General features: G+C 30.1%; 5 protein-coding genes across 6 annotated transcripts in view; 3 read left to right on the top strand and 2 right to left on the bottom strand.

Annotated features, from left to right (window-relative positions):
• Window positions 1-32,082: 32,082 nt before the first annotated feature.
• On the bottom strand, window positions 32,083-42,069 carry LOC111035474 (WASH complex subunit 5). The gene is made up of 20 exons (XM_022317114.1): window positions 41,513-42,069; window positions 41,097-41,199; window positions 40,836-41,027; window positions 40,535-40,746; window positions 40,085-40,310; window positions 39,871-40,011; window positions 38,691-38,838; window positions 38,474-38,610; window positions 37,499-37,616; window positions 37,294-37,413; window positions 36,985-37,220; window positions 36,511-36,762; window positions 36,260-36,442; window positions 35,899-36,206; window positions 35,030-35,192; window positions 34,813-34,915; window positions 34,314-34,497; window positions 33,156-33,385; window positions 32,917-33,073; window positions 32,083-32,630 (listed from the first exon to the last, which is right to left on the bottom strand). Exons 1-20 carry the CDS (start codon window positions 41,617-41,619, stop codon window positions 32,468-32,470), a joined length of 3,483 nt encoding a protein of 1,160 aa, XP_022172806.1. The 5' UTR covers window positions 41,620-42,069; the 3' UTR covers window positions 32,083-32,467.
• Window positions 42,070-43,697: 1,628 nt separating this feature from the next.
• Window positions 43,698-49,741, top strand: LOC111035481 (something about silencing protein 10). 2 transcript variants are annotated; one of them, XM_022317124.1, is made up of 10 exons: window positions 43,698-44,014; window positions 47,271-47,424; window positions 47,831-48,065; window positions 48,132-48,250; window positions 48,315-48,477; window positions 48,577-48,694; window positions 48,766-48,945; window positions 49,020-49,201; window positions 49,274-49,428; window positions 49,517-49,741. In XM_022317124.1, the coding sequence occupies exons 1-10, from the start codon at window positions 43,713-43,715 to the stop codon at window positions 49,607-49,609; spliced, it is 1,701 nt and encodes a 566-aa protein (XP_022172816.1). In that variant the 5' UTR covers window positions 43,698-43,712; the 3' UTR covers window positions 49,610-49,741. The 2 variants fall into 2 exon arrangements, with proteins under 2 accessions (XP_022172816.1, XP_022172817.1); XM_022317125.1 differs by lacking the exon at window positions 43,698-44,014 and adding an exon at window positions 46,216-46,389 and having other exon boundaries at window positions 49,517-49,609.
• Window positions 49,742-53,896: 4,155 nt separating this feature from the next.
• LOC111035452 (set1/Ash2 histone methyltransferase complex subunit ASH2-like) lies at window positions 53,897-54,536 on the top strand. Its single transcript, XM_022317079.1, has 2 exons — window positions 53,897-54,054; window positions 54,128-54,536. Exons 1-2 carry the CDS (start codon window positions 53,954-53,956, stop codon window positions 54,195-54,197), a joined length of 171 nt encoding a protein of 56 aa, XP_022172771.1. The 5' UTR covers window positions 53,897-53,953; the 3' UTR covers window positions 54,198-54,536.
• Window positions 54,537-56,520: 1,984 nt separating this feature from the next.
• LOC111035479 (ras-like GTP-binding protein rhoA) lies at window positions 56,521-57,471 on the bottom strand. Its single transcript, XM_022317122.1, has one exon. It carries the CDS (start codon window positions 57,460-57,462, stop codon window positions 56,521-56,523), a length of 942 nt encoding a protein of 313 aa, XP_022172814.1. The 5' UTR covers window positions 57,463-57,471.
• A 13,153-nt stretch (window positions 57,472-70,624) lies between these two features.
• The window catches only part of LOC111035473 (homeobox protein EMX2-like), a 23,869-nt gene continuing 22,404 nt past the window's right edge, over window positions 70,625-72,089 (top strand). The window contains exon 1 of the mRNA XM_022317113.1: window positions 70,625-71,623. Within this exon, the coding sequence (XP_022172805.1) occupies window positions 70,996-71,623 (628 nt within the window). The 5' untranslated portion in view covers window positions 70,625-70,995. The remainder of the gene's footprint in view (window positions 71,624-72,089) is intronic.

The following is a 72,089-nucleotide window of genomic DNA, read 5'->3' as shown; positions in this document are numbered from 1 at the left end:
CTGCCGAAGAAAGTGTTACAGGCCATATTTTTTACTTCGACAGGATTAATCTATGCTGTTCTAATTATCAAATCAAATACCTCAATACCAGTTTTTTTATGAATGTATATAAGTTAGGCGTATGTAACAAATTGTTATTATGCACTAGATTGTTTCTCAAACAATTTTTGAAAGAAAAAAGATGTATAATGAAAATGTGTATCCAAAATATAAAAAATAGAACAATGAAAATGTGCTATTGCAATTCAAGAAGTAAAATAAATGTGTCGCTTTTATATATATGGCTTTTATGAAAATGTCAACGAAAACTCCCAAACTCTTCGACTCGAATGAGGCAAATATATTTTTTCAGCATGTATTTGTCGTTTTCGTCCAATCATATTATGTACCATGTAGTGTGTCATTGTTCGTTTCACCGGTCACGAAGCCGAACTACCAAAGCTCAATTGGTGACCAAACTGGTTCAGGTTTTTAATCAATTTACCAAGAAACTGAGCAGATGGCCGCATATAATCTGTAATATATATTATAAATTGAATTAAATATTTGCTTCGAGAACGCCTGGAAATTTCTCTATGATTTATAATACGTTTACGAAAAATAAAGTCATGAAACGCTTAGCAAATAAATTGGAGTATATTATATAGTACAACTGTGAATAACAACTCCGACAAGCCCCATAGTCGTATCATAATTTATGATTTACTACTTACGATCAAGTACATAGGTATAAATATGTCATAGCCGGTACTTTAATACTGGTATCATGTACCCAGCATAAGCGACCAAGAGCAATGTTCAAAGTATTGTAGTACACATATGCATATACCGTACACAGTGCTGGACGCCTGCACAGTACACACACAATTGCACACGCGCAATGTGCGAATAGGGTTATGACGTAAGTATACAGATAACGCTATTTGCATTATAATTATATACGATGTATACACCTAGCTAGAATATATTGATGTAGGTATTTAAGTTCGATTGTACGAATCTCGTATATATTTTTTAAGTTATAACATCGGTATAACGGATTGCCGGACGATGCAAATGAGACACCGGTATATATAATGATGTATAAACTGCTGTGATTTAACTATATCATAATGCTTTCGTGATATTGTGTATTTAATATTTTTTGACACTTTTATTTTCCGAATTATTTTGTAAGCCGGATCGTCATTGCGTATTTTCGCTCGTAAAGGGCATATTTTGTATGTTATATGTACACCATTGTCACATGTCAGTATACGCGTTTGACTGCCAATCACCGAGTAAATGACGAGTAATACGCCTTAGATCTAGAAATATAACTATAAGTTATAACCTAAAAGAAATATACACTAAACTGAAAATATTCACAGAGTAACACTTTTAATATTATAGTCGTTTCGAGTTATTACTACCTATGTAAAATGTAGGTACATAATACATAAATTAAATGTATTTTTCACGTGCAGCTGTGTGATTGTTTGTGATTGTAAGTACTTGCCTATACTTACACATTTTGAGCATTGTTCAAACGTCAAAGTCAAATACCATACATATCGGATGATCCATTTAAGGTAAGACATTCATTATTTCAGAAAATACTAACGTGTTTGAAAATATTTCTTTCACATAATTATTTTTAAAAATGCACTCTTTTTTATAATCATAATTTTTCACATTTTTAATTACAGCAATCATTTTTAATTCCTTATTCCTAAGCTGAATATTTTTCTGAGTATTTCGATGAATAAAAATCGAATTTTAGACGAGTGTCCAACTATACAAGTTTATAAGCATTTCAATTTTAAAGTATAGATGAGCGGAGTGGAGTAATACAAATGTACACCTCAAATGTTGGTCCATTACTCTATATATGTACTCATCTACACTTTATATACTATTATAACTAATTGTAACTACTTGTCTGAAATTTAATTTTATGCTTAGAAACACTTCAAATAATATTCTGTGTTAGATAATGAAGATTGAAGTTAATAGACGAAATTAAAAATGTATGCGTTTTCTTCAAAGGAGTAAAAGATTAAAACATGATAATGATAAGAAATAGTAATAAATATAATTTTTTTCCAAAATGTGGTTTTGTAACGACTTAAAATTATGTAGTGTCTCCTGAAATAATTTGTGTGTGACATCAAATGATTCACCCCGTATATCATACACCGTACACGGCGTACACGCTTTATATTTTTGATAAATTTAATAACTAAACATATAATTACAATTTAATATGCATATATTACGATAAGCCCGGTCATAATAAACGAAAAAACGCTTATACATAGATATTGTAACACGATACATTTGACGACGTCATTACATTATAGAATATTTGGAACCTCGTAAAGTGCAACAACCCGTGTTCGAAACAAAATATTCAAACACCCAAAAACGTATTCAAATATTCGTTTTTATCATTTTCGAATATTATGAATCGTGTATTCGTATGCGAACACCGTGTACACTGTAATAGACAGTATAGTAATAATTTCAATAATATATACATAATATTATAAGGTAGGTACTATATTATGGTGTACCAATTATTCGTTCAGTTATCTCGTGCGTGCCGACAAGGTCAGCGGAAAGTACCCACAATCTACACACTATAATATATATATTGCAGTCTTAATGCTGTTTATTACATAGGTACCGTCTATATAATGTATTTTATGCATAGCCAGTGTGTTAGCCGTGTAGGCATACCAATGTAATATGTTTATTACCGCCCGGTAGGTAACACCACTGTAGAGAAGTTGTGCGCACGTATAATATATACCTAATATAATTGTTGCAGGGTAATTATGCCAGCTGGAAAATAAATTAAAACTAAATTTGTATATTATAGCCGAAGGGTGTTAGTGATTATTATAATATTTAAAAGCGCTGCAGCAGCACAATTCATACAGAATTCAATCACCCGTAAATTGGGAATAGTGAATACACCTACTTAAGTGAAAATAAATGTAAATTTGGTTTTTCCGCTTCCAATATTCAACCCCTATGTGCTCGCAATGCGCCGAACAGGGTTATTATTTATTGAATGCGAAAGTTGGGCGTAGCTAAATAACCGCGCAAAATATCGCATTTAAATATTCATATAGTCAAAACACGGATTTACTTACATGTATAATATAGTGTATGTGCAATACAATACGGGTATGTCGTAAATCGATATTTTTTTGCCAATATGTGGTACAACAAACAACACTCACGCACATAAAATATAAACGGACTGATCTCAGAATTTCGGGTTACGTAATATATTATATACATTATAAACGGCGTGGATATAATATCATCAACACGCAATCTTAGTAGAATCTCCAATACATTTTTGTCACGGCAATCTCTGATCTATTGATGCAGTTTCGTTGCGTATTTTCGCAATGTATACCTGCACACACACACACACACACACGCGCGCGCGCGCGCTCTAAAAATATTAATAGTATGCACATAATGATATAAACGCGTATATTTGACGAACCCACCGAATCTCCTCTTCCACTGCTGTTCCACCACCCTACCATTTCCGTGGGGTCGTGGGTCGTATCGTATGTTCAGCTTGAACGTATATAATACAATTTCAAAACTAAGGACTGCTGTGTATACGGTCGCGATTACCCTCTGGGGACCGGTCGGCGAAGGATCAAAAGGCACACCGCCATCCTGTGTGTGTGTGTGTGTGTGTAAGCAGTATCCCCCTCTTGTATATTTATATGTATATAAAATATATGTGCGTTCTTTGAGCATTTATATACTCATGGCGTATATACATATATAATATATATATATATTATGTGTGACTAAATCCCCACTGCACACTATGATTATGTATATGAATATCCGTACAGTAGGGTACTACAGCTACTGCAGCATATCCGCATCCTTTATACACATACATTGGAATTGGATGCTTATTATTGGATATAGAAATATAGAATCGAAGAGATGACATATTACACACCCAACGCGTTGCTACGAAATAGTATTATATATATATATATACCTATATATACAGTGGTCCAAGTGGGGGGGGGATACGGAGGGATGACATCCCTCTACTTATTTTGTCTAGAATAACGCATTCCTCCTAAGACTTGTGTTTTAAAATGAAATAATTATTATGATTTTTATATTTGTACCTATGTAAAAGAAAACTTTATTTTTCGTTTAGGCCTAAATCTGAATTGTAACTTGTAAGGCATCCCTCCACTTATCTTGAGCCATTTCGACCACTGTATATATATATATATATATTATATATATAATAATAATAATAATATACACAATATACACATATTATAATAAATCTCTAATGATCTATATAGAAGTACTCGCACATTTATATAGAGATGAATTATTAGATACTTATACATATATAACTCCCTAACTGGTTTTGGTATGTATTAAAATGCACTAATGCACTGACGGAATAGTACTTATTTTGTTGGAAATGTATTTTTTCGGAACCGTATACGGTATACCATATCCTAACAGTATAATATATACTACTAACAAAATATTTTTCATGAAAATACTTAGCTGAGAAAATACGATTCCAACAAAATAATATTATTCGGTATCGGTACTATAGTTCTATCAACATGTTTAAATGTTTCCAACACAGTATTTTTCATAGAAAAGGTTTTCTATCGAATTCGTTTCCGACATAAAATATATTTCTAATACGTGATTTCGATTCCAAAGATATTTAATTCTATAAAAATACCTATTGCTGTTGCAAAAAAATATGTGTTTTGACTGTGTATTTTTCTACAACAATATACAGTTCCGAACTAATAGGCAATTATTATCCATTTTCTTTAGTGCCCTCCATTATAATAACGTTTAAACAAATGCTCTGAAATTACTGGAACTTTATTACAAACTTACTGTTCTACCCGCCTAATATATGCATGGCTTCAAATCTCCGTGCATAAATTGTGTTTAGGTACATAAAATAATGTAACATGTTATGTTATACATACTTCTTATTAATAGTTACTACCTATACCTTATAATTATTTTTAATTTTTATATTTGTCTGAAATTGAATGACGCATTGTTCTTCTATAGTATGTATAATCTCTAGAACTCATCATTCGATTTTTGAGTAAAATTAGTATAATATTAATGGCACAACTTTCCAACGTGAACTTGTTTTTGATAACCTATTCCTTGGCACTCTGACAATTTTATAAGATAAGAATATTGACTATACCTACTCAATAATATATCATATTCTGATGTAAATAAATACAACATGAGAAGATGATCCGTTTTTTTTGAATAGTGACAAAAAAATGTCATAATTATTATAGAATTGTACTTTTAGTGATATTAAGTTGTATACGTCTATTATAATATAATATACATATATTTTAGGGTAGATACCTAATATAGTAGGTGCATTACATTAAAGTTTATATTTATTTTCTTATAATAATTTATTTTTACACATCCACTTATAGTTTTGTCAGTTTTGATTGTCTATACTAATATGTTTCAATAATGTTTGTGTATATATGAGCGCAGAATTATATCTACTGCAGAGTTCAGAGGTCATGATATAATAAATCGCACCATTGCGTGTACCTATATACCTTATGATTTTTAAATAGGTCTAATATTTATTGTTTAGATAAACTTGCCAATTTGCTGTTTTTTCGTACCATTAGGGCATTACCTGCGGTGTTTACGTTACCGTCTAAACCAGTAGTGGTTTTCAAACTTTTATTACACACGGCGCACCGTACACTTCAAACAATTTTCATGGCACACAGACCATTTTTTTAGAAGACAATTTTTTATGACAATTTTTTTAATTCAATGCAATCGGCAATTTACGGAAAAACCGCGACACCCAGTTTGAAAACCACTGGTCCAAACCCATCGGCACCTATTTAATATGATTTCTATGAACTTATTCAGATTTATAATAGTTTAGTCTAAAAAAATCATAAGATGCAAAATGAAGAACACCCAACTTATTTCATAAAAAAAATGACGCCATTATTGGTGTTGTAGATTTTCTATTGCATATGTAATGCTTTTATATGTTTAGACGCATTAACAAAATATACCTATACATTGCAATATCGTGCCAGTCGTGTCACTGAACTATTCAGTTTAGTCGTCGCTGTGCGTGATAATATTATTGTTGTATAAATATATAATTGGTTTATGGTGATGTATTTATCCCATATACTTACTTATCACTTACCAGACCAGTACGTGTTTCGTTTACTAATCGAGGCGTTTATTCCTATGTAGGTCGGGAGTATTATAGCCAGGTTATTAGCCTGGTATATATCTAAAATATCTGTATTACATACCATAAAACCACAAAATCAATCAAATATAAATTATAATATTATATAGTTTAAGTACCTAACGTATTTATAAAAAGGGACTCCCTAAAAGTATCTACAAGATACAAGATATTACAGTACTTTGAACAAAATGCACGTATACTAGTTATATATATATTATTATACTACCCATTTAATATTAAGATAAATTGAGCATACAGGATCGTATGATAAAAGTTATGATTGACTGATAAGCCACAGAAAAAAAATGTACCAACATACAGGGTGATTCAAAATTTATATTACAACCATTTTGTCATATAAATATTCAAAATAGTGAAAAATAAATGACACAAAAGTTTTTGATTTCGAAACATCTATAATGATTTCATAATTTTATAATTGCTTGCAATATTTAATATTTATAGGGGGGTTTTGGGGGATAAACTTTAGAAATTAAAATGGAAATCTATACTTTTTTGAATGGCTCTCAAGCATAGGGTTTTGTATTAGTTAATGTCGTTTATACGTTAAAATTTATTTAAAAAATGACTTCACATCATGTTTGCAAAAATTTATAGGCTCCCATTTGAATTTCTAAAGTTGACCCCTCAAAACCCTCCTAAAATATATTGTAAACAATAATACAATTATGAAATCATAATAGACGTTTCTAAATCAAAAAACGTTTGTTTTATTTATTTTTCACTGTTTCGAATATTTATATAATAAAATGGTTATGACATCAATTTTTAATTACTCTGTATATGCCTCACTGTTTATAAAATATAAAATAGCCAGAAGTATATTTAGAAAAATAAGTATCAGCTCTGCTATTACACATATAGTTATACGTTTATATAAGCTTATATATACATGTTTTGTAGGCTAGGTATATATTTAATGAAAACAATGATAGCTAATCATGATCATAAAATGGTTACCTATAATAGTGTTGCAGGTTATTATAGTTTTCAAATTAATTAACGAATTCATTTTTTATACATATAATGTGTATAATAGGTGCATTATGCGGATATATATAGGTACAGAAGCTAATAAAATAATAATATAGTTCTATGAATTTGGACTTACAACAGCCAACGATAAAATTCAGTAAATACCTACAAGTATAATATAGGTGATCGTATAATAATAATAAAATCGGTAACTCAACCAGTCTGCAGATACCCTACCTATATTTAGATTTATAACATATTTAAATTTTATAATATTTAATCGATAACTCTGTGTTTTGCTTATTTGAAAATTAAAAATGTAAGTAGAGATATATTTTTTTGTTGTGTATTTACTTGAGTATTTAGTACAGCTTGTATAGGTATTTACTTACATGTACCCATAAGTACAAGAATATCTATTAAATTTGGTAATTTGATATATTCAATAATTAATAAGAATAATTAATTTCTAAAAATGTTAGTGTACAAAATATATAAATCGTTAAACACATACCTATACTTATGTTTCACCCAATTCATATGAATAAGAACATTATTATGCTATTCTTGTTGTAAATAGCTATTTATAATATGCAATTATATCTATGTAAATTGTAAATGAGCATAATATATGTTCCATATTTTTACAAATTATACATTCGGCATTAAAAAATGTAACTAAACATGTTTAGAATATTTCACTAACGTCATCCACATACCTACAATATTCGTAGGTACATCACATATAAAATATATATAATATAAAATATCAATGTATAATTACATGTTTATAGTATGATATTTGTTAATTATTATTTCATTGATTCTTGTATTTAGATATTTTGCCGATAGTTTAGACCCTAAAAAATATTTGGTAATTGGTTATTGAAGCAACTCTATTTATAAGTATAGATACCCATACAGACCAAGTCACATACACATTATATGAAAGTCTCTCATAATAAACATATATTATAATATATTTATATTAATGTACAAGTAACCTATATGTATAGCTCTTTAATTCCGGTTTGTTTAGCTGTTTTCCTTATAATATTCCATACTTTAATAATTGTGATAACACGTTTACTAATAACGCTTCGTAAAATCTGCTTTCAATTTAATCATTTTTCAAATTAGGCAATTAGGTGATTTATCACAATACAAATAAATTATATATTCATGTTAAATAAATAAATTAATAAATAAATAAAATAAATCAACAATCGTATTTTATTATTTTACAATTTGTAAACTTGTCTTGTCACTGAAAAGATGATTCGAAATCAATTAAAATTGTTTAATTAAATTAAATTCCACAATCCACTTGCAGCTTTAACTTAAAATGTATATAGATGCGTAACATTCTTTATTATACTATTTTATTCTTTTTTTTGTGTAAGAATATACTTAACCTTAAACTGATCATTTATTTATTTGGAAGGCAAAATAAAAAATGGGCTGGCCATGTTTGAAGATCTTACACAATATATCCATAAATTATCAAATGGCATTAAAAATAAAATATTAAGTAAAGAAAGAGCAGGTGTAACCAGACTAAGATTGGGTGGACCAGGTAAAGTCTGCAGATCTCGATGAAGTCTCCCAAGGAATTCCAATAGTATAAAAACTGTAGTGAAGACTGATATAGGCGTGTAAAGGTAGAGGTGGGGGCAGTAAAGGCCCTAAATGAATAATGGGATCCAAAAGCTATGCAGAGATAAGGAGAAGAAGAAAACTGTTCACAAACTATTGTTCTTTATACAACAATACATTATATAATGCTTATACGTAAATAGTGAGTAAAACCGAGTAGGTAGCTATAAGGTACCTATATATATCAACATATCGCTTTGAACTGAATGAATAATTGATATTACTGAATACATGTACTCAGTTCTGTGATCATACAATACTTTACAATGTAGATTTATGTGTATCATATTATATATAATACATAAGTCGGTACCAATGCATATATTAAATAATGTAAGGTTTAGTTAACAATATTTATATATTATATGATCATACTTATACTGTAATTTTAAATTATCAAAATGAGTAGGTTTATTTTAGAAAAATTGTATACAATACTATGTACGTACACCTATAGTTGGTTAAATAATAATTACTGTATTATGAGTATGCATTTGTATTTTATATATTACCTATAATAAATGCATACAATATGCATGCTATTATACACGGGCAGACATCGCTTGAAAATGTACCTAATTATTTTATTTTTTCATATTATGGGTACGCAAATATTACTGCCGCTTATCTACAAGTTGGTACTATAGGTAGACTATTGGTACAGTGTATACTATGTATTATATTATACCTATCTAATACATTAATATTAAATATAAATAATATTTATATATAGATAATATTTAGGTGTCCGAAACTTGTTAGTTATAATGTGATAACTGATGAGTGATAATGACCAAAACTCTTGAAGAAAAAAAGTACTTCTTCGAAGTGTTCCTATTGAAGTAGCCCAGGCTTTGACAAAGTCGGGCACAAATTATTCCTATAATCAAGCTGCCACATGTCTGGTGTGCACTTTTTGAATCATACTTGACCAACCGTCAATTCAGAGTCGTACACGAAAAAGCGATAATCGAATAAAAACACTCAAAGACATATCAATTATCAACTGGAGTAGATAAAACAAAGTAGAGTCATCAGGACCTATATCCTGATATCCTGTACCACGATCTGTGTTTGAAATCTGATGTCTTGATGTCTGACATGTTTGCCCGGCACTCGAATGCTCCACACCTCGATTGCCCGACACTATACATTTGTCCGACACTACTTTTACCCGACAATATATCCTACATATTTTTACTATTTTATATTTATTTATAATAAAACTTGTTGTTGTGGGACTATGTAGTGTATACCATCACAGCTTCACTATTTCCATTGAATTTTATTACCTACAATATTTTTGTTAGAATAACTGAGGAATTTGAAAAAATACATCTTATTTGAAGTATGAGCTATGTTAATTGTACAATATTAAACAGACAAACAGTTATAAATGTCAAATCCAAACTCCAAAGAAAAAAATATTGCAAATTTAAAAATGTTTTAAAGCTGCCAGGAATCATAAAAATAAATTATATGAAGTAAGATTTTCAAAATATATATTCCATAGGTAAATCCTTGTGTATTTTGGTTATAAATTATTATATAATATATTACAGTGGAACTTTCATATAATGAACTTTCATTTAACGACATTTACTATTTAACGAATTATTTTTGAGAACCATGGACTTCATTGTTAAATACGCGTAAATTTATCTCCAAATAACGAATCTGATGTTTCTATGTGACGAAATAATTATTCGATAAAAACTGGTTTTTGTAAATGTTGTCACTATCAAATTTTAAACATAGTTCTAAAATTGTACATGGACAATGAATCCGATAAAGATAAGACACCGAAGGTAGGCAAACTGATTAATTTTATTGCAGTATTTTAATACTTAATGATATAGAAACTTTTTACGAAAAAAGTACAATTTATAAAAATAATAAGGAAACAAAACTCACTAATTATTTCTTTTAAATTATAAAATTAAAAACTAAATTTAGCTGTAATATTATATTTGATGTTGTTTTTTACATAACATATACAACATAGAAGTATATACATACATACGATAACATTTTTAAAAAAAGTTGAAAAAAATACGTAATTCTATTTAACGAATTCCTCCATTTTACGAATTTTTTTGCTGCTTATTCAATTTCGTTCTATGGACGTTTCACTGTATATAGGTATACTTAATATTTATATGTAATATAGTCTTTACTCTACATACAGATATTATTAACCATTAAGATAATATATCAATATATCAGACATGATAGTATAATACATCATATAATAATAATGTACTATAACAAGTAACAACATATATCTATATTATTAAAATTATAAATGTATGATAATAGCTATAGCCTATATATAGTATTGACTAATGACCATACAATAAATATGAAATGAGTAACCTTGTATTAAAATTAAAACTTCTAGTTACAGTAGCTAATTACCTAGGTTAGGTAAAGGTTAGTAACTTGCAATTGCAAGTTTCCACTATAAATATATCTTTCAAACATAATATAATCAAATTAATACATACCACACATAATTCAGTTATAAATGTAAAGAAATATAATGGAGTAGGTTATGAAGTTATGAAGTTTTAAACAACTTTTCCTTCATAAATAAAATGAGGAACGTTAATAAAAAATAGTCCGAGCCAAATCGGTAAATTATACACCTTACAATGTATAAGTATATTATATTATAATGCATATTTATAGAATGAGTTAAAATGACATGGGTATAACCATAACCTACATGTAGGTACTATTACGTCTGTATACGTGTTGAGTTTTAATTTGCAAAAAAAAAAATGATATTTAATTGATAATATTTACATTTAAATGATTTAATAAATGTATATGGATATTTAAAAAAGTTATAAATTATAACTAAAAACTATAGACAGTCCATAGTAACAGTGATTATAAATTATTTATTGGTAAGTCTACTTTTTATACTAAAATTAGAAACTCTATCAAATAGGTACGCACTACGCTATAATTATCATTTTTTTTTAACTATGACCATAACACGTTTTTAAATACAATTACAAAAAATTAACATGTTACTTAATTTATTGTATAGTTACGTATTATATTAATTAGCAAATATATGCAAGCCTTCGAAATTAAAATTACAAAAAAAAACACATGTACCTATACCTATGACTATATTAAAATATTAGTACCTAAGCCTATATATATTTATACATATAAAGTAAAGTATACTTTAGCAATAATCAACGCAGAGCTGAACCTATTTGAATTATCGAATTGAAATTTTGAAGATAGATTAATATTATAATGTCAAGTTCCACTAAGAAAGGATTTTTCAAAATTTTAAAGTTTGAAATCGGTAAAAATAATTTATACGTATAAATTGTTTATCTATATATATATTTTACAGCACGGCTGCCCCTCAGGTTTTCATAGCGACATGCAACCATAACTTTTTCTCCGTCTAATTATGTGTTTGATCGGCGTGTAGATATGAATTGTTCCAAGAAGTAAAATTCTACATAAATTAATGAAAAACTTTACAGTGAGTTTTAGGATAAGTGTTTGTTTATCATGGTTAATTTAAGCATTCACGCTTAAAATTTTAAACAAACTTAAGTCACAGAACTCGCAATGCTACCAGTCAAAGATATACAAGAGCAATAAGTCAAACACATAATTTGAAGGACAGAAAGGTCAAGTTGCAGGTAGCTGGAAACCCGCTGACCGCCGCGCCGAGTCATACAATATGTGTATGGGTACCCAATTTGCACGTTTATTTTAATTAATAACTAATTTTTCGCACAACTTTCTAAATTTTTTAGTAGAACTTAGTATTTGTTGGTTGACATTTGTTAATCGGGCATATCAGGTTTAAGCATGCATCGAATCGAATTTTAGCACATTGCCTACCAATGTGGCAGAGTTGCACTTATAACCGCTCATCGGCATGTACACAACCAAAATAAAAAATAAAATATAAATAAAAGAAATTATTCATATAAATTATGCACCTAGCATAGGTGGATTGAATATCTGATAATATACTGCTCGCACATTATCACAAGCTAATCTCATATGGAGTTGGCATTTTTAACAAGCAACCAAGTGTACGGGACCAGCTAGTTTATATACATACAAGATATTTGAATACTATATTGTTCATTTTAAGTAAGCGTCTATCAAATCATGTTGTGGAGTTTTCATTTTTAGTTTACAATAATCGTATGACTTGGTTTTAAATGTCATCAAAAAAATCGATGTCATTTTGATATTCAAAACCACTTATTTATTAAGACTACTAAAATCAAAACACAAGTCGGCTGAATAATATACTAAAAAGTAAAAGCCAAATACTCGTAAAGTCGCAACAGAGTTTCTATTATTATATTATGCTATTTTAATACAAAATTACAAACAACATTGATAAGGTGTTGGAGTGCGGAGCTATACTGTGTTAGTGGTTAGCAATCAACTTAACAACTGCTACAAGTGCAATATGTCTGAGCGATTATTCTCTACTCATTTACTGCAATAGAAATGCTAAAATAATAAATAAGTTATAACACACCACTCTGTAAATATGATAATATTCAGTAGGTACTACATTTACAACCTAAATAAAAATGTATTATATTCTCACGACGAACAAAAAACTAATCACCAGCTGCAGTGAGACTTGATGTGTACTTGTACACGAAGAGATACCTGCAGTGTATGTTATTAAATATTATTATACAGCAGCGTTGGTGATAATCCGAATACTAATAATAAACTTAATTACCTAGTACCTCGAACGTCCTCAACGAAAAACTTCGGAGTCGCAGAATAACAATCTTAACAAACGGAGTCGACAAAAACGTTGTACTCGAGGAATATCAATCTTGAAAAATGGAGTCAGATGAATTTTCCGTGTATGGCGGAGTGGAGACTGTCTCGCCAGAGCCAAAAGAAATATCACAAATACCGGCACGTTGGTCCGTTTCGAAGTACGAAAAAAATAGTAAAAAAGATATGTGTGGAAGAGCTTAGTGAAGGGTGAAAGCAGAATTTGTTTCCGTCTGCAGAGTATTGTAGACATGGAAAATATTTTCAAAGTTCGACCATCACGCCTGCAGTGTTACCAGTTACCATATTGTTAGCCGACGACGACCTGCAGTTTTTGCCGTACCAGAATAGGATGTCACCGTACCTCGAACATCCTAAAGCTACGAGAAACATGGGAACTTTAAAACGACAAACTTGGTAAACGAAGTCGACCAAAAACGTCGGACTCGCAGAATTAGATACTTGGCAAACGGAGTCTGGCGTATTGCCCGGTGAACACAACAGGTGCATCTAGTTTCGATCGGCCAGGCACATCTCCAAATACAACAGGTTGGCGGGCTGACTGTGGTCTGTGATAACTAGTGATACAGGTTTTTCAGGGAGAAGGTCGAACTTTTCGAACATTATTCCTCGTCAACAAAATTCTATCAGAAACATATTCTACGAGCTACGTTCCCCAGGCATTTCCACATGCATCTTCTGGACCTCTTCCAAGCTGAACCACGTGTAGGCTTGGGTGTGATTTCCGATGACACTCGTGGTACACGGTTGAAGGAACCGTTAACTCCGGGGACGACTAGGATTTCCCTGCGAGTTATTGTCGTAGCGGTGGCCTGCAGACAACTGCGATCCTGCGATCGACAGCCAAGTCCATCGCGGCGATTAACTACGACTGGTAATAGATGAGTCGCACGAATTTTAGTGAGTCCATATCTTCAGTCACCCGAAAGGCTGGGGACCGCCGATGGGTAGGTCTCTACTTTGACGCTGTACACGGGCGATTCCATCCTTAGCTCGGGCGATGATTGCGAACGCAGCAACGGTGACCCGACAGTCGTGTTCCTACCATCGACGGACAAATCTTGAGCGATGACCATCACCGATCATTCCTCGCCGACATCGTCAAACGACTGATGGCTATTTTGGATTTACACATGCATGGCGTCCATCATCGATATCATGTAATATATCAAAAGTCGAAGAAAGAAATAATAACAAACGGTTTTTTTTCCTTAATTAACTGTTTAGATATGTCTCGGACAAGCGCTAAAGATATAATGATGGTGACAAATTGCATAAATGGTTTAGTAGTCTATTAATTAGAAATACTAGTAGTATTGTTTTTTTTCTGGTTTATAGGGTGGCCAGTATAGTTAGATCGTAGCCAGCTAGTATATATATATATAATATATTTTATTTATTGATATTGGTATATTATATAAGTATCATTTTCGTACCTATATTATTATGTAAGAATTATTTTTTTTCTCCAAACCAATACAGCTCTAGATAAATACAATTCAGAAAAATATTTTCTGAAATTGTACGTTCCAGCCAATTATTTTTCAACTAAATATAGCCTCCATTATATATTTATTATTTATTAATAATTAACGGGCCGTGCCCTTTGAAAACAATTAGGTAATACATTTGAGGTTTAAGTGAAGAATAGGAAATATACACAGTAATACAAATAATAATAATAATGCTATAAGAAGAAGATAATAAACATATATATATAAGTATACTAGGCATTACATATATTTATAGGTGCTCAACGCGTTAAACCTAAAAATATTGTACAATATTAGATTAAAAAAATAAAAAATATTAGTCCGTTGAGTAAAAATGATAATTCTTAAACACGACTGAGCAAATATCTCCACCAATAATTAATAATAATACTGCCACCTAAATTGACTATTTTGATAACTTATTAAATATACACTTATATATAGTTTTTTAATCTTTATTTAGTGTAATATATAATATATATTAGGTATAAAACCAATTTCCCGCACTAAAATACATATTTCTGTCAACAAAATGTACATACATTATATTATATTTAATATACCTATATAGTATATGTTTCTAAAACAACAATAATGTAGAGAACTTTTAAAATAAATTCTTCGTTCCCTACCACTGAAAAAATTTAAATAAATATTCATCGTATGGAGTGAACAAATGGGGGCGTCTTCCTCAGGTAAACGGAAAAAAGTCCCCGGAAAAAATGTGCCCAGAAAATCTACCTGTAAATAAACTCAAATAAAAAACATATAATTGTACCTACATCAATTGTTAATTTTTTTTTTTTATTGAAACTAATTATTCAAGTTATTAGAAATTATTACTTTCACACAAGTTTTTCTCAATAGTTCATAAAAAATAAAATTACGACGGTGTTCAATTACGCTAAATTATACTAAATAAATATTATATAAATAATATTTTTACTTTATCTAATAGGTATACCTTATTATATGGGTAAGTGAAAAAAAAATATTAGGTACTTATCTGTACTAATGGTATCTTACGATTTTATGAATAACATAATTTAACATTTGTCCAACGATAAAATTGAAGATATTGATATGATGTGTATTGTTTTTACAATTTTACGTTATTGGTCTGTGTTGGATCGTTGTTATACATGTAATTCGTTGTGAGCTCCGTGATCAATAATGGAAGTATTAAATTGAATAAAAATAACGAAAGAGTTGCTTTAAAACAGAGATAAGCAACTCAAAGTTACTAGAGGGCCAATTTTTAGAAATTTAAAATCTAGCCGGCCAGAACATAGAAAGCAAAAAAAAAAGTCATTCAAAATATACATTTTAATTAGCATTTATTTTGTTTATAGTGAAATAGGTAATACAAAAATCGTTATTGAAAATAATTTAATTAAATATTTAAATATAAATAGTTATTTGCAAAAATATGAAAAACGAAGTGGGGGATAAAGCTATTATGATAAGCTATATCAACTGATAAAGCTGAATTAACATTGAGTGATATTGGGCAATTACCTTGCATGCAAACGATCACATAAAGGACATATAATTATACAAGCTCGACTAAAAAATGTATGCCATCAACAATATACTAGGGGAGAATTCAGTGTAGATGTATTTCTATCTAATAATGACTAATTTAGGACGTATAATATAAGGATGAAATGTGATTGAATTTGTAATTTGTATTTTTAAATTTTTTTAAATTAATTATATTATTTACATCTATATAGCTTATATGTATTATAGGTATACTGCAGTGATGATTAAGATTTAAGGTAACACTAAAGGCTGGATTTGGGGGGGGGGCTAAGAGTGACTGAAATACATATTTTGTGAAATTTTTAAATTTTTAATACTTATTATGGAGCGCGCAAAGATAGTACAGAATAAATTTTTTTTATTGGTAACACCTATTTTTAGAACATGATTTCGATTGACCAAATTTTTTTAAGTTGATTTGACTCTTATAATACTTAGCTCTAAGTTTAAAATTTAACGAATGACAGCCATTATTTAATTTTGAAAGAAAAAATATTTTAATTATATTACTTGCATAATTTATTAATTTTAGATTCACGGATGTAATTTAATTTTTTTTCATTATGAAATGTTCTAAATTCTATGCGAAAATCTTAAATTTTTGTAAGTCAACTATGTTTTAAATTATTATAAATTATAATTAATTTCTGGACATTAAATAGTATTTATTATAAGTATGTTTTTTTTTTATTGTTTTTGTATAAACGTTATTTATTTACTTATAGGGTTTTAGTGTTTTTCTAATTTCTCAAAATGTATAGAGTTAATTTTAATATTAATTTATTGTGTTATAAATATTTTTAAAAAATAATTAGTTTTGAAATTTAATTCGTTATATTATATTTATAGTTATTTAAGTTTGTAAAAATGTATTATTTATTTAGTTTTAATTTATTATAAATGTAATTATTTAATATTTAATTTGTAATAACAATACCTGCACAGGGGGGACGAACGTACAATATTAATGTCGTCATAGACGACACTTTCAGATACACACTCGGGTGTAGGGCGGTGTAGCGCGTACCTCTAAACAGGGGAAATATACTGAAAACACGGCAAAGAGCCGACTGCAGAGGCACGCTGGCCATGGTACTGGCGAAATACATCATGCGGAAAACGCGTGCACTTACGGCCGCGAAGTGCAAACATTGGCACGAAAAAACGTGGACCAGCATAAAAAAAGCACACGCGGCAGTTGTAGATTAACACGCGGCAAACACCGCATGGGACGAAATACCTCGCCAGGCGAGTGACCGCGCGTGACATCTAGCTATATTCGGACGGAATGTTCAGCATCATAAGGATTTCGTCAGGGTCTTGATGTGCGGTCGACTGGCCGTGCACAGAGCTAGTGCGGGGCGGACTGGTTGGCCGGTGGCCTGCAGTGGTTGCAGGGCACCGGCTTGACAAGGGGGGGAGGGGAACACGTTATAAACTATAATAGTATAATATAAAATTATATGAGCTATAATACATTATCACGGTTAAAGAAACCTTTAATCGCTTGGCATAGCACCACAGCAAAATATTAGCCGGACGAACTCCTTCGTACGGCGGCTTCAAAAAAGACAGCGTCGTCTAGGACTATTATAATAACCGTGCGGGCTGCCGTCTGCTCCGCTGTTGCATAACTGCAACCGTAGCCGGTTGCCGGATCCCGGAAACTATCCGTCCAGTGGACCGCCAGCCGTTTCGTCGAGCCATCTATGGACTCAACCGCACTCGTCGATCCGTCTGTAGACCGGTCTTCAGCACTAGTCGAGCCGTCCGCAAAGTCTACTGCACCAAACCGCACGGCCATGTTTGGCATTGAAATCTCTCGACTACATAGTAGTAAATACAGCCTCGAACACGCGTGGCGCAACGATTTTCCGACGCCGGCAAAGCGGACGACGACGCGGGTTCGATCTCGAGAACTTTTTCGGTGGCAGGTGCCACGACTGCTGCACAGGGCCGTATTTGGGGGGGGGGAGAAATGGGGACATTTGTCTCGGGCGCCCAGGGCCCCTCGCGGTAACTCGGTGCAGTATTGTTTCAATAAATATTTTATTTTTGGAAAGAATTTGTATTATGATTTGACTCTTATCGTGAACTTAACAGCTAGTGCATCGATAACGGATAAGTACTAGCATATAGAATATAATTTATATTATTTTAACATAACCACGGTTGTAGATAGACAACCATAATGACTTAATCATAAAGAATTATAACTAAAAATGTGTTAAGAAAAATCAAAAAAGTGGATCTAATTTTTGGTTGGGGGGGGGGGGCGTAAAATTATGGTTGTCCCAGGGCGCAAAAATTTTAAATACGGCCCTGACTGCTGCATATAGTAGCGAAACGTCGGACTTGTATGGCAATGGCTCACCACTACTGTTGGGGTCGGGCCTGTAAGCGTTTCGACGGCCACTACTGAAGGATTCATTGAAGTCGACGAGTCAGAGGACCATGTATTATACGATGCGTCGGCACACGACTCCTCGAAGATTGCGGAAGCTGTCTGCAGCACTGCTAATTTGGGCATGGAACTATATCCTGCCCTGCGCTGCATCGGCAAAACTCGCGATACGACGATTGATCAAAGTTTTCGGCTCATCTGTTTGGAGATCTGCGAATGCCGCCTGGAGCATCGCTTCAGTCGCGGACGGCACATCGACCACAAGTCCTTTGCACTTCCACATTTGCAGACAATGAACAGTAAGCCCCATATGCAGGACCCTCAACACCACGATTCACCAGTGATTTTTGCCGATTTAATCGGAGATCGCCGAACACCTAGTGCGCCAGCGATATATTATTTGACATGATAATATGTTAATGATATTTTAGTCAATTAAATCAATAATATAATATATAATCAATTCTACTACGAACGAAAAGTACGATATAACTTATATAGACTGTAAAAATAAACTATTAGATGTATATCACTTGTAACAAGCAGGTATATACGATATGATGACAAAAACGTATACAATATTTACTTCAAACACTTATACGTGGCCCATATAGAAACAAAATTATTTTGGTTTTTGTACATCGAGTATAAATATTGGATAGTAATATTGATAATTATTTAAAATTATGATAATTTTAATATTTAAAAAAACTTTTTCTAAGAATTATACAAGTTAAACCTAAACGTATTATAAAAACATACTATTATGCAAAGATGCTAAATTCCCGGTTCTTAAGACGTTCCAATATTATACAACGCAATAAACTAAAATTCCATACACAATCTAACACGTTTTATATTTTTGTGTAAATTGATTAGGTACTTCGCCGGAATAGTATAACTTAGTATTTTCAATAATTTCATTGTAATTGTGTGATAAATGATAATTTATATAAATTCAGTCTCAAAGTTTAAAAAGCAATTAGTAATTAATATATAGATAGTAACTATTTATTTTAATTGGTTTATTTACTATAGGTACTATAACAAATTGAAAGTACCACAATAAATCATATTATAATATACAATTTTATTATTAAAATGTTCAGAGAATTAATTGATTTAAGTGATATGCATATATATACATGTATTGTACCTATATATATATATTTAACATAATATACGATATACCTACTTACTTTTTGGACGTATAATATTTGTTGAATGTGGTTTCAATGTGGTCGTATATGGTTGTAGCCTCCTCCCCTATATATAGGTACTATTCTTCTGCGCGTATCTATATATAAACGGAATGCCAACGCAAACAATGTGCCTAAATCAATATTGAATTTATTGAAGGGTAAAACTATAAAACGAATTTTAAACAATAAAGTAACAATAGCTGGCATATAATATAGGTACAATATAAATACTTTAGTAAATCAGTATGTATAGTTGTTTGATAAATTTAGGTATAATATTATATTTAAAGAAAATTAGGTACCTACATTAAAGGTCACACTGCTTTAGGTAGGTATATATAGTTACAAAAAATAACGAATTGTATATTATTATACCTACGTCTTTTAGATTTGATTATATATTTATATACCGTTATTGGAGCGTACTTGTGTGGGGGCGATCCCCCTACCCCGTGGGCCGGCCCATAGATCATTTCTGGAAGGCGGCGGTTGCAGCGTGGGCGGTATGGACAATAAATCGTTTTATTATGTTTGAGAAATGAACTATATACTTATACATATTTACTTATTATGTTTTCTAGTCGTATCAGCCCACCCCCTCGGATTAGATTTGGTACCTACAGAGGCTCAAAATTGTCCCCGACAAAGGTCATCACCAACAAATGAAAATTATTATAATATAGTATGGGTATGCGTACATGCAAAAAATAGCCTTTATTATAATTATATTCTATTGCATTTAAGGATGTAAAATTAAATATACAGCAGTCCAAATGAAATGGACAAAATGGTTCGGAAGTACTCGGATTTTTGTAAAATGTACAATTCTTGTAAAATCGATCTGAATGGTTGCAATTTACATGAGTTTAGTATTTTTCACCTTAATTGTAAATTACGTACCTATATAATGTATAAAATATATAAATGCGTTATAACTATTTTAATATACAACTAAATCACCGATAATGATATCTATAGATCATTCATATTAGGTATTATAGTTAAGTGTTGGTACACATATTATTATCCGTTTTTTTATGAAATTTGTGATGAATAGTGATTTGAGAACGTACATAAATAGTGCCTATTAATCGTAGAAATGTACGTGTGCTTATCGCAATGATTAATTACTGGACAAAAAAAATGTGGAAATATGCCCTTAAAAGTATTTTCTCATTGACCCCATTAACCAATGCGGTGAGTCCAATGGACGATTTTTTCAATAAGTGTTGGGTACTAATTAAGTGAAAACCGGGATCAGGCCGTTTGAGTCTATAATAGACCAGTGGTCCTCAAACTTTTTCTTTCGCGTATCAATCAGTCGCGTACCACTGATGGTTAAAAATAGAAAGGTGCAAACTTTACACAGTTAAACACATTTGTTTTAAATAAAAATGCAGTAAAATACGACGATATAGTTATCATTTGTTTATTAATATTTAAAAATTTAAGGTATGAATTAAATAACAAATTTTCAATGGGAACCATGGATTTGTAGATTTGATATTAGCGATGAAATATCTGGTTCAGACCTTCCGTGTACCAGCATGTAGTCTTCGGCGTACCACTAGCGGTACGCGTACCACATTTTGAGAACCGCTGTAATAGACGATTGCGGACAATTAATGTCGAGTCCACATATAGTCCAATAAGCGGCGACTATACTGTATAATATAATGGGCACGTTCGGAGCGCCTCGTAAAAACGCAGTGGCTACACGGCCACACACCGTTTTTCCAACGCGTCCGCACCGGAGTCGACGCGACGGAGCGCGCGCCCGATAAAATGGAACACACCGCGGCGTAAGTACGGCAACCCTGCAAGGCGAAACACAACATGGCGGTGAGAACATGCCGCGATCTGCAGCTGCTGCTGCTGTTGTCGCCGCCGACAGGGTATGCCGCGCACACGCGCGCGATATTAATAATACAATAGACGTTCTATTTAGTTGTCGCGGCGGCGGCGGCGGCGGTGGAACAGCAGCTATTGTATAAATGTTGAAAAACCGAACAGCAGGGCCCCCACTCATCCACCAACTACCGCGCCACGACGCGCACGTAACGATGTTCCGCGGCGCGCGATGCCTGTGCGTGCGTGCGAGCGCCGCCGTTGATGTAGGACGCGGCAACCTTGAAAGGCTCCAGCGGACGGCTTGAGCGAGACGGGAGAGAGCGAGAGGTTCGTTTGTGTGGCGTCGCCGTCGCGCTCGCGGACGATGCGACGTTGCCGCTGACTCTGTTCGGTCGCTCTGCGCGCGCGCGCGCGCGCTACCGAGCATTTGTAGGGTGCGGCTACCCTACCACCGCCGCGTGACCCGGACACCCGCCCGCCCGCCCGCCCACCCGTCAACCGAGAAAAACGACGCGGCTCGTGTCGTACGCACGCACACGCACGTTTTTCCAACCACCGCGCGCACATTACAGTCCTGCCAACTGCTCTGAGACGTGCCGCGCGCGCGCGAACTGCAAGCACACACGACTCAACAGCTCCGCGTTTCACGGCCGTGTATATTTTAACGTCGCCGACGTCGCAACCACCGGCGCCCTGACAGTGTCTGACGAGCACCGACCACCAACCGCGTGTTGTCAGAACGAAAATTAATAACCGTGTTTTCGTACACATGAGTCCTCTACAGGCTAACAATATTAATGCGACTGCAATATTGTACTAACGAATAATACTTGATATTATTACGCATATAGTCGCAGCATATTATCGTTCAATATGTACCTAGGGTACCCATTTGATATTAATACATGGGTAAATGTGTGCAGTTTTTTTTATTGGAACCTTAAGGTTAGGCTAGGTTACCTAATTAGGTTATATATATTTATGTAGGTGCAATGGCGGCAGTGCGGGATGAGTTTCTGCCACTCGAGGAGCAAGTCTCATAAAGCCTACTACTCTTCAGCCATATGCCTACTTTTTTTTCTTATTCCATACGTCAATATAGGTTAATTTTTCATTTCTGGGTATAGGTACCTATATATATCTATATAACTACTATTTTCCTACCTATGCATGGCTTTATAATTAGGTATAGGTACGTATATTATGATTAATAGAATAAAGTATTATAAATTTATAACCACCCATAAAAGATATAGCCATATAGGTACCTCGTACCTACACATATACTCACATCCCATTGCAATGTCTCTTTTCGGATCAAGAGCCTCATATTAACTGCAGCCTGCATGTGGATACTCTAATGTAATATATGGCACCTCTGCATGGTCAGAATTCGCTGCAGACAAGTTTAGACAACCCACAATATAGGTACAATATTGAACATATGATGACATGATGTTTATTTTGAATAATATATAACTATTATAATATAAGCACCTATATATGTAGCCATATGGGTACCTACAATATTGTATATACCTACAATTATTATCAAGTAGGTAGGTATGCCTACAATCATGACGTCGCCGATATGATTTAATTTTATGACTAAAGTTATGAGTTTCCGCAGAAATATATGTACATGCAACTCCAAGGTCGTAACGGAAAAATACTTCGTGAAGGGGGGCTGACCCGCTCCCGATTACCACCTTGTGCAGCTCGACCATCTACTTTTCGTCTACACCTATATATAGGTACCTACCTACAACTTAATAACGCAGTATACATAATATGTACAATATATAGTATATATACCAATACCTTAATTGTAGGATGATATAGGTGCCTAGATATACATTTAAATTATATATAATTTATTTGTTTTTCCGCAATGTATGCAGTGTGAACTATTCAAAAAATCCAAAACAGCTGTTGGAAAAATATTATAAATAACCAATGTCTGAATAGGCAGAAATGTATATTAGGTACATCTTTATCGCATAAAATTGTACACTTAATTTCAATTAAGTTTATACCTATATATTGGCTATTATCAAAATAATAATTGTAATAATAGGTGCTTCAATGTCCCATAATATACGAATTCATATTAAATTTAAATGTGCCGATATTGAAAAATGTATAACAATATAATGTGGTAGTGTATAAAATGGTGCACCAAGGTATGTGACGCTGCCGCCGCCACCAGAGGTGTCCGTGTCGGTGTCAGAACGTTTGATTTCGCGGGGCGTCGTTCATTGGTTGGATCGCAGAACACCGGGCCGACCAACTGCCTGTATGACTGGGCGTGGCCGGGCGGACTCTATCCGTGCACTGGGCGCGCGGTGGCGGCCGAGTCTGCGCCAGTTGAGCGACTATAATGTATCCCCTCCGCTTGCGACGCGCCTACGTACCGAATACATAAAAACAACAACAGCCAAGGGGTTCCCAAAACGCGTGCACAACGTCTCTCGCCTCGGTGACGGGCTATTTTAGGTTCTCTGCAGCCACTGCAGGAACGCGGTATTTCGGTAAAATTTTACCCATCACCTGCATCGAACACCAGACACGAAGGGCCGAGTACATTATGCAGGGACACTGAGAAATGCATGTTGGTATATATATGTTCTAGGTATGTACCTATCTATGTTTGGTATGTAAGTTGGTATGGGTATACCTAAGCATGAATATTTTTAATTTTATGCATTTTGGAATGTCAACTTATATAACATACTACCACGACGTATATTCTGCTCATTATAGTATAATAGTGCACACTGTATAGTGTATATATACGGTATAACTAACCTAATTTACTTATAGGTACAGATAGTGAACCAAGAAGACAACCTGACAAATAAAATAACTTTACTTCTAACAAAAAAATGTAAAAAAAATTGTGTATATAATTTACAGCCACTTGCGCTACACGCATAAACTTATAGTATATATAACATTTTTTACATTTTTAATGAATGAAAATAAAAATTTTAAATATAATGTAAATGTTTTTTGGAAAATTCAAAGAAGCCTATATACTTGTAAATTTAGTTTTAGAAAAATTTAGACTGTAAAAGCATTTGGTTAAGTCATGTACCTAGTTTATTTTTACATTTTTCAAAATTCTTATTATACCTACATTTGTTAAGTATAAAGTTGATCTAATCGATGAGTCATAAAAAGCATTTTAATTTAAAAATTATATAAACTTTATTTTTTTAATATTTTATAAGAATTTTGAAATCATTTTTTGAAAAGTTATTAGTTTATTACGTTACAAATTATTATACGTTTGAAAATCGACATTTAAAAAATCATAAAATATAATATAAGTCACTTGACTTAGATTAATACTTTTACAATTAAAAGTTTTCTGTAAATCGGATTTACAAATAAGCTATTTTTTCGAAAAAAAAAATTATATCAGATTTAAAATGTTTAATGCATTTGTAATTTAAGAAATATAAATGTTATTATATATATATGTAGTGCACGAGTTAATACATTTTTTATACATTATACATAGGTAATAGCTGCAGGTGTACATAAAATAATTAAAACATTGATTAGAGCAAAAGTTATTTAACTTGCCGGGCCTCATTTATTATAACAAGTATAATGTTCGAAGTGGGAGGAATACGGAGGGATGACATCCCTCTACTTTTTTGTATTTACATTTTTCATCCCTCTACTTATTTTGTCTAGAATAACGCATTCCTCCTAAAGACTTGTGTTTTAAAATGAAATAATTATTATGATTTTTATATTTATAAGTACCTATATGTATAAGAAAACTTTTTATTTTTCGTTAGAATGTTATGATGATATCAGGAAATCTGAATTGTAAGGCATCTCTCCACTTATCTTGAGATATTTCGACCACTGATAACAAGACATTAATCCGTTAAACACACTGCAGTATAATATATACAGGTAGCTGGTATATTATTATATATAGGTATATTATTATATATACTTTAATATATATATAGGCAGGTCCGAATTAACACTACCGTAGGCCGGCCCTAGACCCATGTGCTAATACGGTAATGTAGGCTGTAAGTGTTCAGTATTTAAATTATTAAGAAATCTAATGTTTGGGAGGGGTAGTGTTGAATCTCAGTGTTTTAAGCCTTTAAAAACGAAAATATTTACGACATGAAAATCATCATGATATTTTACATTTTAAGCACATAATAAGTTCTATTCTTGTTCCATAGTTATGTTATTATTACTTAATATTACAATAGGAATATTATAAGTTTCAAAACAAGTGTACCTCTCATAAGTGGTGCAGTCTTCCAATAATCCATGAAACAGAGGACTATATTTAATAAAAAAAAAAAAGTAATAATAATATATTAATATTGCGTGTGTGAAATGTTGTAACCCATAAATTTCACAAAATCGAAAATACACTCTCGGTGGTTTCGAATAATAATGACCAAAACAAATTGTTTTTAGCCAAAATGAAGTTAACCTACTGTAGTACTATTTCCTAAAAGTGAAATTTACTTTAACCATAGTAACATCAACAAATATACTAAGTTATATCATATAGGTTGACAGACCATATCTACGCTCAGAATAGTTTTTTATACACAATGATTTTATATCATTGAATTCAAATTCAACATTATTTATTACAGTGACCCACGTGGCACTATTGTGACCTACTATACAACTGCAGCAGAGCGACATCTCCTAACACACTTTTTGAATGAAAACAAACATGATTTTTTTTTAAACAATATATTAATTATTATCTATATTATTATCCCCGGTTTCATAATACTATATGTCTATATACTATATATAGGCAAGGTGTACTTATAAGTACACTTTGTTTATATTTAATATAATAATATATTAGCCATAAGGTATATGTATATCCACAGATAAACATATGAATTTGATTTACATAAATTAACTTGCAGCTTTGTTATGCTACTTGTCTAGTTGGTTTTTAATTGAAATAGTATTATACTATTATATTATAACCAATCGCAACAACATTCAACATCCTAAACCCTAGAGTAAAATTAATTTATGTAGCTTGTGAAAATCGTAACTAGGTATATTGTAAATCTCTATTCTCTAACCTCTATAATATTGTACCAAAAAAATTCTTGAACAAAAAAATACATTTTTGTATTAAAATTGATGTTCCAATAGATTTCCAAATAATTAGGTTCTTTACAGTTATATCTTATATTTCTTAAAATATGTATTTGTACAAAGAAAAACTACGTTCTGAAATGAAATATGCAGAATAATGTACATAACTCAGGTTGATACTTTATACAACACAATATTTGATCCGATTTGATTCATCTTGTGTGCAAACTCAGGTGCAATGTCAATTAAAGTCGGTCTTTAGTTATAAGTGTTATATAACTTATATAAGCAGTGCTGGAGAGTTGCAACATTTGCTAATTATTATTGATTTTTGGCTCTAGCAGATGGTGCCACTGAAACTCATGTCAACATTATGTTACAATTATTTCAAATATTAAATTTGAAAATTCTGTTCTTCTTTTTGTACTTGTATTATTTTAAAAATGAGGGAAATATTTTATTCCTATGTTTTAAATTTATTGACCAGTTGTCCGGAACACATTATTATTATCATGTTTTGCGACAAAGTCAGTCGCTCACAAAACTCAGACGACATTTGAACGATACTTTAATACGTGACTCGCGCTGTAAATATTATCACATTTTCTTATTCTTATATATATAGGTACAGTGAAGCGTCGATTATCCGCACGTCAATTATCCGGCTAATCTCCGGTCAAACTTGAGGAGAAACGCTGGTCATTATGTAGAGTTGTAGACCACCGGGGAACGTCCATTACGTGGAACTAGAGTGACACCTAAAGAGACATAGTGCTGCGAACATGAAAAGGACAACGAGAGGACTAGCGGATTAGAGGTATGTCGGACCTTGATGCCATTTGGCCGATGGCGGGGAAGGACGGGGATGACGACGATGAATATAGAATATGGCATGCAGCGGCACTTTCTGCAAAAAGCATCAGGGTCAGCAGAGTTTGGAGATCAGTCGACGTCGAAGGACCACTAGAAGCACATTAGTAATTGAACATTAGTAATTGAATTGCTGCCCACCTGTATTCGTTCTGCGGTTAGGCAAGTGGTCGTGAAAAGCGGACGAGAAAGCCAAATTGCAGATCGAGGTGCGTGTGCCCGAACGTGTGTCGGAACCGGAGATGGCGACCTGATCATGGAGGAATTAACGGAAGTGACGGTAAAACTGAATTGGGTAATAGAAGCAAGGTACGTGGCAGTTTACAAAGAAGCGCGACAAGAAATGTTGTCAAATTTCAATATATAATTTATACAAAATATATTGAATATCAAAATAAGTAAGTTATAAGCCTATATTATATTATGAACTAAGAATGTTACAACTTATTATAAAACATATTAGATATAAAAATGTCGAAGAATCGTGAAAAAAATCAAAATTGTTAATTTTTTTTCACAATTTCAGCATTCGATTATAACCGGAAGTTTCACAAACAAATAATCCAAACCTATCCAGAATTATGGAATTCATGTCTCTCTTCTTAGAATGTCCACACTGCCAAGCTCATTACTCTTTCACCAGTTTCACCGTCAAGTCCCAAGTTCCTCCTATACAATCACCATCTCCGTGTCCTGTGCACGGGGCACACCTCTCGGTCTGCAATCAAGCTTTCCGGTCCAAACGGCACGGCCGCGGATTGCCTATACCAATAGAACGAACATGTGGACGAGGGCAGCAATTCCGACGAATTGTGGTCCTTCGGCAATGTCTGATTTTCCTCTATAGCTAATCCTGATCCTGGTCCTACAGTGGCGGTTGCTGCTGCTGCATGCCATATTCGTCGCCGTCGAGCGCCATATCCTCTTGGTCCGTCGAGAGGGTACTGTTGGCTGAACCAAAGTCGGCCGCACATTGTAATTCACTGTGCATGCAGTCGTCGCCGCATAACGAGAACACCCCATGCTGGCTGGGCGTCCTGGTCCGCAAATCCTATGGTTGTCTTTCGTGAAGTATGTCTGAAAGGCGGAAATGGAGATTCCCCGATTTCCCACCAGCAGTTCTCCTTAAAGATTTGAACGGTTTCCTGAAATGATCGTCGGCCAAAAGCTGCTCTGTTTCAGACGTAATAACCTGAAAAGCTATTGACAAAATGTCAACGTTTGATAAAAATAAAGAAAAATATATAGTTTAATATTGATTAACTATATATATTTTTATTTCATATAACTTATAATAATACTAATATAATACGTCTGTACCTATACCTATAATTGTCCTATGTATACTTACCGGCTACCTTCAAACGGCGTTCATTAACCATCATAAATTCATAATATATAAAATGTTTTGCTAAAATATAAGTAACTACATAGGTATAGATATATTGATACACGGTACACGCCCGTGGTGTATATATTATACATTTATAAACGTTTATTCATTGTATATACTGCGGATATAGTTATAAATTTATAAATTTGTTAAACCTTTCATTAAATGTTATATATAGATATATACTTAAATATACCTACATATATATGAGTAATAAATACATAATAAATAGTTATAAATCTTCATGGCTTTATGTTACGTCGTTGCAGCCTATTTATACCTACATTATAATAAACTTATAATTATAATCATTTTTCCGAGAGATTGCAGAATTGTCCAGCCAATGGTGTTATTTCCCATACTAACATCTTCGACCTTAATAATGTAATATCCACATAATAGGTACTAAACATAGGTGCTATACTGCTATAACCTGGAAATCATTATATTTTTATTATACGGCCGCGTCACCTATTGTATAGCCAAAACAAAAAACAATGGGAGCACCTACCAACTGAACCTATAATATAATATTTGGATATTATATGGCTTTGACTGCTAAAGCTTTATTAGTTTCCGATAGATTACTGAATGCTATATACATGGTAGTGACGCACTATCATTTATATATATATAAATAGTTAATAACACTTTATACAACAGAGCCATACAACATAGCATAACATATTAACATATGAATTTCATACTATTTTTATCATTGATTAAATATAGAACATGTTTATTTAATCGCTATACTTTTACGAAAAAAATGCATTTCTCTCGAACAGCGCTGCAGGCAGTATATTATGCTGCCGGCGGTACCGCCGTAAGATTTCAATTGTCACATTCCAGCTGCATTCTTCGGCGCACCTTACTGCACGTTACATACACGATACACCTATTTAAGCCCATTGATTGCATATATGTATATAATGTATATAAGCGGTGAAACAGACTGTATTACTTGGTTATTTTCGATACGTACTTAATTTGGTTTACTATAGTTAATAAGATTTATGATTCAATGTTGGTAATATCTTATACAATTGCAGACGTGTAGTATTTGACTATATATACCAATATATATATATATATTATGTTTATACCTAAATATATGCGAGATTAAATTTATAATCATTGGCCATCACTGCATCATTATAATATATAGGTATACCTATACTAATATATATCAATTTACCATATACACTGATGAATAGTTTAATAATATTAATAAAAATAATGTTATACGCCTACACATACTTTTTTTTTTTTGGATGAACAGAGAACCGGAAACGGAATTACTTTCGCATTACTTCGACCCCGGCCTCCATTGTTTGTTAAAGAACAATAATTACAATTATAATAATATACAGCAAGAAATGAGAATACCACTATACGGGATCACAGAACGCATTTTCCGAGGAAGAATGTTCGGTTTATATGTGATATGATGTGTACGGACGATGGTCGCGCTACAGCTTAAACGACACAACTATGACAAGCCGACACTCGAAAGCCGTGAAATGCGTGGAGGGCGCAGACGTTTACCGGAAAGATCGTGTCGCCTTCCCTCGACCGCTTGCCTCACTCTCTACTCACCCTCCTTCGCAGTCAGACTGTTCTCCACCATCGAGTAGAATATATATACGCCTATATCTAATATGAGAAACTTAAATAATTGGGTATTGGGTTCAATTTGTATTCAACTATAGATTCTATTATAAAAAAATAATTAGTAGGTAGGTATACAATAATATTATGTTTACTCATATACATCCATAGACATAAACTTATTAATTGTATTAATATATATATTATTACGTTATTTTTAAATCATTATAAATTTTAATAAATTAATGTCGTCTTTCACGATTAATCTTCAATTTATATAATCACAGCACAAGTGTACCCTGTTTTCCACGAGGACAAACGGTATATAAATAATATTTCTCAAGGAGTTGGTTCCTATAAATGAACAAAAATTAATATGATAAATAATTATGGTAAGTATACCTATATACCTATATACCTACCTATACCCGACCAAACCAGCGAAAAAAATAAAGCTTACGTACCTAACGATGTATTATGAAATATATGTATATCGAACATTTAGACATCAAAAATTATATTTTATATACCTGTTATTAATAAATTATTACATTATAAACATAATATTGAATTCATTTAAATAAGTTTTTCCAAACATGGCACAAAGAAATAGGTATATTCATCATTCATGTACACAGTTGTCAGTTATCTATAATAAGATTCAACATTTTAATATCAGTCTTTTATTAACGTCACCGACTAACCATTAATAAATTATAAATATAAACCGATAAATACTATATAGTACCTATAAAATACTGCATGTTTAAATAAGTGTGTAATATTTAAAATTAAATATAGTAAGGTTAACTGATAAAATTATTTCAAGGTTTAAAGTTGACTATAATATTTTATTATTTGTATCTATAAATTCGTAATATTTATTCACTTAAATCATAGTCGTAAAGCGATTTTCACAAACAAAAATGTATGGTTGCAGGGGATTTAAATATAAGTATATGGGATTCTTATCATCTTATCCAGAAGATATTTTCCAGGATAAAATTAAGGCTGAAAGTAGTTCAGCTATGTATACACAAATACAATTTCAAATAAAACAATACAGTTAACACGTATCAATAAAAATATGTATATATTTTATAATACAAAAAATAAATAAATTGGAATAAATAATTTATAACATTACAATGTATATGGTAACAATTATCTTTTTACTTTAATATTACAATGCTACATATCTACATATTACAATAATTACTTTATTGATAAATTCTTCAAATGTTCGAGTGTATCAGTTAAATAGTGTGGTACCATTTCTAAAAATATTTGTTGATTTAATTCTCCGACAAAAATAAACCTTTCCACATAAAATTGAGTAACATAATATTCATTTGGTATTTCAAGTTTTTCTATTGATCTGTCAAACAAAATATAATTGACAAATTTAGTATATTATTATATTTTAATCACACAGTGACATTTTCAAATGCAATTATTTTTACAAAAATTAATTCAATCTACGATAGGTATTGTTAATGTATAAAAAGATGACTAACTTAAATAGCAATAATATCATAAAATAAACTTTGAAATGTAGACTAACTTAAAAACTATTTAGCTACATAGAACTAAAGACAAATACTCATAATTGTAATAAAGCAAAAAAAGTTATAGAAATAAAGTGGGACAAACAAAATACATACTTGGTACAGTGGCTAATGATTGATTTGGTGTATTGAGCTAAATACTTTAAATATTGTGTAGTTATGTCTGGATGAAATTGTTTTAGGAATGTCTGCACACCTATATACAATGGAGCACCATCAACAGGATCTCCAATTTTTTTCCACATCAATAGAGCTTTAATAAAATTAAATAAATAAATAAATAATAATTAAAGCTATTTTTTTCAGTCTTCATTAACATTTTAAAATCATCCAACCTAAATTTTCTGTATATTGTAGTTTTGAGAATTGTGAAATAGTCAATAAAAATGCAATCAACGATATGTATTGAGTAGTATTTGTAGTTATATAAATTTTTAAATAAGGATTTCCAATTCCTGCCCAATCCAACATTTTACTGAGTTCTGGTAATAGTGGGCTGTCGTCAGCTGGGTAAGGTTTGTTTTCCGGGTCTCTAAAATGTGCTTTTACTTCATTTAATACAGCTCTAAAACAAAAAAAAAACATTCTGTAATCAATATTTGTTCTACTATTAAATGTATTTTAGATAAATTTGGGCCAGTTCTTTAAATTATATACCTATGTTAATCTTAAGTCAGATAACCATAAACTAAATGTCTATAACTATCAATTACCTTAGTAATGTATGGTACATCAATTACATTTTCACATATTATTTTAAAAAGTTTATTTAGTCTATTCATTTTTGTGTATTATTATTGATAAACATAAAATACAAGAAAAAAATATCTTGATATCTTCTAAAAAAGAAAATGTAATTACATTTCTTATTAATTGTATTTTGTTGTTCCTTAAGTGTATGTTGCATGGGGGAAACGATGCATAATTAAAAATCTTAATATCTGCCATTATTATACACACCCGTGTGTGTTGTCTGAATTGTATGTATAACATAGAAAATATGAGTTCAACATAACCAGATTTTTAATGTTAGCTTTAAATATTAGTAAATTGACCTATTATCAAACTCAAATGTAAGAATATTATTTTGGACATCTCAAGGGATTTTATAGATGTAACAATTTCAAAGTGCTCAAACATATTACATAGTTAAAAAATGTAACATCAATAATAACATATTAAATGCTAAAATAAATATTCTTCTTTCCTTAAATTTGATGATAGGCTATTTTAATAAATATGAAACCTATTAAGTTAAAATAGGTTTTACTGAACGTAAACTTGCTGTGTTGTACATCTGAACGATGAATATTATCCTTAAGATTTATTACTTTTATTACTTCTAGTTATAAAATAACAAAATGACACATAAATGAGAAAAAATGTAAATTATTAAGATGCTAATTTTTGTAATTAAGTAACAGCTTAACTTTTTGCATAATTTACATTGTAATAAGTTAAAATAAGGTCATAAAAACAAACAATAACATTACTTGTTCATTGCTTCTAAGCAATCAAATAAATTTCTAGCATTTAATTTACATGAAACCTCAAGCTCAAAAAATATTTGCTTGCGTATGATCTGAAGCTGTCCAATTCTCATGATAGCATCCAAAATAGTAGGTAGTATTTTTTGAAATTTTGAGCAGTGTTTTTGATATGTTTTAACTGGATTACCTACAACATAATGTTATAAAAATTAATAATACAAACATTTCTACCAATTTATAGCTTAATTTTAATAAATTTACTCCAGTAAGTCCGTATTCAATTTAGTTTGATTAAATATATTGTGTTATGTTTTCTTCTGCAATATTACATCACTTTTAAATACATTGATGTTTAAAGTCATTATAATAATAACAATAAATCAAACATATTATTATAATTTTTAAAAGTAAATTTAAAAAAATTGTTATATGTATAAAGACAAAAACTGTTTTTAAGTAAATTGTATTTTTTTCTAATTATTTTATTATTCTTATTTCTTACTTATAATACTGTCATTTGAATTCAATTCTTTTGTTATTGTACCAAGAATTTGTAACCACTCTCTATCTTTAATTATGTTTGTTTGTAAATAATCCAACAGCTTCTAAAATTGTTTAAAATAATAATTTATTAACTCTAAAACCTTTAATTTGATAATTAAAATCAATAACAAGAAACAAATAAATAATCAGAACTAAGCATTGTATTTATTACCTACCTTAAGTTCAGAAACTATCATAAATCCAATGAGCTTATCTAAGCCAGTAAGGCCACAAACATTTATTGAGTTAATTATATTTGAATAAAATCTTATATTAATAATCTCTTCGTTTGTCTTATAATCATACCATGCTGTAGTTTGTTCTTTATAAACAGCAACTCTATGTACAATACGTTATAATTAATTTGATTAATATTCAGCAGAACTCAGATTTTTAGGCACTAAAAAATGCCATAATTTAATTAAATCTAATGCACTTTGAAATACGCATTAATCAGTCTTAAAATATAAAGCAAAAATGTTTTTTATTTATATTAATTATAAGATACTTAATTTCTACTAGATTATATGTTGCAAAAATAAAATTGATGAATAAATAGGTAATGGTCTTAAACTTAATTTACCATCAAAGCAATATTATTCAAAATTATCCAAAACTTTCATTATTATAATGTTATAATGTCTACTTGAGATCGGTTAGTCCACATTTTAAGATTTCTGAATTAAACTCCAAATAATTAACTTTCTAAAATTTCAAAATATTCAAACTAAAATTCAAACTGCTTTAAAGTTATCTGGGGGGGGGGGGGGTTGAATTGGGAAAAGTATTACTAGGTCGATAAGTATGATGGACAAAAGATCGGTATATCTTGGCTAAGATAACTGTCCTCCACCGATCCCCTTAAACTCCAAATATCAAAAAAATTTTAAATTGTGCAAAAAATTATTTTATACTTGAAATTATTGATCAAAAGAATCAAATGATTAGCTTACTATGCTTATTTTTTAATAATTAGTAAATTATATAGAATCAGAATCCCTATAATTAATATGACCAGATAATTTTACTAAGACAAATCATTTACTTTGGATCAGTAATGCGAATCATTTCTCTAGCAAGGCAGCCAATAAATGTCATAGACTGACCATCACACGGCTCAAATGACGGAACAGGTATAACCTTACTCTGGTAAACACTTTGCCAATCTAATATTTTTGCGCGCATAAAGCTATTACATTCCATTTCAACATTATAGCCAATAATTCTACTTAATTCTTCTTGCCATATTTTTAAGCCATATATACCAATGTAATCTTGTATATACTCAAATGAACGACGGTAACCAGCCATAGTGTTACTAAGAGCATTAAGTTTAGGTAATAATTCACTAGTCTGAAACAATGATTTCATTAGTTATAGTTATTTAAATATTTTGAAAATTGTACCTTAGCTTTAGGGTTGAATATAAGACCATTGTGGAGTGCGACTGCAATGTGATGAACTAACTCTTTTCGAATTCCATCTTCGAGAAGTTGTTTGGGATCAATTTCCACAACACCAACTAGAGTACTTTTCATACATAATACACCTTCCGTTAGCACAGAAACAGCATTAGTCAGCTTGGCTACCTACAAATATTTTTAATAACATATTTATATAAATATAACATTTTAACTATTTTATTTTATTGTTTTACCTCAAGTCTTTCATCAAGTTGTGCATAGTCATTAAGTTTATCCTTTTCTAATCTAGTGGGTATTTCTTTAATAATATCTGTTTGTAGAGTAGCTATTTTAGTCATATATTTGAACATTGTCTCTGGAATTATATGCAGTACTTTACGTATGTATTCTATTAACTCATGTGAATAATATTTGCTAACTGACATTAAGTTTTCACTGCCAGACTGATTAATACGTATAAGAGGTACTTCCATACACGACACCAGCTAAAAATATAAATAGCATTAACCATGGAATTTAAGATATCATTAAAAGTAAATAAAAAATATAAAAGAATACTGATTAACTATCTACTTAAATAAATCATACATAACCTTACCATAAAGTTAGACACATGCTTAAAATGGTCTCGGGTGCAATGTACATTTATGCATTTTTTTTGTTTTTTGATACCAAACTATTGAATTAATCCTTATAATAATTAATACCTTTAAAAATGTTGCTCGAAGTTTGATCACAAACGAAGGTTCTTCTTTTATTGTATTTTGCATCAGACCAGTGAATCTATCAATATGATACCAAGCATAACTAAAATCTCCGATGATTTGAAGATCTATTAGAACATTATCCTTGACACTTATCGTTTTCATCATTTCACGAAGGTAAGTATGTGTATCTTTAATAGTTTGACTCACTTGATAATTATTTGCAAGTTGATGAAATTCTATTAACAATATAAAATTATTAATTTATAAATACATAAGAAATTAAGTATAAGCTATGAAAATAACTAATACCTTGAACCTCATCCAAGGCTTTGATAATTTGGGTGATTTTTCTACTAGTAACAAGTTCATCTTCCATAGAAATTTTTTCAATCTGTTTCCCAATATTAATAAACCAAATCTGTAAATTTTCTTTTAAAAAAGTTATTATAAATAGTACAAATACTTTGAGATAACTAACACACACTTCAATAAATATAATGTAATATGTTATTACCATTTTTTTTTACTCGAGACATAGTTGTTAAGCCGGAAAAGATTTCTGATAATTCATTCATACGTTCAACACAGTCATCTTTCCGTTTAAGCCATCTGGCCTCTTTTTCATCCAACAACTAAATGAAAACCAAAAATAAATATCAAGTTAATAACAACTATTATAATAGCTAGATTTTTTTTCTTAAACTAAAATAACCTACAATCACATTTAAATATTTAATTTAATATTAATTGCAACCGACGTGATATAAATGAATCTGATTGAACAACCGAACATCAAAAATGTATAAGTTTTATAGTATATACTCTGTCTAATATAAGAGTAATCGCAGTCTGGGACCAATTTGAATTTAATTTGGCCAAACCACATAAATCAGTTTTTGTTTTTGACAAAATAGATTAATCTTTTTTATTTTGTGTTAATCCTAACAAAGTCTAAGTCATAGAATAGAAAGCTGTTGGAACAATAAAGAAACACTTCCTAGAGTGTAACACTTAATATGCATTGGCCACGATTGTAGCAACTTTGCAAAGCGGCCAACCACTCAAAGTTACTCTTACACAATACAAAGTATATAAAGACATATTTTTTAAGCCATAATAAATTAAACGAACACTTGAGTCAGTGATAGATATTTTTGAAGAATGTGAGAAAATACATTTTAGTGGGTTATTGGTTGTTTAATTGTAAATAAAATTCAAGTGGTATTTTCCAGTGAATTTACAGTTGCTAATTGGTAAATTATGTAAGTTTTCATAGTGATTAGGATTTATTATAGCTTAACACTTATGAATTTATGATATATTATTTTAATGAAATAGCTTGGAATGCTTGTTAAATAATATTTAATAACTTTGATAGGCTTCAAATTTGAATGCCATAAACCAAAATAAGTAAAATTACTTTTTAATAAATAATAAAATACATATATCATTTGATAGACTAATATTTAACATCAATAGTATAGCTTACACTTTTAAATGTGTCTTTTATTTTTAATTCAAAGTCTGCAGTAGTTATTAGTAAATCAAAAATTAGACTGTCATTATATAAGCTCTGATTATAAATTTGATCACAGATTTGTTTACTTTTTTTGGTGTTCTCTGAAACTGAATTATTAAAAATATTTGTTAAGACGAGTTCAAAATTATAAAATAAATAATGCCAGATTATAATAGTTTAAACTTACGAAGATGATTTGTTGATGTATGTAATAAATACCATCTTAGCAGAACATTACAACTCCGACAAAGATTCATAACAGAGTTAATGTTATCCAATATTTTTTTTTCAATATTAGGGTTTCCAAGAATTTTTTTTATCTCAATTATTATTTTCTAAAAAATAAACAAATTTCATCATTAATATTTATAGTGTAAACAACATTTATAAATGATAAATATGGAATCCATTAAGATTATTATATATTTACAGTTTTTTATAACATAATTGTAAATTATTGTACTCTGCAAATCAGTAAATTAATTATATACACACAAATTATATGTAACACAATTTTATTTGATAAAAATAAACTTTTATTGCCATTTTTATTTGCCGTATTGTATACAATTATTAATTTTATTGTACAGCTTACAATCTTTTTTAATGCATTAATGCATCTTGACAATTTTAAATTAGAAATATATATAATTCATATCTTCTTAACTTTCGATTTGCCCTTCACTCTCAACTATATGAAGTCAACTACCCTTGCCCTAAACTTCCATGAGATTCTGTTCCTCGCCTCTTCTTTATCGGTTATTTCTATCGATCGGAGATTCTATCTATTCATCTCTTCTTCAGTCTTCTTCTCCCTCCCTTTCCATCAACATTAAGAGGACGTGATACCCGCATGTGTTGTCTCCGTCTTACAAGTGCGTAACATAGCAAATTGTACACTCAGCAGAACACGTGTAGTTCCGTTAATTTAAAAATTAAAGTGAACTGACCTCTTATAAAATCTAAAGGTAAGATTATTATCTAGGCAACCTCAAAGGCTTTTTAATATATTTTTATTTTAACGCGAGTAATAAGTATTTTAAGATGTATAGAGACAACACATGCAGGTATCACGTCCTCTTAATTTACATAGTAATTTTCTTTGCTTCTATGTCATTTCATACACCTTCCATACACAGCCTAACCATCTCAACCTATTTTGGTCTACAATTGGTTCCACTTCTACACTACCCCTAATAAAGAATTCACTTCTTATTCTCTCCTATCTAGTCATTCCGCACACCCACCTTAGCATTCTCATATCTGCTCAAATATGTTTAAGTATTTAACTCATATGATGTAAATATAATACCTACAGGCTACAATAAATTAAAATGTTTTAATATTTATAATATCAACACCATTACCTGAAGATTCACAGAACGAGAACTTGCCAAACGACTAATTTCAGCCGTTTGAATTGTATTATTTACAGCTGTCTTAGCTGCTTTAAAAGCTTCCCACGAATCAATTATATTTATTGTCACACCCATGTAAACATTAACAACCTTTAACAAAATTAATGTTATTTTTATTTTAATTTTAAATTTATATTACAAGTCAAATTAAATAATTAAATACCCAATTATCTGGAAAAAATTTATCAACTATTTCTCTCATAATAGCAAATTCTTCGTGTAATGTTTTAGGTTTGAAAAATAAACAAACAAATAACATTGCAGCTTGACTAGCAAGTGCAATACTTCTATGATCTGGGTTTGGATATGACGATAATTGATTGTATATATCATCTGACCTTAGTCTTCCAATGGACAAATTTATTAAATTTTTATTAACCGGTACTCGTCTGAAAATAAATTAGTAAATGAAAAATTACATTTATTTTAATACTAAAAATATTTCTCTATTTAGTCTAAAATTAATGTTTTCAACCACAACATATTATTGATATTTTAATTTAATGAATGGATTAGTTAAATTAGGCAAATTTTATACATTATTTGTTATTTACAATTTACATACGAAATTTTTATATTATATATCATAGTTTCATAGTATAATATCAGTTACTTGAAATAATTTTCAGGGTACGATGATACAGATTTAACTGAGTTTTGTTTTGTAGAACGTAATAATTTACAAATATCATCAATTGGGTTTTCACTATTATAGTCTTGTGCATTGTAACGATGGTAAGCTACCAACAATCTCTCTCGAATCATTCCTTCAATATAAATGTCAATAAATAATAAAATGACACCATACAAATACAACGATTCACACTGAAATCAATAAATCATATGGATAAAATATTTATTAAAGACATAGGCACTAGTTACAATGTACAAAAGTTTTTACAAAATATAATTACCAATAATTGTTTTCCTTCAATTGTAAGGAACATAGTTTCAATAGTATGTTGAATATATGACCCTTCCTCAACTTCATCGAGATATTCATTTAAATCACGTATGTATTTATATACATTTTCAAATAAAAAATAGAATTGGTTAATGATTTCCAAATTATTTTCTTTCAATTCTTCATTTAAATCCTTTAAGACCTAAAATGTAAAAATAAATGTATAGGTATTTTTCAAATTTCTATAGATGGTATAAATAATATTCTTTACTGGATTTGTTTCAATTTTTTTTTCAACTTCAATTGAATTATTAAAATATGAAAAATCTAATATTATTTGACCATATTTTTGTAAATCTTGTTTGCTGTTTAATCTAAAACAAACCACAAATAAAAATTAAATATTTTTTACTGTATTTGAACCATTTTTTTTTTTAACGATAACGAATTGTATTATTGTATTGTTATTATTATTAAAAGCCTATCCATTATTATGTATTATCATCAGAATAGTGTTCCAGAATTAAACCACTAATCATAGTATAAAAATACTAAAAATAGCAATCCTCTATAAAAATAAGAAAATGGCTTCAAGAACATGGACCACATTTTTGGTTCCCATAAAATGCAAATACATATTTTATAATATTATATGAGTAATTGAAATATTAGTTTAATAAGATTTACCTATAAGCTGGAGGAATGTAATCTTTAAGCCGTAATATTTCAGCAATAATAGCGTTTCCTCTAGATACTATTCGCAGCAAAGCCAAGCCGCAAGGATTATTTTCCATTGTATTATTTTTCAATGTAATTCAAATCCGGCATCCATAAATTGAATCGATGAGGGTAATATGTTTGATAATAAATTACTATAGTATATTTATGACAAAATAATAAATGAATTATGATTTTGAAATTTAATGAAAAATAAGAACATAGACACAATTCATTAAAATAAATTACTATAGAAATGTACAAGGTACAACTGCATATTACTAAAAAAAAGTCTGCTTAGTGCCAAGGTATCACAGATTACACTATAAAGTTAACTAAAGCGTAGACTTTCTATAAGTTTATGACTAAAAGTTACAACACAAATTACATTAATGTACTTCTAAATGGTAAAATTGGTTATATTATATAAATTTATAATGTCATTTGGCATTCCTCAATTACCATTTTATCTCTGATTTTAACATTATAATTTACTATACATATACATCAAAAAAAATATTTAAAAAAAAAACAACATTGAACATTATAGTTTTATACAAATTACAAATCGTGATATAGATATATGTTATCAACTCCATGATAAAGAATACTGATAAGTGATATTATTGTGATAACATAACCTGAAAATAAAATATAACCACATAATAAATATATATTATTATTATGTATAAATTATATAAATATTATTTTGTGATATAAGTAATATAACCACAATTTAAAGATACTTAGATCGTATTATACAAGTGTATGTATATGATATTATGATCCATAGACATAAGACAAATAGGAATGTTGAAGTCGTACATCCATAATATGTCAACAGGGGCACAGGGCAATGTTTACAAAATGATTATATACCTATTACGAATTTATGTATATTATCAACCATGTAATTTGGCCCTGTTGGCATGATAATATGATATGCCTACCGACCATGATTTAAGATATACTATAAGACATAGCACATAACTACATAAGTATCTTAAATCAAATACTATAAAGTATAAATGATTAGTTGTTTAATACTATAAATGATCATTTATAGTATTTGCTTCGGACTCTTTAAAAATATACTCGTATCCAGTCTTTGGTTTCTGTAATACTATACTAGTGGATTAATCGAATGTAATCAAATGATTCATTCAAATGCATTTAAGTATTTAACATTGCTTTGAACTAGGTAGTTAATTATAATGTTTATATAATAAATAATTGAATAATAAATTAAAGCGTGAAATACGAAGTAAACAACAGTCAGTAATAATTAATATTATTTATAATTATTTATGTCTTATAATATGATAATAACAAATTGTATACTTTTATTATTTAAAATGTTTTATTCAATCATGAATCTAATAGGTAGAGATCTGATTTATATTCTCTGACTCTATAAAATTCTTAAAATATGATGTTTTATGTATTTAAATATGCAAAATATTCTTTTAATATTAAAAAAAAATTCAGCTTAAATTAATTTGTTATTTATTTGGTTTTAAATATATTTAATTTAACTAATTTTACTTTAACAATTAATAACTATATACTGTTCCATGTGTTCCGGTATTATTTTAGTACGCCGGTTTGTAAGAATTTTTTGTTTATGTTGAAGGACCGTTCGACGTTAATCGATGTCACTACACAATATTGCGAGACGAATAGTCGGGACAACTAACGGAATAACCGATGTGCTGTAAGGAATACATGAAGATTAATTTTTATTAAAATCCAGAAATAAATCATTCAGTAAACTTTGTATTTATAAAAGTGCTGATATACGTGAGATATGTTCATTATATGCCGATATTACAAAAATATTCTCAAATATTCTCAAACCCCTAAAATATGCTTTTTTATGCAAAATAAATTTTTTCCTGTGAATTCTGTGTTCCATGAATCGTAAAGATTTCTCACTCCCATTTAACTGCATAGACTATTATAGAAACAAATATGAAAAATCATAAAAATCCGACCTCTAGTGTAAGGCATAGAGACATAGAGTATTAGGCCCGGCGCTCGTCAAAGTAACATGACGCGTGATCTGACGTATGATATGACCAACTAGTAACAAGTGATTTGTTTGACTTACACCAAAATGATGTGATGTTCTAATGACAAATAATTTCCATGTTTTTTTTCATTTCCCACCATGTCGTCTGAGGATGAAGACGTTCTTGCTGCAGTGAATTTAGTTAATTATTTAAATTATAATCAAGGTTCTATAGTGCTAAAATACTGGGTCCATCCATTTTGGCGTAAAAATTGCTATTCTCTTGGTTTATACTCTGTGTTTAAAGAGCTAGATGATCCAGATCGTTTTAAAAGTTTTTACAGAATGGAAAAATCGACATTTGAAGAGTTGGTTAGGTTAGTTGGACCAGAAATCCAGAAAAAAGACACCAATTATAGAAGAACAGTGTGCCCTCAAGAACGATTACTTATCACACTTAGGTAAGTAAAACAAAACATTTTATCAAGTTAATTCTTAAAATCAATTAATTTTAATTAATTCTTTAAAATTAAACACATATTATTTATAAACGAATAAGTGTTGAATATAAATACTGCTCCACATTTAGGTAATATAGATTTACCATAGGTACCAGTAAATAAAATAATATATTTGAATTACATTCAGTTTATTAATAAATATTATTATATAACATAATTTATTCATAAACTAAACTTTTTTGTTTAAGTAGATAAAATCAATATTTGTAGACTTGTAGTTACGAAGTATAATATGAGTAATATGAAAAACAAAATAAAAATAATTAAATAACCCTGTAAATGAATAAATGTTTAAAATACTTGTATAATAAAATTAACATTTAGTTATAAAATGGATAGGTGTATGTGCCCTTTTCAGTGAACTCCTGTGTTTGACGTTGATCTGGTGGTGAAAATGTATATGTTTGACGTTGATCTGGTGGTGAAAATACAGGTGTTTGGCGTTGATCTGGTGGTGAAAATGCATGTATATGACGTTGAGCTGGTGAAGATAATGAATGTGGTGTTTGATGTTGATTATAAACTGCAGAAACTGTATGCTCACATAATATACAACTAGCTGCGTTTATCATTTGAACCTTATAACGCCTTTTCTGGTCTGGGGTCATCAATTTCATGTCTGGCAACAAATTTTTTAAAAAGCATAAATCCATTTCTTCCTCGGTATCAGTTTTCTTCTTCTTGGAAAAGAACTCGAGGCAGCCTTGTTGACATCTGATAAAAGAACTGGCGCGTGTTTTTTTTAATTTTTATTTATATTAGCACTGGATGTAGATGGAGAATATTAATCATCTTTCTTTGAATTTGGAACAGCCAAATTATCAGAACTTTGATCAGCTAACTCATATTCATCGGCGGCTTGGTCACATCGTAGTATATTATTTGACTATTTGACTAATGTGTGATCAGTATATTTTGTGATATTATTACTATTGATGTAATTAATTTTACTATTAGTAATTAGTCATTTGAGATATTTGAGATAATTTTATTAGTAAGTAAAGTGTAATCTACTAATTTACGTAAAAACGGATACATTTGGATATTTTGTCCTAGATTCGTACCTGTAGTAGGTTACGCATAGACGCATAGTATACTTTGTAATGAATATTAATAAGTAGGTACTTACTTTCCTAAATAAATACTGTATTTTGTACTAACAAAAAATAACTTCTTTAAATATATTAAATATATTACTTCTTGTATAATTATAAACTTGTATACTTGTATACTAAAAACTTAAAAACTTTGTTTACTGTCCGTCGTCACTCCGTCGAGCGCAATTTGGAAATTATGCATTTCCATGTGACAAATGACAAAAAGTAGTGCACGCGCTATTTTTCGAGGGACAAGCAACAACAATATTTAAACATGAAATTACATGTCGATTTGATGAGCGGGATAAAGTGATTTTCAGTTGTAATTGTGAACAAAATTATATGAATGACATGTTACTAACGCGTCACTTGTCATTTCACTCGTCAGATCACGCGTCATGTTACTTTGGTGAGCGCTGCCCCTTAGAGTAACAATACGCCATTTATCATTGAGCTTATGGCTACACTAATTGCGAATAGTGAGAATATTGGGTACTGGTTTGTTATAGCCCCCCCCCCCCCCACGGCGAGTGAAAACTTTAGAGCCCCGCCACTAGGGTTTGTTATGGCCCTGCCATCCATACAACAATAAATACATCGTATGAATGTAAAATAATGAGTTTATTTATTGATATTAATCTAAAAATTTGATGTTAAGCATATTGATATAATATTTTAAAATTTAAAGTTGAAAAATGGAATAATAATACTTTTAAAACAATGATAAATTAAAAAATGTTTATAATGTTAAAAACTATGGTTTCTGACGTTTCTGTGATTCCCAAAATCGTTAGTTTTTACTTGTTTATATTTTATTGTCGATAAATATCAAATACTAAAGAATCAGTAAAGATGATTATTATTTATTAAATAACTAATTTATGTTCATTCGTTTATTCTATCATTCGAATGTTTATGAAATCAAATCGTTTTTAAATCGAATTGATTCGAATGGTTTCGATTAATCGAATGATTTTAAAATAATCGAATCATACGATTATTTCATTCGATTATTCCCATCACTAGATACTACTATCTACAGTCTTGGTTAACCTCAAAGACTCAAAATTAAAAGCAAAGCATAACATTTGAAGTCTTGAAGTAAACAATTTGAGTATTAGTATATTATTATAACTTTTAATTATTTAAATAACAGGTCTACTATATATAACAATAAAATATTAAATTTAAAAAAACTACGATGAAAAAAAAACCTTGGTAAGTACATTTGAAATAATATTTATTGTGTTATTAAATTCTAAATATATTGGATGTTATTTTATCTGAATCTAAAATTCTGAAAATTATGTAAAATGACCTATGTATAAAACTGTAAAAAATGAAGTATATTAATTACAACATGCCGGGTTAATAATTGTATCTACCTAGTCTTTTTAGTGAAGCTTGAACAATGTTTATCAATTCAATATTATTAGTGAGAACTGAGAATATTTTAAGAAATTTTCTCCTTCTAGTTGTACATCGTTCGTAAAACGATTAATTTATATAGTGCCATTTATTTTCAATGTACAAATATACTTTTACATTTAACTACTTTTAATTTTTTTAATTTCTAAATATTACTACCTATATTATCACCTGTTGTACTAATAGTTAATATCATTCTCAATCTTGAAATCTTTCCATATCTTTAAAAATGTTCATTATATGTTTAGTGTAAATTATTGTATTGAATACGGCAAGTACATATTTGTATTGTCGCACACATTGTTTTAGATGAATGTATTGATTTTACAATGATATGTTTTTTGTTTTAAGTGTACAATATTAATTTAGTTGGGAAAAATATTTTGATTTTCAACTTTGGGTGGTAGTTACTGGTAGCAAATTGGATCTAGTTGGTAGCTTGAGAAGTAAAAATTGGAAATTCCCAGTGTTTTCAAAAGTAATTGGGAGAAAGGAAAAATAAAAAGTTAAGGAAAACAAGAACTGTAACACTAAACTAGTTATCAATAGAACCTTGTTTTTTTGGTAGAACTCAAATTTGTTAATATTTGAAATTTTTACAAAATGTTTATATTAACAGTTAACTACTTTTAAATTTAATAATTTTTTAAATATGTAATACATTTGTTTAGGGGACGCAAGCAAGTGGAGAGTGATGATGAAGCTTCTGTAGATTTTGATGGTGAAAATTCGGAGAGTGATTATGATGAGAACGAAAAGCTTCTTCTAGAAAAGACAAGGAAAGAACTAGTTCAAGGACCATATGATTCAGATGAGGAGAGCGAAGTAATACATTTTATATGCTATTAATATTGTGTACAATTTATATTTAGTTCCTTTGTATTCATTTTAACAAATAATTATTGAGAGTTATGACATAACCAAATTATTCTTTAATTTAATCTTTCAAAGATTATAAGATATACCTATTAATTGTTTTTTCTATTGTGTAACAAAAATAATTTAAACGATCAATGTAGAAATATTTGTTCTCAATTATTCTTGAATCAATGCATTTTTTCTAACTAAAAATTATAATACTTATGGTTTAAGTATTAATTTGTGGATTGAATTTATTATACCTATAACCTTATTGATTTTTACATGTTGAATTACGTAATACTTTTAAATATTTTTAAACACAATAGATAAAAAATAAGTAAAAACATTTAAAGTATATAATTATGTCTAGGAAGAAGTATTTCCACTTCGTAATAAACTAGATCAGTATGAAGACAGTGAAGAAGATGACGAAGAAGTTGAAAATGATATTGAACCAAGTTCTGACGATGACGAAGAAAAAAATGTTAATGATAGTGATATAGAAGGCGCAGAAAGTGGTTCAGATGATTTACCTAATGATAAAGCTTGGGGTCAACTAAGAAGATCATTTTATAACACTGATTACTTAGATAAAGATCATGGAGGTAACATAATTATATTTTATTTTATTTTATTATTTTATTTTATTAATTTTAATAAAATATATTAAGGTTTTGAGGGGGAAGAGGATGAAGAAACTGCGAAAATGGAAGAAGAAGAAGCGCGTAAAATTCATCAAAGAATGATGTCTGAATTAGAAAATGTAGATCTTGACGGTGAACTTTTTATTGTAAGTTATTGTAAATAAAATGTATTTACAGAATATCTTATTTATAAATATTTATTATTTCTAGGGGACTAAAGTAACAGAAAATGTAAAAGAAGGGGCTGTCACAAATGACATAACTCAAATGATGATGGTTAAAAAGGATTTGAGTTCAATGAGTGATCGTGAAAAAAGAAAATTGTTGATGAAAGAATCACCTGAACTTTTTGGACTAATCACTGATTTTAAAAGTAATTTTTTCTTAACATTCTTTTCTTTTAAATAAAAATTCAAATAATCTATGATATATAATGTATCTAACAATATAATTATTAATTATTATATTATAGCCTACATGGGAAGTGTACAAGATAAATTGTCTCCTTTTTTGAAGTTGGTTAAATCGGGCAACATACCTAAAAGTCGATTTACAGAATACACGCAATGTTATTATGAAATAATATTAAAGTAATACTAATATTTTATATCAATAATATCTGTCAAGACAATACATTTTTACATTTTTATTATTGTTTTAGTTACTGTACCAATATTGGGTTCTATTTTCTTATGAAATCTGTTCGTAAACCAGTGCAAAATCATCCTATAATGAATAGATTACTTCGATACCGGGAAATGTTGTGTAAACAAAGTAAACATTTTGAAACATTAATATCACCTCAGATTGATAAAATATTGTCCGATATCAATATAATAGAGTAAGAAATTTTTTAGTTTAATTTACTACATTTAATAATTACATTTTAGGTGCTTAATGTTCTTTTAATTTTAGATCTAACTCTAAGGCAAGTAAAAATAAATCTAAAAAATTACTTAATTTACTGACAAAACCTGTACAAAAAGCTGTTCATATAATTAAACCCAAAGAAAATAATGTGGAAAATTTAAATGAGAACCAACCAAATAAATTTGAGGATAGTGCAGATAAAGAAGAAGATGCTACAGAAGTTAAAGGTATAATACTATTTGAATGAAATGCTATAATAGATATATTGGTGTTTTCATAACAAATTTTTTATTTTATAGAAGAAACTATGATGACCACTGATGAAAAACGTGGTATAACCTATCAAATAGCTAAAAATAAGGGACTTACCCCTCGTCGTAAGAAAGAACTTAGAAATCCAAGGGTGAAAAATCGTATGAAATATCGTAAAGCAAAAATCCGTAGGAAGGGACAGGTTCGCATTATGAATATTCAAGTCTTATGTTTAGAGTTTCATAATATTTTGAATATAAATATTAATAATTGTATGTTTTCCATTTCAGATTTCAGAGCCACGTAAAGAAATTCGTCGTTATGATGGAGAAATCTCTGGTATTAAAGTTAATCTGTCTAAGAGCATAAAAATTAAGGCCTAATTTGTTGTTTTTTTTTTGTGGTACATGTTGGTCAATTTATGACAAATAAGTCCACATAATTTTTTTTTAAAGGAAAATCAATATTTATATGTTTTTAAATAATATTAAATGTTGTTATACTTATGCATTGTATTTCCTATGATAATTTGTTATTTACTTTACACAATGAAGAACAAGAGTGAGCCGCTAAGCTAGCGGTTCCCAACCTTAGATTGCAATCCAAATTAGTCGCCGAGGTTTTTATGGTGGGTCACGAAAGAATTACTTACATATAATATTATTTTTGTTTCATCAACTTCAGTTTTGTGAGTTGGTTTTATAAGCGGAAGTGGTAGTGCGTTTGACTTTCTACTTGTCTAGTTGTCTCCCTTCTTAAAATATGGTTTTGCCTTTGCGCCACTGAACTTGTATGTTATAAAACGAGCATCAAGTGGCTAGATTCACAAAACAATTCAAAGTGCATCAAAATCCCATATAAATTATTTTTAGTAATTATAAATTTTTACTAACTTAAGATAGAAGCGCTTGAATGGATTAACAATGTTGTTAGTGCATTAGGACATGAAATTAAATCCAGAAGGCATAATATAGGTACCTACTTGACGTTTTAGTGAAAAAAAGAATGATGGACTTAATATTATACATTGTACATTTAATTTAATTTAATTATTTACATTATTGTCTTTGAAAACACGATTCACATCATTTAATTTATAATAATACATGAATGAATAAAATATTATAATCTAAGTAATTGGACGGACAAGGGGTAGGGGCATAGGCAAATAGCCATTATGATTATAAATACTTGTATCTCACCCCAGCACCAATTCCTAATTAAAAACTGGTTTAAACAGATAAATACTTTGACAAGATTTTTAGTTTACCTACTCAATTCCTTTTAAATCTATTATTCTATAAAAAAAATAAAAAATAGTATGATTGTACAAATATAGACTATAGTTATTGTTATACCATAATTAAAATATATTTTTATGGTATACAAAATTGTCAATCTTGAAATTGAAATAAAATCGAATTTCATTCAAACATTGGAAATCATACAAATCTGCAGTAGGTAATTTAATCAGGGGAAACGCTAGAAACGTGGAGATATCAACTCCTGAATGGTATATATTTGGATTTTGTTTTCATTTATTTCTTACAAAAGAATGATTGTTTTTTCCCAGATTAATAACTCAACAAAATCACGGAAATTGTCAAATTATTTCGAATTAAAATATTCTTTAACATTTTAAAAATTATTTCTAAGCTTTGCAAATTTCATTCAAGATTTCCCTTAAGTTTTCTTACATTTAACAAAAAAAAAGTCAAATTATTTGTTTATAATTTATAAACGTTTGAAGTTAGATATTGGATGTTGGCGAATCGCATACAATAATTTTCTAATTTTGTTAATAAAAAATAATTAACTTCAGGTACCTACTTGACATTTTCATCAATTGTTTAATTTATCATTTTTTAAACGTGATAACATTTTTAAAATATTTGGATTCTAAGTTATTTGTAGACATTTCTAATTTTCGATTTTTTTAGTTTTTTATTCTATAAATGTCAATAAAATGTATTTTTTGGGTTAAAAAGCTTGAAAATGTAATACATGGTTCCTCTTAAGCAGTTATAATAGCAGTTAAGAAATAAAATAGATCCATAGGCATGATGTTTATAAGTACTTACCTATTTAAAGTTTTAATTTTTACAACATTTATCAAAACCTCAAAAATTTTCAATTAATTTTTAGTTAAAAAATTATAAAATGCTTAATTTTTACAGCTAAGGATTGAAAAACGATTCTCGTGAATGGATCGTACTGCGAACAAAAAATCTAAAAAATATGTAACCTCAGTTATTCTTTTTGCAGAATTTTTAAGTTTACATTTGAAGGAAATTACATATTAACGCCAAGAATAACGATTTCATTTATTTCGTTGTAATTTAAAAATATTATTAATGGGTACACAAAACGTTTAGAGTATATTATTATGTTAATATTTTGTACCTATAATTATATAATGACAAATTAAAATGTATTTTTTTGGGAAAAAATGACTTTCACCTACTGTAGTACTAATGATAAAATAAATTACTTTAATCACAATATTATCAACAAATATACTATAAGTAATAAAAAATAATATTATAGGCTGACCGTTATAGCTCAGAATCGTTTTTCCTTGTTCGTATATAATGATTTTATATAATTTAATTCAAATTTAACACATCCATTACAGCAACTCCTTAGAAACCCATAATGTATAGCAGAGCGTTATCCACTTCACCGCTTTCATTATAGTCGTCTACTATTGTAATAATGTTTAATTAAGGGCAGTCATTTGCTTGGTTATTTGACTTATAATACCTAGGTATAGCTATTAACTCGATAATATATTTTATTAAATATTATAATATTATATAGTACCATTGATTATAAATCATTGATAGTACCTATGCGTTGTTTTTGTCATAAATTAATTCAACCTATACCTACTCAGTTTTTTTTCATATTTTTACTTTAAATTTTGGTTCTTCGGGATTTTGATCGGATCATAAAAAATATATATATCACCTATTATATGTATTGAATAATATGCGAAAAACGAATAGCTTTTTTTGTACCGCAACCAAATATACCTACATTTTCAGAATAATGGAACCCCATTTGGCAGTTTGTGACATTAATTGCAGTTTGATATAAACCATGATGTAAAAGCCCGACTAAAAGGTTCAAAGTGTATAAGAATATTATACACGCCCACGCCGATAGATACACATAAAACGAATGTAACATATTATATTGGTTTTAAACAGCATTCTATATATTTTATTCCAGATACACCATCCATGTTATATAATATATTGTATATATTTTTTGATCGTTAAGCAAATATCTATACATCAAAAGTATTTCCAAGAGTAACAAAAATGGATTTCGATGTTCAATAACCGTTTTAATATTATTACATGTGCAAGAAAATCGTTTAATATCAAGGGTGAAATACTGCAGACACATACAGTACGGTGCGTCCTTTAGAATTTTCGCTCGGATGGTCCGAATTCTAATAAACGCAGAATTTCTCAACGGGCGGTCGCTCTTGTCCAAATCTATGGGTAACAAAAAAATCATACAACATAAACATTCTTCAATACACGCCGAGACTGAACGATATAAAAATTTAACTATATAGCATATGTATAGGTATAAACATATAAACGATGACCGATAGGTACCTATATTATACATCACACAACGTATATAAATACTTATAGGTAATAATGGTAGGTACAGCCTGGTCATTTAATATTATGATACCAGAAAAAGATATAAAATTGGATAAGATTCGATTATAATAAAATATTTTTTCCACGTATTACATTACAACTATAGAGTACCTATTACATTATTATGTTTTATTTTAACGACATTTGCTGTTTAAATCCTATTCACCATCAACCGTCAATAAATTCTCTTGCTATTCGAATAGGATTGCCTAAATACATTTAAAATAAAAATTGTAAATGCAAAAACTTGGATGAATATTGATAATTTTTAAATAAAATTAAGATGTATTACACCCGCAAAACTTGCTAAAAAATAGTTATTGCCATATGTTTTATAATAATGGGTCATTTCGCTCTAATTTTTAAACTTACGGAGCTAAACGTGATCTGCTGCTCGTAAAATGTGGTATGTTACGCAATTGTAAGACGGAAACAAGTAACAACAAATATATAATAAAAGTGATCTTATAAGATGATTACAGTTTTAAATTTGGATGTTTCAGATAGAGAGAAAATATGAATTTTCGAAAAACCGGAATATGAAAAGATGCCGTGCTTGTCAATAATTTGTTTTGCTACATCCTCATCTGTTATATAGATACGTCATACATAATTAAATAGTTTTATTGTCGGCAATTCGATCGATCCTGATGGTACAGATCAAGGAAGTTATAGAAAGTTTTCAAAAAAATAGCTATTATTAATCTTGAAACTAGTTGCTTTTAATCAACAGGCAATAAATGTCCGTGGTTCAATCTCTGGCCGATGACATTTTTGCATTATTTTTTTGAATTAATTTTAATTCTTCGTTTTTGATTGACGTTATATTTAATATTATCTTACTGTTACGTGTGGTATATGGTAATTATTAATATTTAATCAGAGTGTGATAATTGTTTATAAGCTTTTATAATATTAGTTATAATATAATATATTATATTATAGTTTTATTATTTTCCTTACATAATTATACATTTATTTATTTATTGTTAATTGTAAGGTGTTACCAGTGGAAATTGGTATTGGGAGACAACAGTTGAAGAAATGCTCGATAATTCGGCTTGCCGTATTGAATGGAGCCAAGAATTTACAAATGTTCAAGCACCATTAGGATATGATACATTTGGCTATTCATGGAGATCTAGGTTATAAACATGATAAAAAAAAAAGTTATCAAAAATTAAATGGTTTTAAAATATTTTTTATTAATTTTTAAAGAAAAGTACAGTGTTTTACGAGAGTCGTGGAAAACATTATAGTAGCGGGTTTGGTGAGGGCGATACATTAGGATTAGGCATTATGATATGTCTACGTATACCAACATAATATCTTTTCCACCAACTCATAAAGATTTGGTATTTAACATTATTTATAAAATATATTTACTATCTTTAATAATGCCTTCCCAAGTAATACTTAAATATGTTATTTCATATTATGCTCTTTTAGATATTGATTTGTATGATGACGAACAGTCTCAAGATAACAGTCGCGATGCACTTAAATGCTTAAAACCACTAATTGGGAGTTATATAATTTATTATAAAAATGGAGAATGTTTTAATGAAAGTGCTGTAGATTTATATGATGGAAAATATTTTCCTACAGTATCTTTGAATAAAAATTGAACTCTGTCTTTAAACTTTGGACCCAATATCAAATACCCACCACCTCAATCTGATAATTTCAAATATAAAGGGGTATGTAGACAGTAAACCAATATTTATTTTAAATTACTAAAAAAAAAACAATGTAATAATAAAAACAAAAACAGTTTTCAGGAATGGGAAAGGGCTGGTGAAGCCATAATATGTGAACAAACTTTAGCCGATATATCTTTTTTTAACAATAAATGAAGGTAAATTAAAATTAAGTGATATATAACAATATGATTTTGTGTGTACCAAATTATGCTATTTTTGTAATATTATATTTTTTATTGTGTTTGAGTTTTGAATTTAATATTACTACCCACTTATTCTAATATTAATAAATTTGTCTGTGTCTTACTATATATAAACATAATCGTTGTGTACACAATAAAAATAAAAAACAGTAAAAACTACTACTAGTAATCTTCTGTATGTGAACTTATAGTTTAAAATTACTCTATTGTGTATTATCAAAATATGTATTTTAAAAATACCTCTATATAACGTTTTCATAATTCATAGTAAACACTGTGACTTACCAAACTCTGTGTCTACTATGCTCGGTTTATGGATATAACCCTGCAATGGAATCTATCATAATTCATAACTATAATTGCAATAAAAACCGTAATTTTGAAAAAGACCGTTATTTTTATATTTTTGTACCCAAAATTCGTCATTAATAATTGAATATAATAGATACCTATTTAGAGGATATTGTTCCAAATGTTTATAATAAATATTTTTTCCATACATGATACAATTTTAAAAATCACAAACAATTGTAAATTTATTATTTTGTACCTAGTTATAAATTTATGAAAATTTTAATTTTCACACCATCCTGACTGAACGATGTATCCATTTCCGGCGTGGCCACTACTTGTTGGTTCAAAAAGCTTGAAAATTGAATTGTTTACCTAACAAATTATCTACCAAATCTAACCTAATCTTTACTACTTATTTACTATTTACTAATCTTAACCAGTAGTTATAGGTCATAAGTGTATCTTATGATAATTGGAATTTGTACAATAAGTCTTAATGCGATACCTTGCCAAGAGCTTTGAAATAAACATCAACACAAACATCACTTGTGTAGTTATGTGACAGTGCTTTTCGTATGAGTTACTTATATAGTTATATGATCAGTGATACAAAGAAGTTGTTGGATTTTGGAATGATGTGCTCCAAATACAAATTTATATTTTGCAATTATTTGAATTATTTGAGTATAGTTTAAACGATTTACAATCTTGAGTAAATTTCTGTATCAAAAACGATTAATATAGGTATATAGCGGTGTTCATAAACTAATCGCCGATTATCAATCGGGTGTTATATCCTTTCCGGATTTTTTATAGGTATATTAATCCCTTTATTCCAATCATGTGAACAAAGTAGAACATACCTATTATCTATATGTAGTATACATTTATATCATAATATATTAGGTAGGTACTGCTAATAACTTTAAGTCAATAATAATAATAATAACTTACTGAATAGAACGGTGCGAATAGTTAGGTAGTTTCGTGGTATAAATAAACAATACCTTAAAATGAACCTTAATATTTTAAAAATGTCATTGTATATAGTAAAAACAAAATATATTATATAAAAAGTTTAAGTAAACACACATAACAACTGTAAGCAATTTTTATTTTTTAATATTGCTTTACTAGAAATTAATTTAATTTAGTACAATAATAATAATTTTTTACCGATTTGAAAAATATTTGGATGGTGATTCAAGGTGTGCTGAAGCATATCTGGCACACCCCATACTTCTGCTTATGATAATAATATATTATAATATCGGCATCCCCTCCCATTACCCACAAACTATAATAATATAAGTTTAGGTGTAAGACAAATATATAACATATAGGTATATTAATATGTGTTACTATAAGTACCTATATTATATAGGCACCAACGTATAAATTAAAAAATATATTATTTATTTTGTGTTAAAAGTAAAATGCACTGCGTACTATGTTTGGAGGTCCTTTTCGTTGCCTTCACTGTGGCAACGAAAACATCACGGACTCCTTCTTTGGTCTTCGAAGAACATTCTAAAAACGCGAAAGCTTTAATATCTTCCGCCACTGATTGGCCAATCTCTTTGGTAATCATGACATTATATTCCGGTATCCGAATGGTAGTTTTTCTCGGTGTGTCCACATTGTAGTTTTCTGAGGTGGCTATTGATGTTTCTGGTTCTAGTCTGTTAGTATTTTTTTGACCAATTTCTGATACGTCGAATTCTTCTTGTCTTGCTACTATCAAGTCACTGTAGCCATCCGATTTTGGCTGTACTGGCAGCCCTTCGACCGTTTTATGTGGTTTCCTGTCAGATTCCAGTGTGGATTTCTCGTCTGTCAAAAACCTGCACCAATCGATCTCTGCCTGCAGATCAATGCATGTCACCGTGTCGTTTTCAGTAACAGTTTGTCCAACAGTGACTTCGGTTGAGTTGCATTTGTCCTGACCAGACTCCGGTAGATCAATGTTCTGCAGCAGATGGTTATCGCGAAGGTCCTTCTTATTTCCTACCAATATTACCGGAACTTCCTTGCAAAAAAACCGTACTTCTGGCACCCATTTATCAATCACGTTGATCAACGATTTGGGGGTATCGATAGAATAGCATATGATAACTACATTCGCGGTCTCGTATGACAGTGGTCGTAGCCTGTCGTAATCCTCTTGGCCAGCAGTGTCCCACAGGTCGAGCGCTACCTTTTTCCCATCAACTTCGATCTCGGTTGAATAGAAGTCAAACACCGTTGGTACGTATACATCTGGAAAAATATCCTCAAAAAACACTCGCAAAAGGCACGTCTTACCGCTCTCATCATCACCGACGATCACCACTTTCTTCTTAATGGGAGACATATTTTCCTACGACAAAAACACATAAAACGGATTTCAGGTACGTGCATTTTATTTTATTTATTTTTTTGTGAGTTTCAGCAACATGGACTGTATATATGGACTAAGTAGGGATACGGTTGATACGGCTGAAACGCGTGTTTAATGTGTGGCAAGAATTCGTCGACAACCACCGTGCTATACAAGATCTTTTAAAGGTTTTCCTTTGAAAATGATGGAGATAATACGACATAGGTTATGTCATATTATGTGTAGCTGACATTTAAAGCTTTCTTTTACGAGATCTTATTCAATTGGTTATGCGTATATTAAAATTGTTTGTAATTATGTAAAGTCTAAATTTGTAGACGCCAGACAGTAGGTACCTACTAAACCTACATATGTGCTTGTCATGTATATTTTTAGAGAAAGTTTATCGGTCATCACATATTCACTAAGTAAGATCACCTCTATTTTTCCTTTAATAATGAACTTATTCAAATTCTGATTTTTGGAATTTTAAGATACACACGAAGTTCATCACATTTTCAAACTCTTGATTTCGTATGACGTACTATTTAAGATGATTCTTAACATACTTCTGTTCTCCAAATGAGAACCCGTTAATATATGCAAGCCTGGGCATAAAAACTTAATTTTAACTTTTTTAAATTTAATTTTGAACTTAACTGATTTTGATGGATATAAACTTAATAAATAACGAGTTACATTCAATCAAATCCAAGTTATGTTAATTTAAAAATAATTAAATAATAAGTATAATACAATATTATTGTTGATGATGCAAATTGCATAAACATTTACTTTTATTTATTTTAAACCATATTATTACTATAACTATTTAGATATTTATGTATATAAGTTAGGTTCTTAAGTTAATTGTAAATTTCCATACACTTTTAACTTAACCGAGTGAAAAAAAAATAGGATAACTACTAACTTTAAACTCTTTAAAATGTTCTCAATGAACTTAACTTAACTCAATTAAAAATCATCATTAACTTACCCAGGCTTGTCAATATAACGGCGTACTTGTCATATAGACCATTTTTACAAATTAATAAAGTTGATGGACCAGAACATTTTTAAACCACCATAGCCCCTATATCTTCTGAGCCTATTGTCATGAACCCATTGTCCTTAGTACCTATACAAAACATAATAGATACCTAAATCAAAACTAAGCACTCGTTTTGGTTTTATTATAGGATAAATCCCTTCATCACCCCCTTCCGTTTGGCCACCACTAATTCTTTACATAATATAACTTAAATTACCAACCTTCAACTCAATATTTCCTCGATACTATAGTATATCTTGATTAGATCGTATAAGTGTACCTGTTCAGGAGCACAACCAACATTAGGTAGTTTAATAAATATATATGTGAGACGTTGGTTATAAATACACTTTCTTGTCACAGAACTTAATAAAACAAAATAGAATAATAAATAGTCTTATGTGTTTAATAATTGTGTGTGAATGTTATAATAATGTTAATTGTTAAGTGTAATAATGATGGTGAAAATTCGAAAATTATCTTATTCAATATGGAAATTATAATTTATGGATTATGCCATAGAAGACTCGCGTTGTCGTGCGGTGAAAATCGCAGTGCACGTAACTCTCCAAATCATCGGAAATGATTTATGCACCTACCTACAATATAAAATATGTGTACAATAATTGTATAAAATTAATACCAATAGGTAAATAAAGTTTGATACACATTTGAACACGACGGGGAGGGGTGATGGATGACCCTCCTGAGTCCTATCATTTTGTGACCATAAGTTAAGCCCCTAGCTGAGTCAAGGGCCAATTTTGTCAGTTGTTAAGAAATAAAATGCATTTTTTCTAACTATGTGATAAAAAAAATTGTAGGTAATTATTATTTTTATGTAGGTAATGTACATTTTACATTTACGATTTGTGTGAAAAAAGATTTTGTTATTATTTAAAAATAAAACTTGCCTTAAATTTGTTATTCATTTACATATTTGTAGTTATAGTATATAATTAAGCAAATTCAAAATACTAATCAGGTGTGCTACTACCTAACCAACACTAATTACCTGAATTCAATTTATATAACTATAAAGTACTTATTAAAAAAATCATCAAATGATACAAACTTTATCCGGCAAAAAACAACATTTATTTTTTAAATTACTTTCTCTGCAATGGTAAATTAAATGAGATTTTTACCAATTTTAATTATATTTTTTGATTTACTTTCTTTGAATAAGCGGGTACATACAATTTTTGTGGCACCTGTAAACATTCAAAATTCATATTGTACCACTCAGAAAATATTAATTAGTGATCCCTGGTATATTATATAAATAATACACTGTTTATAGTTGTTGACATTAGTTGTATAGGTACTAAAACAAATAAGTATATATTTGTTATATATATACTAATCTATATAATGTATTAATGCTCAAATAACAATGAAATATTTATTCATACATCAATCAATAATCAATATAATACTTTTAAAAATTGTACCTAACATCATTTTTCCTTAATAAATGTTGGTATTTTTTTATTTTTATTTTTTCCATATTCCTGGACACCTGTATGTTTCAGAGGCGTGCCTTAATATTTGAGAGTTTGATTCTAAAAATAAAATTGAATCAAAACTTAATACAATTATCATAATAATTTACTTTACCAACCAGTTATTGTAGTTATCGATGATTGCTATAAATAAATTACACAACTATTATACGTGCCTGCCTCAAGATGCATCAGTGACAGATTACCTATAACACCAAACAAGGGAATATGTGGATGGATTTTGATGTCAATAATATTGGATTAGAATGATTAGACTCTTGATAGTTATACCGAGTACGTTCAACGTATATTGAAATCAAATGTTAATATAATAATATTAATTTTACTTTATACCGATGACCTGAGGCGTAGCAATACATGCATATAAGCAAGCGATGAAGCGAGACATATAGTTCGGTATTAGTGGTGCCGGATAGGGTATAAGTATACTGCCCCCCCCCCCAAGTTATAGAACTTTTAATAGCCCAAAACCTTTTAATTTGGATTAGAATGAGGAAGTTGAATACCATATCTGTCAAAATATAAACCAACCCACCGAGTTAACTCGGTAACTCGCTTGTTCTATCCGGGCCTTTTCGGCACACGTATATTTTTGCAGGCCAAAAGATTATTATATTATTATTACCTATGTGCATTTTGTTAATTATTTATAAAAATAGTTACACGACGGTATTAATGTACTATGATATTTTTTTTTTTTTTTTTTTTTTAAGAATAAGGCTTCGACATCAGAGGTCATTAGCCTGAAAAGGTTTACAATGGTAGATTAAAGATTAGAAATATTGAAAAAGTCTTATGTACATAGTAACATGAGAATTAAACAAAATATGTAGATAAATAAAATAAAATAGTAATGTTAAATAAATAGGTAAAACAGTAGTATTTGCAGATTTTTATAATAGGTTGGATACTTTGATGGCATTAAAAAAGTTGAAGATGGCATCGGTGTTGGTTTCCCCTAGTGCTTCTTCGATGTTGGAGGGGAAGTTTAAGATGCTTCGTTCATTGTTGTACTTGGTGCAGCTGAGTGTGAGATGTTCAATTGTCAGTGGTAGGTTACATTGATGGCAGGTTGGATGTTCTTCATGGTTGAAAAGGAAAGAATGGGTGAGATGTGTGTGGCCAATTCTGGCTCTAGTTGTGACTATATCTGCTTTACGGGTTGTGTTTATGGGGGATCGCCATTTCTGTATGGTTTTTTTTATATTTTTTAATTTGTTATCCGAGGTGCGGTCCCATTGTGATTGCCACTGTTTGTTTGAGATTAGGTTGATTATTCTTGATAGGTCTTTATATGGTAGCGAATTTATAACAGTTGATTCAGTGGATGATATAGCTTGGTTCGCTAGTAGGTCAACTTCTTCGTTGCCTTTGATACCAGTATGTGACGGGACCCACATAAACTCTATAATATTTTTTGAGTTAGTTATAATATTGATTATTTGTTGAGAGATTTCATTGGACGGATTAGGAGATAGTAAGGAAGTTAAGGCACTGAGAGAGTCGCTTATGATAAGAGCTTTTTTTATGTGGATGGATTCAACGTAGATAGTTGCTTCTTTGATGGCGGTTATTTCTGCTGTGAAGATGCTGGCTTCAGTAGGTAGTTTGTATAGTTTTTTAACGGATCCAGAAATGAATGCACAGCCTGTGCCTGTTATATTTTTTGATGCATCTGTGTAGATAAGGTTGAAGTCATGGAAATCTGAGTTTATGATGTCGTTGAAATTTGAGGTAATAATGGAATGAGGGTTGGAGTTTTTGTTTAAATTTGATAATTGAGTGTGAACTTGAGTGGAATATAGCCAGAATGGAGTTGTTAGAAACGGAGATGACACTTCGATGTTGAGATGGAAGTGTACTATGATATTATGTACACGTGTACGTAACTATATGTGCCCATTGAAAGCGGCAATTCGTACGTCGCCGTGTTGCTACACATACACAATATTATACACTAAGATGCAGCAGAAATGTACAAACGCCGACAAAATAATTTATTGATTTTTTCCCAATAAATCACCGCCTTTTCATCGAACATTGATGTTAAAAATAAAAAAATAAAATATAATATTATTTGATTTTCTCGGATTTTAGGACCTCCATCAATTAGTCAGTGCAACTGCAGCCAGCCTGGATATTTGGAACTGCAAAAGGGTCACGGGCCACAATAACAACGACGATGACAAAAACAACCGGAAGTATGGGGTGTTGGAAACGATATAAACGTCGACACGTCGTCAACCAAAAGTTGAAAAAAATTAGAGCGTATATTGTATCAGAACAATATAGACGTGGATTGAAATACGTCGACCCGCAGGTTATAGGAATAATTTTAGATACCTGCGATCTGATGCTTATTTAGTCTATTTCTTTAGTCTTTCATTAGTCATATATCACCCCAACATGTGGCTTATTTTTGTCGTATTAGATATTAAATATATGTTGAAGCAGTGGTTCCCAACCTTTTTCATTCTACGCCCCCCCCCTGTAAATGTACGAAAATCTCATTCCACTCCTTAAATTAGAGTTAAGGCGAATTTTTTTTTTGTGAGCGGTACAAACAAAATATACAAAATAACTATATATTATACAATATACAACTATTTACTTTTATTATTTTCATCATTTTAAAAATTTATTAAAATCAACTTACAAAGTAATAATATTAAGTATAAGAAAAAAATATTAAATATAAAAACAAAAATATTAACATAAGTATAAATAATATCTCGGTGGCTCGGACTATCGACTCTATCGACTCTAGCGTTATACCTGATATATCATAATTGTTATCGATGCCCGATAATCTGAAAACTAGTATAGTGTTTTACACATTGTAAAATAACTTAATTATTTTCATAATTCCATCACCACTATATCCCCCCCCCTTCAAAAATGCTGAGCACGCCGCTGGTCAAGTGATTTGAGTGGCTGACGGTACATTATACATGCTTTATTTTCATTAAAGAAAATTAAAATAATATTTGTTTTCACATAAAATATATGAAAGGTCCAACGGAAAAAGAGGAGAAATTATAATATGAAATTCAACCACATTTCATTAAATCTCTCATTTAGCGATTGCTGTGTATATAATCGTGTATATAAACATCCGACCCTCAGCATGCGTTACTATCTACCTATCTACTCATTAAAACACTGTAGACTGCAATACACAATAGTCGTATTTGTAATTGATCTATGATGTATCCAAGTATGAACCATGAAGTAGGTATATATATTTATTAAAATTGTAAAGGTAGGTATAATACAGTATGTGACATAATATGTGTAGGTATTTACGATGTTGAAGCGATAAATAAATAAATAAATAATTGCTTTATGATTATTTTTACTATGGCAACTCTTTACTAAATTATTAGTTGTTAACAGAGTTATTACTTTGATTATTAGTTTTTACTATACTTCACTGATAAATGCTACAACATTTTTTTTTAGTTTTTTTTCGTTGGTAGCATGGTAGGTATAATTAATTACGTTTATTATCAATTTCATAACCTGCAATATATGTCATTCAATAATAACATGTTTCTTACTTATAGATGAATAATTTATTACAATGTATTCAATCATTTCACATTTGTCTTATAAACCGCTCATTATATTATACGAAGGACAAAACATATAGATACCTAGGTAACATTAAATTATATTTGGTAAAACCGATAGGTAAACACTTAGGTACATCAATTACCTATGAATTACTTATATACAGGAAATAATAATAATATGGGTATATAAAAGTAGTTATTTTATAAACATCATGGTCGGTTATTTTCCACTCTATTATTCATACGTATATGATTTTTTATAAGCGAAATCTTAATGCATTTTATTACTCCAAATAAATGTTGGACACTTATACTAATGGTTGTACAATGGTATTATTATGATAGGTTTAATAGGCATGCATAAAATGTTTAATGTAACATTATTAAATGGCTTCAGAAGTCACGGACAAATTTTTGATAAAATATTTATATTTATAACTGAAACAGCACGCCACAGCTCATTGTATCCAATTAAAAAACTAACCAAAATCGAAGTATATTGCATAGATTTAAGGTTTCGACGACGGATTTCAAACATGAAATTATTATTTAAAAATGAAAAATACGATTAAAATATTTGCTAAATAAACTAAATAAATAAATATAATTAATAGAAAATATAATTAGTACTATTACTTATTACCTATACTTATTATTAGGTATGTGTGTATCTATACTCTATAGTCTTATTAGGTACCTCATACCTACTAATATTATATTATATTATTTATGAGGAGTTAATTTGTTGTAGGTATTTCCTAAACTCATCAGTGTGCTTATAATGAATCTGTGAGAATATATATTGTTGTTTTTATTATTTTTTCCTTGGTAATTTATGTACACTATATACGGTTTGTAAAATCCTACAGTGGCTTTTGCTGTGTAAATGAATCAATTTTCAGGTAGCTTATTACAATTTATTTCTATCTGTTTTTAAGGTTTTAGTGGATAATTGTGATATTTATACATATTTCTGAATCGGAGGCGTTTGTATAGAAAATATTGTTTTTGTTTTTTTTTGTGGTTGAAGTACCTATTTCTTGTTGGTGCTGTACTATATATGATTTAACAATTTGAATTCAAATTTTATTTTTTGAACTATGTTTGTTCAAGATTCAGGTTTGTGGAATTTGGCCTACAAGCTTTAGAAATATGTCAGTGGTAGGGGGGAGGGCTAAATTTTATTCAGAAAAAAATACAATTATAATTGTAGTAAATCACAGATTATACCTAAATATATAACATTATAGATAAAATTAAATAAAAATGGTAACAATTGTATCTATATTTTAAATGTATGGAAATTTTAACATTATATGAATGAATACCTAATGTATATAACATTTCCAAAGGGGTAAAGCCCCTTAATCTTTCCTCTGGATCCACACTTGGTGTTCTACTAAGGAAAACTGTGTGGTTGTATACATATATTTTTTTTATATAATTGAGTTTTATTTTATATCATATTCTTTAGCATATCTATTGATCATTTTGAGTATATATATATTAATTTCTAAAAATAGTTCATACATCACAGACGACCACAGGTTTGAGGTTAATATAGATAGCAAGGATTTTAAGATGAAACTATTCTTTTAGAGAAATCTGCCACAGCAATTTCAACTAAAAAATTACAATTTAAAAATTTCCCACAAAATAATATAAAATAACACATACAGTTACTATAATCCTGTAAAGTTAAGTTAACAAATTTAATTTAATAGTTGAGTATAAGATTTCTCACCCAATATATTATACCAATACTTGACGAAAATGTTGTCTTTTTAAAACATAACTATAATCAAAAAAAGAATTTATCTTAAGAAAAGAATTTCTAACTAAGTATCTACATTTTAAACTGCAATAATAGCAGAAACACGTACTAATAAGTAATAACACTATCAATAATATATATGGCAGCAAAATTTCAAAATGCGTTATTTAAAATACCTTCTGATTTATTGATGTTTTTCATATACCTAGCTACTGAATACTGTAAACTCGATTTACTTTGATTTAGACATTTAGGTACTCAAAACGTAAAGGTTTTTCAATTTTTTTAGATATTACTACACTAATAATATGTAAACTGTATAGGCACTGACGCAATGCTATTGCGATATAATATACTTAAGCAATTAAATAGCAATTATCTTTCAGATGCCGAGGTTTATGTGTTAGTAATAGATAATAATTATAATAATAGTTATTAATCATACATAAAATACCTAATTAAAATTTAAAAGTATGTTCTGTCGTCTATATTGATGAGTGCCAGAGAGAGTATAATATTATGGTACAGTGATAAAATTGTATGTACATACTTGTTCATTATATTCTCTCTTTCTCGCAAAGAATGCAGCATATAAGGTACTAATAAGACTATGTAAAATCGCGTTATATATTTATAAGTTCAATCCTTTCTATAGACGGAACAAAATACCGTCAAAAATGAGTTGTACCCAAAGTCGTTATGAATTAAATTTTGTAATAATATATTTAGAAATTACCAATATCTTCTCTGTGTGCATTTACACGCTGAGAAAAGGAGTAGGCGTCGAGAGAATTAAGATAATATCGCTTACTACAAACTATATATATGTTAATTTATTTAAATTGTGTATACTGCATATACATTTTACTTACCTTTATATTATGTATGTTTATAATAGTTGTAATAAAATAACACAAACGTAACAGTTTCCGGTTGAATTTTCGGTGTCATTATTTGTATATATAGGTACAATATTTTCATACTATTAAAAATTATATTATATTAAAATTATTACACACATACTCAAAACATAAACGAATGTTGTATCTATTATATGATTGATTTTAAATACCAATAATAATATTAATATAAATATGATTATATTGGTAATAGCGAAATAAAGTATTTATAATATTCATATATAGGTTAACCTTATTAACAAATAAGTTATAAGTAGCTGGTATATACTAAATAATAACAGTAAACGAGTTCATGACTTTTTGTCTCATATATTATACAGATATGCTAGGAATTCTTTGAACAATTATCATTTTGATCAAAAAATAATATCAACAAGTAATTATATTTTAACATATTTTTTTTTACATATTCTTTAATGGTTATTACATTTTAAATAACTAATTTTTAAGTTTTTAAATGAGTGCAACATGCATTTTGGACACATATTATTGTTAGGGTAGATAAGTCATAGGTAGGTAAAGGCAGACTTGAATGGATCACCTTGTATAGTAAAAAGTACTTATTAATTTTAGTTATACAATACTTATAAATATATTTAATGTTTCATACCAATGTAAAATGTCATTCCACTCGTCAAAATATTTATTTTTTCAAATAATTTACTGATTCAAAATATATTTTTATTCATCAACATTTTCATAAAAATAGTCTACCTAGTAGAAAGAAATTAAAAAATGTATACATTTAGGTATCAGCTATATTATCATTTAAATACCTACGTAAAAACATAATAACACAAAATACAAGATGCACCTATACCTACCTATAATGACTTCAAAATACGTAAAAAAATTAATTTTTATTACGTTTATGTTTTTTATCTTTTGGGAAAGTAAGATTGTACTTATATACTGTTAAAAATCACCCTGCAGTAGAGGAACATAAATCATTAACATTATTTAATATATTTATTTCAGAGACAGCTTTATGACAAAACTCTGCATTCTAAATAACAAATCACTCATTATAGCTGATTCAAAGAACATTCAAATTGACATATAATATTATTATATCTAATATAAGTACAATCACAAATATAATAAACAATTTTACAACCATACCAAAATACCCACACCAAAAACATATTAGTTTTTAATTGATATTATTACCCATTCTTGAGATTTATTATACAATAATATAAAATCATTATATAATTATAATGATTATATAAAATTAATTATGCGGCAATAGTTTTAAATCATTACAAACTAATCTAATAAAACACTGATATTCAAAATTAGTAACAATAATCAGATACTATAATAGTGATGCAGAAATACAATACGTGTATATATATTCGCCGAGAGAGAAAGATCATTGCCTCATGGTTATAGACTATACAGGGTGATTCACCAGGCATACTCATATCTTTCTTCTTCTTATAGACGATGCTGCAGTTATTCAAAATCTGATTTTTGAAATTTTCAAGGTTAGGTTAGGTTATTTATACTTTATTTTAAAATTCTTGAGATTTTATTGTGTTATCTACTTAAAAACCATGCCTATATGAGGAGATACAAACTTCCGTTTTTCAAATTACACCCCTTTCTAATTCTAATGTGAATTATTTAGTGGAAATTAATCAAAATTTGTATGAGTAGTTTTTGAGTTATTTAAAGTACTAAGGATAATAATAATTAATAGGTCCATGATAATGATGGATTTAGAAAATATGAGGGCGATATGGTAATTGGAAATTTGTAGTAATTTATATTAATTTATCAATATTTATAATTTATAAAAGTGGTCCAAGGTCGACCTAATAAATACTATACATCCGATATGTTATATAATAAAGGTACCTTTACTTATATTTGATATTTTTGTAAAATTATTTTTAAGGACTGGGTATATTATTATAGGTATCTGCTTAATATAAGTATTTTAACAACTTCAAATTTTAATTTTGATTCTTCATTTTCAAAAAAATTATCCACTAAAACATGTACAGTAACATAGGTATATTGGAAATTCTCATTAGAAAAACAAAAGTTTGTGTTGTCACAAGAATACAAGAGTAATAAGATACTATTCTTTAATACTTTTTTTTAGGGAATATGAACCAAAAACCGGGGACGGAACTACTTTCGTATATTACTTCGACCCCTTCTTCTTTAGTACAATATACTATAAAGTAATAATACTAAAGTATAAATATATAGTTCCTATATATATAGGAACTATATATTTGCACAGTACTTATGAAAATCTCAATTATAGAACTTTAAAATATGCATATATGATATAATATTATGGTCTTTATTAAAATTAGGTATATTGTATATACAGGTTAGTTTAAAGCTATATATTATCTATAGTAGATAAACAATAATAATTAACCCTGCATATATGACTATTGATTATATGTATGAACGCATGTTAAAACATCCGATTCTAAATTAATTATTATATTTAGGTACACTCACGCTCAAACGCATTATTTCGTCGATGCTAGCTGTATGGTATTTCATATAATGAAGTTTGCTTCCAATTAATAATACTTTTTGAGAATATTACATCAGGCTTTTGCCTTTTGTTATATTGGTCAATATAAATTACGATTGAACATATATTTAGTATAGATCAATACTTAAGATCTTTTTTTTCCCAGTTTTTAACCGACGACGCCGCGGAAACTTATAAGATATCTATATAGTCTATACATAGTATACATACCAACATTTATATTATATATTATATAGGTATATACGTATATAGGTTCCTAATATAATAATTAAAACTTAAAAATATACATCTAAGTTCCAATATTATGTACTCAGCTATGACCATACATATATAACATGATACATATATATAGCATTAATTTTTAAAACATTTTTTTTTATTTATAGCTTATTAAAGCTAATAAACGTTGGGCTTGCAAAAAAGGGCGCGGAACATCCTTGTCGTGAGAATTTATAATATTTTAGTTTCTAATAAGATGTTCAGATAGCCCTTATAATTTGTAGAATGAGCGTCAATATATAAAAGAACATTTAATTTGGCTGATAACTCGCAGTCACCCGACTTATTTCATCCTTCAGTACCTATATAAGAATACAATTGTCTTATTGCCGCATAAATGTATTTAACACAACGTGATGGCGGTAACTATATAATGAGTAATGACAGTGCAATACATTTACGGCTGGAGAGTCCGTACGACTGCCGACTGACACCGCTTACAATATAAATAACATAATATATTTATATATATAATATCATATTATGTTTTGTCCATAGATAACAGTGTGTGATATTGTAGAAACTTATGTGTAGGTAAGCGAGAAATGATGGTGCGATTATGTATATATATATATAGTGGGGAATATACTTTGGCTTTAACATATAGTTTAGTAATAATATATAATATGTATATAAGTTTTAGATATTATTTGATTCAATCCATTAAGTATAATACGAGTGGGTTTATGCCGCAGCAGCCGAGTCCATCATATTATGTGATACCAATTATACCTATATGTAATACATATTATATTGAAGTCGTATTATTATACGTATAATAAAATACGTGCAGACATGCAGTGTACAATTATATATATATATGTATATATAGGTACCGATATAGGTAGTAGACATAAATACCTAACTTTAGGTACCTATATACGGCTATATCTACCTATATTTTTTTTTAAGATCACAACCCGAAGACTTTGTATATGATGTGCGCACGCGCGCCAATATTTGCATTTACGGTGCGCCCGTGAGGGGAAGGCGCATATTATGATATGACATCGAGAGGGCGAGCGTGGCATGGTGGCGGTACAGGCGTGAAGTGGCGACGGTGCGGGTACGGTGGCGCGCATATTATACATATATAAATGTAATGTAGGTATATATATTATTTATAGGTAAATGTGTAAATGTGTATACGGGTACGTTAACGCAATAATCGAAACCAGTTTTACATATTATTCTATAGAGCAGTCAGCAGTGTATGGTATAGGTACAGTTAACACCTTAAATACACATGTTTGTTATGGCGTTAACGACGGCGACGGTCCAAAAGTAAACACGGCGCGCGCCGGCGGGCCGCGAACCGCTGGCCAATGGGCCGCCTTGTTTCCCGGGCCGTTCTCGCCGCCCAACCACGGTCGCCGTCGGTCACGCCCACCGCGCGCGCCGCTCTTCCCTCTCCACCGGTCCCGCTCGCCCGTCCCGTTCACCCCACCCACCAGAGCAGCCGCCGCCGCGCCGACCGCGTACGGGCCCGGACCTCCACCGGCAGCAGTCTGCCGTCGTCGTCCGCACGTTGCATACGCGTCCCGTCGTCGCTTTTGTCGCTGTTACTGTCGTACAACTGTCTGTACTGTTATTATTATTATTTTCACGCAGTATTGCTGTGTGCATGCGAACGTGTTCGAAGTGCAGTGCGCGTAAAAACGAAACGTCCCGCTCGAATGCAGCGGACAACCGTGGTATTTGGTACGTCGTTGGCGCGCGAATGATCGTATTCCCATATTTCTGCGTCGTAAAATTTTTCTTTTTAAATGAAAATTTTGTGTTAAGTACCCATACATAGTTCGTTCATAGGTCGTATATCGTCGTATCATCGTATTATACATCGTTACGATCGATTATTTCCATACGTCCGCTAAAATGATACAAGTGGCCGCGACGCCGATGATCGTTAAACCGAAAATCGGATTCTCAATAGAGTCCATCGTGGGCGCGGGTTCCCGATCGCCGGCTAGGAGCGAAGGTTCTTCGGTGGCGCACGATGAGAGCGAGGCGTGCAGCTCGGCCGCCGGATCGCCGCTGAACCCGGGAAGTGTATCGCCGCCGCCCCATCATCACCATCACCACCACCAACAACACCATCAGCAACACCAGCACCAGCAGTCCCATCACGTGCACCAACATCAGCAGCAACACGAACAGCAGCAGACTTCTGCAGCAAGCAACACCACGGTGTTCAAGCCGTCCGCATTACCAGCCTCCGCCGGTTACGGGTCATCGTCCGTGGCCGCTGCAGCCGCTGCCGCAGCCGCTGGACACTTGGCCAAAGGGTTGCAGTACGTGCACGAACCACTGACGCCGCCACCCGCTCACCCACATCCTCATCATCCGTTCGCGTTTGCCGCAGCCGCCGCCGCAGCCGCTGCAGCTCACCACTTCCAGCCAAATCCGCATCACCCTCAACACCAACCCACCCGTGACACGTACCCTCTGTACCCGTGGCTGTTGTCCCGGCACGGAAGAATATTTCCTCACAGATTCCCCGGCGGTGAGTACTATTTATATTTTTTGTTTATATACTTGGGTACCCTGCACCTACGACGACTTATAAAGTATATATTATATAGGTATATTCTATATTAATATATAAACACTGCAGAGTATACATAGGTGTTTTATACTTAAATATCAAATTGTAGTGTATATTGGTATAATAATATGTATATGGGTATAATGCCTATAATTTATTATTATTAAAATATACCTCAAATTAATATATACCCTAGGTAAAATAAATATAGTAAAAATCCATACATTATTTGCTTTATCTTCACTAATTTATCGAATAATCTAAAGTTAATTTATGAAATCCAATTTTACATAGCAGCAAATACGTATAAGTATATCACACTTTCAAATATCATTACGGCAGAATTGAAACTGTATACATGGTATCTATATCTTAAAGTACATAGTTGTATAATTGTATTTTAAATGAAACACACGTTTTATAA

Source organism: Myzus persicae, unplaced genomic scaffold, assembly GCF_001856785.1.
Source record: "Myzus persicae strain clone G006 unplaced genomic scaffold, MPER_G0061.0, whole genome shotgun sequence".
In the NCBI taxonomy this organism is placed as follows: Eukaryota; Metazoa; Arthropoda; class Insecta; order Hemiptera; family Aphididae; genus Myzus; species Myzus persicae.
This window is presented reverse-complemented; position numbering and strand designations above follow the sequence as displayed.

Coding starts and splice junctions, on each gene's coding strand:
- LOC111035474 (XM_022317114.1), bottom strand. CDS start 41,619: ATGGAAAATAATCCTTGCGGCTTGGCTTTGCTGCGAATAGTATCTAGA. Junction 41,200..41,512: donor TACATTCCTCCAGCTTATAG/GTAAATCTTATT, acceptor GGTTTGTTTTAG/ATTAAACAGCAAACAAGATT. Junction 40,311..40,534: donor TACCCTGAAAATTATTTCAA/GTAACTGATATT, acceptor ATTTATTTTCAG/ACGAGTACCGGTTAATAAAA.
- LOC111035481 (XM_022317124.1), top strand. CDS start 43,713: ATGTCGTCTGAGGATGAAGACGTTCTTGCTGCAGTGAATTTAGTTAAT. Junction 48,478..48,576: donor ACTAATCACTGATTTTAAAA/GTAATTTTTTCT, acceptor ATTATATTATAG/CCTACATGGGAAGTGTACAA. Junction 49,429..49,516: donor AAATCCGTAGGAAGGGACAG/GTTCGCATTATG, acceptor TTTCCATTTCAG/ATTTCAGAGCCACGTAAAGA.
- LOC111035452 (XM_022317079.1), top strand. CDS start 53,954: ATGCTCGATAATTCGGCTTGCCGTATTGAATGGAGCCAAGAATTTACA. Junction 54,055..54,127: donor GGCTATTCATGGAGATCTAG/GTTATAAACATG, acceptor TAATTTTTAAAG/AAAAGTACAGTGTTTTACGA.
- LOC111035479 (XM_022317122.1), bottom strand. CDS start 57,462: ATGTCTCCCATTAAGAAGAAAGTGGTGATCGTCGGTGATGATGAGAGC.